Genomic DNA, 72,089 nt, shown 5'->3' with positions numbered 1-72,089 from the left:
GCTAGGTTCTTGGTTCTCTGGCTATAGGGACCTAGGTGTCTCAGAGTTAGTGTTGGCCTATAGGTGGACAGATCTGGGGCCCAGTAGGTACCAGGGCTGGTGTTCACCCCCTGGTGGGTGAGGCTGGGTCTCAGGGCTAGTGCAAGCCCTCTGGTGGCTAGGTCTGAGTGCTAGTCCTCTGGTGGGTAGGACTGGGTCCCAGGGCAGCTGGCAGCTAGGTCATCCTATTGCAGCCAACTTAGTGATGGGTAGGCTCTGTCCCTGCCCAATTAGCTGATTGGCCTGGGGCATCCCAGGATTGGTACCAACTGTGTTGGGGCCAGGGTCATGTTCTGGCTCTAATTGGCTAGAAGGAGGATTCCAAAATGGTGCTTGCCAGCACCAGTGTCCTCGTGGTGGGGTAACCTCCCAAAAATAGCTGCTGCCAGTATCTATGTCCCCAAGATGAGTCCCAGTTGCCTCCTGCCTCTCCAGGAAGCTGTCCAATATCAACAGATGAGTCCAACCAAGGTTCCTTTCAGACTATGGCTTCTGCCCTGGGTCTCAGAGTGTGTGAGATTCTGTATGTGTCTTTTAAGAGTGAAATCTATTTTCCATAGTCTTCTGGCTCTCCCCAAAGTAAGCCGTGCTGGCCTTCAAAGCTAAATGTTCTGGGGGCTTGTCTTCCTGGTACAGGACCTCCAGGCTGGGGATCCTGATGTGGAGCTCAGACCCCTAGCTCCTTGGGGAGAACCTCTGCAGTTGTAATTATTCTCCAATTTATGGGTCACCCCCCTGGGGGTTTAGGTCTTGACTATACTGCATCTCCACCCCTCCTGCCTGTCTCATGTGGTTCCTTCTTTATATCTTTGGTTGTAGATCTTTTCTGCTAGTCTTCGGGTCTTTCTCATTGGTACTTGCTCTGTACATAGTTGTAATTTTGGTGTGCTAGTGAGAGGAGGTGAGATCAGTATTCACCATCATCTTAAATTTTTAGCTGGATGCTGGAAATAATGAATTTTATATTCTTGAGTTCTATGTTTTGTTTTTTTAAAACAGTTTTGATTTTTTTCTGTCCATCAGTTTAGTTTGTTGCAGATCAATATGATCCTTTCAAGGCCTGTTGTTAAGTTGTTTTAAGACAGATCTACCGGAGCCTTTGCTCTAGGACTAATTTAACAACACTCCTAAGGTGTGGCTCTTCTGGTATCTCTGCTGACTGCCCTATATATTCACTGATGTTTCTATACTTCAGATGGTAAAAATTAGAATGACTTCCGGCACTGGGAATTATTTGGCTTACAATTCTTTACGTCTCTCCAGTAATTGGTCTTCCCCCAAAGTTATTCTTGCCCAGCTTCGTGGGGTTTTACCCTATGCGTGCACAAACTGGTATTCAGTCAGACTCAAGGGGATGCTAATGTAAATTTCTGGAATTCTTTCTCTTTATAACTTCCTCCTCTTGAATATCATGCCCCACAAATTACACCTTTCTTAACTTCCCTGTACTTTTATGTCTCCTCAAATGAGTAAGCTACCTGGGTTTTGTTTGGATTCTTTCTCCCTGCACTGCAGTCAGAAAATTGCCTCCTGGCAGGAAGCCTTGGAATGGCAGGATCTATCTTGTCTGTGTTCCTTTTCTTAGGGATCCCAGTCCTGTACTGCCTCTTTTCCAGTGTCTGAAAATTGTTTCCTGTATTTTTAGTCTGTAAGGTGTTTATGATTGTATACACTCTTATTCATGTCTGGAAGAGGAATTCCAGGAATATATATTTATTTTATTTTATTGTAAAAAACATAGGACATTACAGAAAGTGTCTTTTTGGGGGGAGAGGGGAGAGGAGTATTGTGACTTCTGACCTGTATTTTCAAAATATCATTTTGGTTACCCTGTAGAAAATAAATTGGAGTGACATGAGTGAAATCAGAAAAACTAGTGAAAGAATATTGCAGAGATCTGAGTAAGGACTAGTGGTGTCTAGGTCCAAGTTTGTGGTAAGGTAGATGAGATAGTCTTCAGAAATACAGAACTTAGTCAAAGATTGAATGTTAAGTATGGTTTGGGAATTGAGTGATTGGTGGAAGATGAATAGAGGATCAGATAAAGAGCAGGGGGAATCAAGATTGTTTAAAATGTTATTTTGAACATAGTAATTTGTGATGCTTGTTAGATATCTAAGAGAAGATGGCAAATAGGCATTCAAATATGTGTCAAGCTCAAAAGATATATATAGGCTGGAGATATAAATTCTATAGTTGTATACATATGGATTTTAAAGTTATGGGAATGGATAAAGCAATCCTAAGGGGATGGGTGGTTAAAGTACTAAAACTTGACATTCCCTCAGGCAGGGTATGTGGTAGATTTCTTAGTTTTATTTATAAATATTTAACTCTGAAAAATGAGGGAAGGTCGAGCAGATATTGGCCTTATGCATGTGGAATGTTCAGTGCAGACTGAGTTGGTAGTGGACACATAGTAGGTGTCCAATAAGCTCAGATTCCTGGGGAAATCATTCATTAGAGTGTGGAGGGCAGTTAGTGTGAGCTGGTGGCTGTTACTATGAGCATGTTTCCAGTAGAGTTGCCAGGTAAATGACTGAGAAGACCAGGAAGAACAATCCCTGTAGGTTGAATGGTTAGAAAATACCAAGAAGGTGAATTCAGTTACAGCTGTGTGATTGTTCATTTCAAATGATGTCACAGCTACAAAACAATGAGAAAAGAGAAGCCTAGTACAAGTTCAGAGAGCACCCCAAATGGTCTTGTAAACTTGTGGGTTGTGTCCAATGATTTGTGTTCCAAAGTAGCCTGGACTGTGGAGGGAAGAGTGCAGGGCTCCCTTCAGGGAGAACATCACGACTCCTCACTAAATAGACCTTGCCTGCTCAAGCACAGCCACCTCCCGTGTGGGCTTCTGTGGCTGCCAGAGAGTAAGAATGAATGCAGACTTGGTTCAAACCTTCATGACTCTGCATTATAGTGAGCTCATTTCCCACTAGTTATACCAAATCCTCCCTCCTAGCATTGCCTTCACTATATTATTTAAATGTATTTATATAAATGTATTTTATTATTATGCATATAATAAATGTTTGTGGATAAAAAACAACACAAAAAGATGCTTCACACCCACAGAATCAATGTTACATTTCAATGCATTTCTTTCTATTCTCATTCTCTTTTCTGCCCCCTCTCCCCTCACCATCCTCTCTCTGTGTCTCTCTTTATCTGTATGTTATCTGTACCTTCACAAAATAGAGATCTTTGTTTATACTCAATTTTATACCTTTTTAAAACTAATATCATACCACAAACACTTCCGATAGCTTTCAATATATACATGAATATACAATTTCCTATGGCTGCATAACATTCTACTATGTGGAAGTACACATAAAAATGTATTTAATTAATCTCATATTGTTGAACATTTAGGTTGCTTTCATGATTTTGTCATTATAGAAGTACTGTGATGAGCATCTTTTACATAATTATAGATGATCCTTTGCTAATTTCTTCAAGGTAAATGTTTAGGTTACATTTTTAAACAGTTTTCTTGAGAATTCTTTTTTTGAGGGGAGTATTTTTTGTCTTGTATGGATTTTTATTTTTCTTAATAAGATTACTTCTCTTTTCAGAGTTTGTAAGTATTTAGAAAATTTAATCAATCCATTAGTTTTAGGCCAATTTCTTTGATATGTTTCCTAATTGATAAAACTGTTACTAAACCAAGACTTACCTCTTTTTATATTTTACATTAACATATAATATAAATTAAAATTTATAATATTTTATATGTCCTAAAAGAGTAATCAAACTGAACACCAATTTTCTTTTTTAAAAAATTAATTAATTAATTTTGGGCCGCTCTTGGTCTTCATCGCGTGCAGGCTTTCTCTAGTTGCAGTGAGTGGGGACTACTCTTCGTTGAGGTGTGCAGGCTTCTCATTGTGGTGGCTTCTCTTGTTGCAGAGCATGGGCTCTAGGCATGCAGACTTCAGTAGTTATGGCATGTGAGCTCAGTAGTTGTGGCTCGCAGACTCTAGAGTGCAGGCTCTAGAGTGCGGGCTCAGTAGTTGTGGCGCTCAGGCTTAGTTGTTCCGTGGCATGTGAGATCTTCCTGGACCAGAGATCAAACCTGTGTCCCCTGCATTGTTAGGCGGATTCTTAACCTCTGTACCACAGGTAAGTTCAAACACCAATTTTCTATTAGTTTATTTATTTAAACTTTGAGCCAGTGCTGGGTTCTTTTCCAGTGTATCTGCTCTAGATTTGGAGTCAGTGAACTGTAGCAGAAAGAGTAGGCTTTGGTGCCAGGTAGATTTGAATTCTGGCTTTGCCACTCTGGTCTGACAAGTACTCTGTCCTCTGTAAATCTCAATTTACTTATCTAAATGATAAGTATTTTAGTATCTACCCCATAAATTTAGGGACAAGGATTAAATTTGATTATTTAGCCACATAAAAATCTCTTAAGATACAATGTTCTCATCTGTCCTCCTGATGCTTCCCACGTACCTTCTCACCAGCTCTACTGCTAACTCCTTGGTCCAGGGTACCATCACCTCTTCCCTGGACTATGCACCAGCCTTCCCACTGACATCCTGACTTCCACTTTTGGCTCTATTAGTCTCTTCTTTTCACAGCAGCCAGAGTGAGTCTTTATAGATACAAATCCTGTCATCTCACTCCTGTGCTCAGTCCTCCAATGCTTTCTCATCACATATAGGAAAAAAGCCCCCAAAGTCCTGACCTCTGAGGCCTGCATGATATGGTCCCTGAGTACTTGGAGACTAATTCTTACGACTCTTCCTATTGTCACTTGGCTTCACTCACACTAGACTTCTTGCTGTTTTCAACTACACCAAGCACATACCCACTTGCTGTTCATTCTGCCTATAAATTTGCCCTCTAGATATTTGCATAGTTCTTTTCCTCTCTTCATTCAGGCCTCTCCTCATAAGTCACCTCCTGAAGAGGGGTTCCCTGATCTCTCCAAGTACAATAGAACCCCTCATTCTCCCCTTATTCTGCTTTATTTATTTTTGTATCACTAAACATTATATGGCATTTAATAAGACATAGATGTATCTTTAATTTCTGTCTCCCCAACTAGAATGTAAGCTCTGTGAGGCCCAGGGACTTCCTCAGTTTTGTTCACCCCTCTAGCCTTAGTGCCTAGTATTACAATATCTGGCATACTGAAAGGTGCTCAATAATTTTTCTTGAATAAATGAATGAATGAACAAGTAAATCAGTATATGTTTAAACATGACTTTGGAATCCAGTATATCTTTCTGGGCAAAGTCTAGCTTAATTCCTTTCTATTTTACCTAATTCTGTTGAGTTGGTCTTCCTGGGTGCTCTTCCTTTACTTTAGGAAAGCAGTAATCATGTGTATTTTAATCTTTAAACTGTAAAGTATTATGAGTTTTAAGAGTTTAAGTATTACCTTCCATATCAGTTATTTTGTCATCACCATTCTAATTATTCTTCTTTGAACTGGACTTTTTCTTCTTCCTAATGAGCTGACCAACATAGTTTGCTTTTTCAATTTTGACCCTATGTGAATATTATGTATGGTCATTAAAAATGCCTCAAACTCATTTCTCTGAATAACAGAAGAAACATTAAGTCTCTTAATGTAACTTTGCTTGGCAACTAAAGAGTACCACTTATAAACTGTCTGATCAACATAAAAATGGAAGCCCTCCTGATGATGCTATCACCCTGCTACCAAGAATACACTCTATGTATTCTCATCTATTCCCATGCCTTTACATTTATATACTGATGCATATATTATATCTCCAACCCTTTCCTCTCTTGCTGAACTCCATACTCATATATCCAAATGGTTTGAATTAAGGTGTTAGCAGTGGAGATGGTAAATGTAATCTGATACTCAATATATATTTACGTTAAATAAGGCAAGATTTGCTGGTGGATTTGCCATTGAGTGTGAGAGAAAGAGCAGAGTCAAGGATGGCTGTAAGATTTTTGACTGGTAACAGTAAAAATGGAGGTTCCAATATATATGTATCTGACAGTAGAACCCCAATATACATGAAGCAAAACTTTTACAGAATGGAAAAGAGAAATAGACAATTCAACAATAACCACTGAAAACTACAATACTCCACTTTCAATAATGTAGAGAACAACTAGGCAGAATATCAACAAGGAAATAGAAAACTTGAACAACACTATAAACTAACAGGAACTAACAGACATCTATAGAACATTTCACCTGTATTAGTCCACTTGGGTTGCCATAATAAGATACCAAAGATTGGGTTGCTTAAATAACATACATTAATTTTCTTACAGTTCTAGAGGCTAGAAGTGACAGAAAATAGAATTTCTGGTGAAACCTTTCTTCCTGGCTTGTGTATGGCCACTTTCTCATTGTGTCCTCACATGCCCTTTCTTCTGTGCATTCATGGAGAGAAAGAGAATTCTGATGTCTCTTCCTTTTTTTATGAGGCTACCACCCTATCAAATCAGGGCCCCATCCTTATGACATTATTTAACATTAATTATTTCCTTAAAGGCCCTGTCACCAAACACTGACATATTGAGGGCATGGCTTCAACATATGAATTTTAGCAGAGCACAATTCAGTCCATAATGTCACCCACCAACAGCAAAATACACATTCTCCTCATGTGCACATGGAACAGTCTCCAGTATAGATCATATTCTAGGCCATAAAGCATGCCTTAATAATTTTTTTATTAAAGTACAGTTGATTTATAATGTGTTAGTTTCAGGTGTACAGCAAAGTGATTCAGTTATACAAATATATATATATATTTAGATTTGTTTCCATTATAGGTTATTACAAGATATTGAATATTGTTCTCTGTGCTATACAGTAAATCCTTGTTTTTTATTTTATATATAGTGGTGTGTATCTGTTAATCCCATACTTCTAATTTGTCCCTCACCCCTCCCCTTTCCCCTTTGATAACCATAAGTTTGTTTTCTATGTCCATGAATCTATTTCTGTTTTGTCAATAAATTCATTTGTATTATTTTTTAGATTCCACATATAAGTGATATCATATAATATTTGTCTTTCTCTTCTGACTTACTTCACTCAGTATGATAATCTCTAGGTCCATCCATGTTACTGCAAATGGCAATATTCCATTCTTTTTAATGGCTGAGTAATATTCCATTTTAATGCATACCATGTCTTCTTTATCCATTCATTTTTTGATGATCACTTAGGTCACTTCCATGTCTTTGCTATTGCAAACTGTGCTGCTATGAACATTGGGGTGCATGTATCTTTTCATAAATTTAAAAAGATTCAAATTATACAAAGTATATACTCCAACCACAATGAAATAAAATTAGAAATCAATAACACTAAGACATTTGAGAAATTTACAAATGTATCGAAATTAAGCAACACACTCCTAAATAACAAATGAATCAAAGAAGAAGTCAGAAGGGCAACTGGAAAATACTTTGAAATGAATAAAAATGAAGACACAAAATATCAAAACATAGGATTCAGCAAAAACAGTGATAGAGGGAAGTTTATAGGTGCAAATTAAGAAAGAACAAAGATCTCAAATCAATAACCTGCTAAACACCCTGGAGAAAGAAGAACAAAATAAACCTAAAGCAAGCAGAAGGAAGGAAGGATAAAGATTCAAGTGGAAATAAATAAAATGGGAATAAAAAAATAAAGAAAATCAAGATATCCAAAAGTTGGTTCTTTAAAAAAATCAATGAAATTGAAAAATCTTTACATAATTAACTAAGAAAAAAAAGAGAAGACTGTAAATACTAAAATTAGGAATGAAACAGGGAACATCACTAATTAGCTTAAAGAAATAAAAAGAATTATAAGGGAATACTATGAACAAGTGCATGCCAACAAAACTGATAACTTAGATGAAATGGACGGATTTCTAGAAACACACAAAATACCAAAAATAAGTCAAGAAGAAATAGAAATCTGAATAGAACTATAGTAAGTAAAAAGATTAAATTAGTAATTTTAGAACTTCCTATGAAAAAGAGCCTAGGCCCAGATGACTTCACTGGTTGGATGCTGCCAAACTTTTAAAGAAAAATTAATATCACTTCTTCACATGCTCTTCCCCAAAACAGAAAACAAGGGAAAACTCCCCAACTCGTTCTATGAGGCCAATATTACCTGATGCCAAAACCAGACAAATATCACACAAAAATAAGAAAACTACAGACCAACACTTATGCATATGTCTTATGAGGTTTCAAAAATCCTCAACAAAATACTAGCAAACCAAATCTAACATATGAAATGAATTATATGCAATGAAAGTTTATGCCAGTAACACAAGGTTGGCCTAATATCCAAAAATCAATTAATGTAATACATCATATGAGCAGAATAAAGGACAAAAATCATCTCAGTAGATACAGAAAAGCCATTTGACAAAGTCTAATGCCCATTATTGGTGACAGCATTCAGTGAACTGGGAATAGAAGGAAATTTTTTCAACTTGATAATGAGCATCTATGAAAAACCCATAGTTAACGTCATTCTTAATAATGGAGGACTCAATGTTTTCCACTGAAAATCAAGCACAAGACATGAACGTCTGCTCTTACCATTTCTTTTCAACATCATACTCAAGGCTCTAACCAGGGTAATTAGGGAAAAAAGGAAATATAAGCCATCCATATTGAAAAAGAAAAAATAAAACTAGCTCTATTTTCAGATGACATTATCTTGTACATACAAACTCTAAGGAATCCCCTCAAAAACTATTAAAACTAATAAACACTTTAATCAAACTTGCAGAGTACAAGATCAATATACAAAAATTAATTGTATTTCTATACGTCAACAGTAAATAATTCAAAAATGAAATTCAGAAAAACAATTTTATTTATAATAGCATTGAAAAAGAATAAAATGCTTGGAACCTCCCTGGTAGTCCAGTGGTTAAGAATCTGCCTTCCAATGCAGGGGACACGGGTTTGATCCCTAGTCAGGGAACTAAGATCCCACGTGCCATGGGGCAACTAAGCCTGGGCACAGCAACTACTGAGCCCACACAGCACAACTAGAGAGCGTACATGCACTGTGGAGCCTGCACATCACAGTGAGAATTGTGTGCGAGAAGCCCGTGCACTGCAATAGAGAAGACTGCATGCTGCAACAAAGAGTCCCTGAGCCGCAACTAAGACCTGATGCAGCCAAATAAATAAATAAATATTTTAAAAAGAATAAAATACTTAGGCATAAATTTAATTTAAAAAGTACAGTATGTATATTTAGAAAACTACAAACATTGAGGTACATTAAAGAAGGACAAAGTAAATGGAAAGATATCCCATATTCATGGATCAGAAGATTTAAATTGTTGAGATAGCAGTACTCACCAAATTGATCTACAGGTTCAATGCAATTCCTATCAAAATCCCATCTGGATTATTTTTTGCAGAAATTGATAAACTAATCCTAAAACTAATATGGAAATGTAAGGAATTCAAAGCAGCTAACATAATCTTGAAAAATAAAAACAAAGTCACAGGACTCCCACTTTCTGATTTCAAAACTTACAGTAAAGCTACAATAATCAAGGCAGTGATAGGAGAGATATATAGATCACACAAATAGAATTGAGAATCTGTAAACCCTTCTGTTTACAGTCAGTTGATTTTCAATAAGAGTAAAAGACAGTTTAATGGGGAATGAATAGTTTTTTCAACAAATGCTGCTGGGACAACTGAATATCCATATGCAAAAGAATGAATTTAAATTCTTATACCATGCAGAAACTCTAACTCAAAATGGACCATAGACCTAAATGTAAGAGCAAAAACTATGAAAGTCTTAGAAAAAAATACAGAAATAATTCTTTGTGGCCTTGGGTAAGGCAAAACCTTCTTAGATACGACACCAAAAGCACAAGATAAAAGAAAAAATTAGGTAAATTGGATTTCATAAAAATGAAAAATGTTTGTGTTTCAAAGAAAATCATCAAGAAAGTGAAAAGGCAACCTATAGAATGTGAGAAAGTATTTGCAAATCATGTATCTAATGAGGGTCGTTTATTTGGGAACAAAGAATTCTAACAGCTCAACAATAAAAAGATAGCCCTATTTTTAAATGGGCAAAGAATTTGAATTGATCCCTCACACCTACTAGGATGGTTACAGTCAAAAAGACAGATAGCAACAAGTGTTAATGAGAATGTGGAGAAAATGGAACACTTGTGTGTTGATTGTGGGAATATATATATATATATATACATATATATATATATATTTATTTATTTTAAAAATAAATTTATATATTTTATTTATTTTTGGCTGTGTTGGGTCTTCGTTCCTGCATGCAGGCTTTCTCTAGTTGTGGCGAGTGGGGCTCTTTGTTGCCGTGCGTGGGCTTCTCATTGCAGTGGCTTCTCTTGTTGCAGAGCACAGGCTCTAGGTGCATGGGCTTCAGTAGTCGTGGCTCACCGGCTCTAAAGCGCAGGCTCAGTAGCTGTGGCACACGGGCTTAGTTGCTCCGCAGCATGTGGGATCTTCCCGGACCAGGGCTCGAACCCGTGTCCCCTGCATTGGCAGGCAGATTCTTAACCACTACGCCACCAGGGAAGTCCCACTTGTGGGAATATAAAATGGTATATCTGCTTAGTAAAACAATCCGGCAGTCTTCAAAAGACTTGAAAAAAGTAAACATAGAGTTAACACATGACCTAGCAATTCTATTCCAGGTATTGGGCTGGCCAAAAAGTTCGTTCGGGGTTTTCTGTAAAAAGCCGAATGAACTTTTTGGCCAACCCAATACATACCCAAGAGAAATGAAAATATATGTTCACACAAAATTGTTAACATTAATGTTCATGGCAGCATTATTCATAATACCAAAATAGTGGGCACATATATCCAGCAACTGCTGAATAGATAAATAAAATGTGGTATATGTGTCTCTCTTGCTCACTCTGCTGCAGCCAGATCAATCTACTTATTTCTTTCAGACAATATGTCAGCACACTGAACCCAATCACTCAAATCAGTTGATTAACTTTTATCTGGGTTAGTATTTGTAAGAAATAAACAGAGGGGCAACTGAGATTCACCTGTGGAAGATATATGGGCCTACCAATGAGGCCATGCATAAGCAGAGCAAGCTTTAATCAGGGCAGAGAGAAATATGCTGAAATGTTACGTCATTCTCTACCTATAAGAAAATTCATTCCTTTCTGAAAGGGGGGTCAGTTTTAGGGATGTCAGGGTAGAAGAATAGGGAATGAGATGAGCTGCTGGTAGTAACTGGTAAACCCAGGAAATACTTAACACTCTTGTTAACAGGAAGAAGGGAGACTTTTATCCTAAAAAGACTGGCCTTTTTCACTGTAGTAAGCAGAATGATGGCCCCCAAGTGTCCTAATCCCTTGAACCTGTGACTATTTTACCACATATGGCAAAAAGACTTTGCAGATCTAATTAAATTAAGGATTTTGAGATGGGGAGATTATCCTGGATTATCTGGATAGGCCCAGTGTAATCACAAGGGTCTTTATAAGAGGGAGACAGGTGGGTTAAAGTTGGAGAAAGGAGATGAAATGATAGAAGGAGAGGTTGGAATGTTGTACTTTGAAAATGAAGGAAGTGGCCATGAGTCAAGGGATACAGCTGGACTCTAGAAGGTAGAAAAGGCAAGGAAACAAATTCCCCCCAAAGCACTGGGAAGAAATGTAGCCCTGTTGACATCTCGACTTTAGGACATATGACTTCCAGACCTGGAAGATAATAAATTTGTGGTTTAAAAAAAATTAATTTATTTATTATTTTTGGCTGAGTTGGGTCTTCATTGCTGTGCACAGGCTTTCTCTAGTTGTGGTGCATGGGCTTCTCATTGCAGTGGCTTCTCTTGTTATGGAGCACGGGCTCTAGGCGTGTGGGCTTCAGTAGTTGTGGCACGTGGGCTCAGTAGTTGTGGCTCACAGGCTCTAGAGTGCAGACTCAGTAGTTGTGGCGCATGAGCTTAGTTGCTCTGTGGCATGTGGGATCTTCCTAGACCACGGCTCGAACCTGTGTCCCCTGCATTGGCAAGCGTATTCTAAACCACTGCGCCACCAAGGAAGTCCCAATTTGTGTTTTTTTAAACCACTAAATTTGTGGTAATTTGTTACAGCAGCAACAGGAAATGTAGACTGCATGGGTAATTACAGTGTGTCCAGAGACTCTACCTTCAGTTTCTTCAATTCCCTTGCAACTGATTTGGAGGCAGATCCAAAATAGGTGATTAAGCACTGCCCAAGGGTTCATGGGATATCAGCATAGATAATTATATTAGAATGTTTTATGAGTAGATTCTACCAAAAAGTCACTCAAAATGCTGTTCCTCATGTAAGGACATTGGTTGGGATGTTGCGTAACCCAGAGGACATCATGGTGAACTCACACCAATAGACATATCTGGAAGGCTGTCTTCCACTCTCTGAATGAAGATGAAGTTAAAGCTGTCCCATACATCTAATTCAATGAAGAATGGTACTTCCTGTCCAAGAATCTTCATAGAAACCAGGCTTGGGTGGGGGAGTGGGGCATCTGCAAGGGGACAAAGGGAGACTGGGACACAGAGGACATCTGGAAGGCCATATCCTGAGGTTGTCTACATTTATTGGATCATGATCTGCTCTGATGATGTGACGAAATCCAAGGACTAAGAAAAATTAACTTCTCTACAGTCATGTAATTTTGCACATAAATTCAAGAAGAAATTTCAGGGTCTTGAAACCCGTCAGTTTTTCATAGTGGTCAGTGGATCCTGAGGCTTAAAATTCCTCATTTAGACCTGGGAAGTAGGTAGATCTAGAACTATATTTGAGGGGAATGATCTGTAATGTGAAGACATAGGTTTTGGAGCTTGGAGAGAATCCCTGAAGCAGTAGCTTACAAGGGAGCAATTTTTAGAACATCCTGGAGCCCGTGAGATTTGTTTGTTGAGTCAATTTGGACAGCCCAGGAATAAGGAGATGTCATTAGATGACATAATTATTAGAAAATAATTGAGAAGGAACAGGTTTCAGAATGAAGATAATGAAATCATTTTGGAAATTTAAGGTGCTGTGGGACGTCCATGAGTCTGCAACTGAAAATACAGGATTTACTAAGGCTTCAGGGGAAAGGCAGAAGTTAACAGTTTTAGAGTCATTGACATGAAAGTAGAAGCTGAAGCCATGCCTGTGTGTGAAATGCACCAGGAAGGGTAGTTAAAATGAGAAAAAATGGAGTTGAGGATGGGATCCTCACACATTTAAAAGGGAGAAAAATTTGTCAAGGAAGGATCTGCTGTAGCCTCCTAGATGCTCATTTCAATCTCCAGAGTGGCTACAAGCACTGAAATCCCCAACTCTCAGGCATTGATTTTTTTCAGTAAATTCATATCTGAAATGGGTTAGGAATCTGTGTGTACTTGAAATAAATTCCTTTGTAATGAGGGCACTGCTTTTGTGGTCTTTATAATCTCTGCAGATGAGCCTCAAATTCCTCCTATCTTGGTAGCTGGTATATTACTTTATCTCATGATATGGAAAAAACAACTTAATATCCCTACTTAATCCAGGTATATTTATAGAAAGAAAAGAAGGTCTCTTATAGAAGGACATTCTTTACAGAGTTACTCTAAGACACTTGCCTAGTTCTTAAATAGCCAAACTAACAAAAAGGACACAAATTTTTAGGGTCAAAGTTGGTTGTCTTTTGGGATTGGTCACACTGCTTATTTTATTTTATTTTTTATTTTGTAAAAATTTTTATTGGAGTATAGTTGATTTATAATGTTGTGTTAGTTTCAGGTGTACAGCAAAGTGAATCAGTTATCCACATATATCCACTCTCTTTTAGATTATTTTCCCATATAGCTTATTAAAGAATATTGAGTAGAGTTCCCTGTTCTATACAGTAGATCCTTATTAGTTACCTATTTTATATATAGTAATGTATATATGTTAATCCCAATCTCCTAATTTATCCCTTCCCCCCTCCCCTTTGGTAACTATGTTTATTTTCTACAACTGTGACTCTATTTCTGTTTTGTAAATAAGTTCATTTGTACAATTTTTAGATTCCACATATAAACAATATTGTATTTGTCTCTCTGTGTCTGACTTATTTCACTCAGTATGACAAACTCTAGCTCCATCCATGTTGCTGCAAATGGCATTATTTCATTCTTTTTTATGGCCAAGTAATATTCCATTGTATATATGTACCACATCTTCTTTATCCACTCCTCTGTTGATAGACATTTAGGTTGTCTCCATGTCCTGGCTATTGTAAGTAGTGCTACAATGAGCATTGGGTTGCATGTATCTTTTTGAATTATGGTTTTCTCCAGATATATGCCCAGGAGTGAGATTGCTGGATCATCTGGTAGTTCTATGTTTTTTAAGGAACATCCATACTGTTCTCAATAATGGTCGTACCAACTACATTCCCACCAACAGTGTAGGAAAGTTCCCTTTTCTCCAGACCCTGTCCAGAATTCATTGTTTGTAGATTTTTTTGATGATAGCCATTCTAACTGGTGTGAGGTTAGTCATTGTAGTTTTCATTTGCATTTCTCTAATAATTAGTGATGTTGAGCATCTTTTTATGTGCCTGTTAGTCATCTATATATGTCTTCTTTTATGAAAAAGTTTATTCAGGTCTTATGCCCTTTTATGATTGGGTAGTTTGTTTTTTTGAATATTGAGTTATATGAACTGTTTATATATTTTGGATATTAACACCTTGTCAGTCATATCATTTGTAAATATTTTTTCTCATTCCATAGGTTGTCTTTTCATGTTGTTGATGGATTCCTTTGGTATGCAAAAGACTTTAAGTTTAATTAGGTCCCATTTGTTTATTTTTGCTTATATTTCTTTTGCTTAGGAGACAGAGCAAAAAAAATATTGCTCTGATTCATGTCAAAGAGTGTTCTGCCTATATTTTCTTCTAGAACTTTTATGGTTTCAGGTCTTATATTTAGATCTTTAATCCATTTTGAGTTTATTTTTGTATATGGTGTGAGAAAATCTTCTAATCTTATTACTTTACATGTAGCTGTCTAGTTTTCCCAGCACCACTTATTGAAGAGACTGTCTTTTCTTCATCATAGATGTATAGATTTACTTTTGGGCTCTCTATTCTGTTCCATTGATCTATATGTCTGTTTTTGTGCCAGTACAAAGTTGTTTTGATTACTGTAGCTTTGCAGTATTGTCTGAAGTCAGGGAGCATGATATCTCCAGCTTTCTTCTTTTTTCTCAAGATTGTTTTGACAATTTGGGGTCTTCTGTGATTCCATATGAATTTTAGGATTATTCTGTGAAAAATGTCATGGGCATTTTGATAGGGATTATATTAAATCTTTAGATTACTTTGGGTAGTATGGCCATTGTAACAATATTAATTCTACCAATCCAAGAACATGGGATATCTTTCCATTTTGTTGTATCATCTTCAATTTCCTTCATCAGTGTTTAATAGTTTTCAGAGTATAGGTCTTTCACCTCCTTAGTTAAGTTTATTCCTAGGTATTTTATTCTTTAATTTAATACTAAACAGGACATTTAAAATTTCTCTTTCTGATAGTTCATTAATAAGTGTATAGAAAACCAACATATTTCTGTATATTAATCTTACATCCTACAACTTTAGTGAATTTATTCTAATAGTCTTTTGATGGAGACTTTAGAGTTTTCTATATAAAGTATCATGTCATCTGCAAATAGTGACCATTTTATAATACTTCTTCCCTTCCACTTTGGATGCCTTTTTTTTTCTTGTTTAATTGCTATGGCTACAACTTCCAATACTATGTTAAATAGAAGTCATGAGAGTGAGTATCCTTGTCTTTTTCCTGAATTTAGAGTCAAGGATTTAAGTTTTTCACTATTGAGTATGATGTTAGCTATGGGTTTGTCATAAATGGCCTTTATTGTGTTGAGATATGTTTCCTCTATACCCACTTTGATGAGAGTTTTTATCTTGGATGGATGTTGAATTTTGTCAAATGCTTTTTTTGCATCTATTGAGATAATGTGAGTTTTATACTTCCTTTTATAATGTGGTATATCATATTGATTCATTTGTGAATATTGAACTATCTTTATGTCCCTGGAATAAATCCAACTTGATCATGGTATGTAATCCTTTTTATGTATTGTTGGATTCAATTTACTAATATTTTGTTGAGGAATTTTGCATCTATATTCATCAAATATTAATGATATTGGCCTATAAGTTTCTTTTTTGTAGGTTTTTGGTTGGTATCAGGGCAATGGTGGTCTCATGGAATAAATTTGGGAGTTTTCCATCCTTTTCCACTTTTTGGAATTTTTTGAGAAGGATAGGTATTACCTCTCATTTATATTTGGTAGAATTCTCCTGTGAAATCATCCAGTCCTGGTCTTTTGTTTGCTGGGAGACTTTTAATTGCAAATTCAATTTCATTACTAGTAATTAGTCTGTTCAAATTGTCTGTTTCTTCTTGATTCAGTCTTGGCAAGTTGTATATTTCTAAAAATTTGTCCATTTCTTCTAGGTTGTCCAATTTGTTGGCATATAACTCTTCATAGTATTCTCTTGTAATTTTTTTTACCTCTGTGGTATTGGTTGTTCTTTCTCCTCTTTCATTTCTTATTTTGTTTTTATGGGTCTTCTAACTTTTCTTCTTGGTGACCCTGGCTAAAGGTTTATCAATTTTGTTATCTTTTCAAACAACCAGCTTTTGGTTTCATTGATCTTCCTTCCTTCCTTCCTTCCTTCCTTCCTTCCTTCCTTCCTTCCTTCCTTCCTTCCTTCCTTCCTTCCTTTCTTTTTTTCTTAATTTTTGAATTTTATTTTATTTATTATTTTTTACAGCAGGTTCTTATCAATAATCAATTTTATACACACCAGTGTATACATGTCAATCCCAATCACCCAAGTCAGCACACCACCATCCCCACCACACTGTGGTCTTCCCCCCTTGGTGTCCATATGTTTGTTCTCTACATCTGTGTCTCAACTTCTGCCCTGCACACCAGTTCATCTGTACCATTTTTCTAGGATCCACATACATGCATTAATATACAATATTTGTTTTTCTCTTTCTGACTTACTTCACTCTGTATGACAGTTTGTAGATCAATCCACGTCTCAACAAATGACTCAATTTCGTTCCTTTTTATGGCTCAGTACTATTCCATTGTATATATGTACCACAGCTTCTTTATCCATTTGTCTGTAAATGGGCATTTAGGTTGTTTCCATGACCTGGCTATTGTTAATAGTGCTGCAATGAACATTGGGGTGCTTGTGTCTTTTTGAATTATGGTTTTCTCTGCTTATATGCCCAGTAGTGGGATTGCTAGATCATATGGTAATTCTACCTTTAGTTTTTTAAGGAACCTGCATACTATTCTCCATAGTGGCTGTATCAATTTACATTCCCACCAACAGTGCAAGAAGGTTCCCTTTTCTCCACACCCTCTCCAGCATTTGTTTGTAGATTTTCTGATGATGCCAATTCTAACTGGTGTGAGGTGATACGTCACTGTAGTTTTGATTTGCATTTCTCTAATAATTAGTGATGTTGAGCAGCTTTTCATGTGCTTCTTGGCCATCTGTATGTCTTCTTTGGAGAAATGTCTATTTAGGTCTTCTGTCCGTTTTTGGATTGGGTTGTTTGTTTCTTTAATATTGAGCTGCATGAGCTGTTTATATATATTTGGAGATTAATCCTTTGTCCGTTGATTCATTTGCAAATGTTTTCTCCCATTCTGAGGGATGTCTTTTCATCTTGTTTATGGTTTCCTTTGCTGTGCAAAAGCTTTGAAGTTTCATTAGGTCCCATTTGTTTATTTTTGTTTTTATTTCCATTACTCTAGTAGGTGGATCAAAAAAGATCCTGCTGTGATTTATGTCAAAGAGTGTTCTTCCTATGTTTTCCTCTAAGAGTTTTATAGTGTCCAGTCTTACATTTAGGTCTCAAATTCATTTTGAGTTTATTTTTGTGTATGGTGTTAGGGAGTGTTCTAATTTCATTCTTTTACATGTAGCTGACCAGTTTTCCCAGCACCACTTATTGAAGAGGCTGTCTTTTCTCCATTGTATATCTTTGCCTCCTTTGTAATAGATTAGTTGACCATAGGTGCGTTGGTTTATCTCTGGGCTATCTTGTTCCATTGATCCATGTTTCTGTTTTTGTGCCAGTACCATATTATCTTGATTACTGTAGCTTTGTAGTATAGTCTGAAGTCAGGGAGTCTGATTCCTCCACCTCTGTTTTTTTCCCTCAAATAGCTTTGGCTATTCGGGGTCTCTTTTGTCTCCATAGAAATTTTAAGATGATTTGTTCTAGTTCCATAAAACATGCCACTGGTAATTTGATAGGGATTGCATTGAATCTGTAGATTGCTTTGGGTAGTATAGTCATTTACACAATAATGATTCTTCCAATCCAAGAACATGGTATATTTCACCATCTGTTGGTATCATCTTTAATTTCTTTCATCAGTGTCTTATAGTTTTCTGCATACAGGTCTTTTGTCTCCCTAGGTAGGTTTATTCCTAGGTATTTTATTCTTTTTCTTGCAATGGTAAATGGGAGTGTTTCCTTAATTTCTCTTTCAGATTTTTCATCATTAGTGTATAGGAATGCAAGAGATTTCTGTGCATTAATTTTGTATCCTGCAACTTTACCAAATTCATTGATTAGCTCTAGTCGTTTTCTGGTGGCATTTTTAGGATTCTCTATGTATAGTATGTCATCTGCAAACAGTGACAGTTTTACTTCTTCTTTTCCAATTGGTATTCCTTTTATTTCTTTTTCTTCTCTGATTGCCATGGCTAGGACTTCCACAACTATGTTGAATAATAGTGGTGAGGGTGGACATCCTTGTCTTGTTCCTGATCTTAGAGGAAATGCTTTCAGTTTTTTACCATTGAGAATGATGTTTGCTGTGGGTTTGTCATATATGGCCTCTATTTTGAGGTAGGTTCCCTCTATGCCCACTTTCCAGAGAGTTCTTATCTTAAATCGGTGCTGAATTTTGTCAAAAGCTTTTTCTGCCTCTATTGAGATGATCGTATGGTTTTTATTCTTCAATTTGTTAACATGGTGTATCACATTGATTGATTTGTGTATATTGAAGAATCCTTGCATCCCTGGGGTAAATCCCACTTGATCATGGTGTATAATCCTTTTAATGTGTTGTTGGATTTTCTTTGCTAGTATTTTGTTCAGGATTTTTGCTTCTGTGTTCATCAGTGGTATTGGTCTATAATTTTCTTATACTGTGATATCTTTTTCTGATTCTGGTATCAGGGTGATGTTGGCTTTGTAGAATGAATTTGGGAGTGTTTCTCTCTCTGCAATATTTTGGAAGAGTTTGAGAAGGATGGGTGTTAGCTCTTCTAAAAATGTTTGCTAGAATTCACCTGTGAAGCCTTCTGGTCCTGGACTTTTCTTTGTTGGAAGATTTTAAATCACAGTTTCCATTTCATTACTGTTCATATTTTCTATTTCTTCCTGGTTCAGTCTTGGAAGGTTATACCTTTCTAAGAATTTGGCTGTTTCTTCCAGGTTGTCCACTTTATTGGCATAGAGTTGCCTGTGGTAGTCTCAGGATGCTCTGTATTTCTGTGGTGTCTGTTTTAACTTCTCCTTTTTCATTTCTAATTTTATTGATTTGAGTCTTCTTGCTGTTTTTCTTGATGATTCTGACTAATGGTTTATCAATTTTGTTTATCTTCTCAAAGAACCAGCTTTTAGTTTTATTGATCTTTGCTATTGTTTTCTTTGTTCCTATTTCATTTATTTCTGCTCTGATCTTTATGATTTCTTTCCTTCTACTAACTTTGGGTTTTGTTTATTCTTCTTTCTCTAGTTCCTTTAAGTGTAAGGTTAGATTGTTTGAGATTTTTCTTGTTTCTTGAGGTAGGCTTGTATAGCTGTAAACTTCCCTCTTAGAACTGCTTTTGCTGCATCCCGTAGGTTTTGGATTGTCGTGTTTTCATTGTCATTTTTCTCTAGGTATTTTTTGATTTTCTCTTTGATTTCTCCAGTGATCTCTTGGTTATTTAGTAACATATTGTTTGGTCTCCATGTGTTTGTATTTTTTACGTTTTTTTCCTTGTAATTCATTTCTAGTCTCATAGCATTGTGGTCAGAAAAGATGCTTGATATGATTTCAATTTTCTTAAATTTACTGAGGTTTGATCTGTGACCCAAGATGTGATCTATCCTGGGGAATGTTCTGTGTGCACTTGAGAAGAAAGTGCAATCTGCTGTTTTTGGATGGAATATCCTATAAATATCAATTAAATCTAGCTGGTCTGCTGTGTCATTTAAAGCTGCTGTTTCCTTATTTATTTTCACTTTGAATGATCTATCCATTGGTGTAAGTGAGGTGTTAAAGTCCCCCACTATTATTGTGTTACTGTCAATTTCCTCTTTTATAGCTGTTAGCAGTTCCCTTATGCATTGAGGTGCTCCTATATTGGGTGCATATATATTTATATTTGTTATATCTTCTTCTTGGATTGATCCCTTCATCATTATGTACTGTCCTTCCTTGTCTCTTGTAACATTCCTTATTTTAAAGTCTATTTTATCTGATATGAGTATAGCTACTCCAGCTTTCTTCTGATTTCCATTTGCATGGAATATCTTTTTCCATCCCCTCACTTTCAGTCTGTATGTGTCCCTAGGTCTGAAGTGGGTCTCTTGTAGACAGCATATATATGGGTCTTGTTTTTGTATCCATTCAGCAAGCCTGTGTCTTTTGGTTAGAGCATTTAATCCATTCATGTTTAAAGTAATTATTGATATGTATGTTCCTATGACCATTTTCTTAATTGTTTTGGCTTTGTTTTTGTAGGTCCTTTTCTTCTCTTGTGTTTCCCACTTAGGGAACTTCCTTTAGCATTTGTTGTAGAGCTGGTTTGGTCGTCACTGAATTCTCTTAGCTTTTGCTTGTCTGTAAAGCTTTTGATTTCTCCTTCGAATTTGAATGAGATCCTTGCCGGGTAGAGTAATCTTGGTTGTAGGTTCTTCCCTTTTATCATTTTAAGTATATCATGCCACTCCCTTCTGGCTTGTAGAGTTTCTGCTGAGAAATCAGCTGTTAACCTTATGTGAGTTCCCTTGTGTATTGTTTGTCATTTTTCCCTTGCTGCTTTCAATAATTTTTCCTTGTCTTTAATTTTTGACAATTTGATTACTATGTGTCTTGGCATGCTTCTCCTTGGGTTTATCCTGTACAGAACTCGCTGCACTTCCTGGACTTGGGTGGCTATTTCCTGTCCCAAGTTAGGGAAGTTTTAGACTATAATCTCTTCAAATATTTTCTTGGGTTCTTTCTCTCTCTTCTCCTTCTGGGACCCCTATAATGCGAATGTTATTGTGTTTAATGTTGTCCCAGAGGTCTCTTAAACTGTCTTCATTTCTTTTCACTCTTTTTTCTTTATTCTGTTCCACAGCAGTGAATTCCACCATTCTGTCTTCCGGATCACTTATCCGTTTTTCGGCTTCAGTTATTCTTCTATTGATTCCTTCTAGTGTATTTTTCATTTCAGTTATTGTATTGTTCATCTCTGTTTGTTCTTTAATTCTTCTAGGTCTTTGTTAAACATTTCTTGCATCTTCTTGATGTTTGCCTCCATTTTTTTCCGAGGTCCTGGATCATCTTTTCTATCATTATTCTGAATTCTTTTTCTGAGGTTTTATCTTGTTCCTTCATCTGGTACATAACCCTTTTCCTTTTTATCTTGTCTATCTTTCTGTGAATGTGGTTTTTGTTCCACAGGCTGCAGGATTGTAGTTCTTCTTCCTTCTGCTGTCTGCCCTCTGGTGGATGAGGCTATCTAAGAGGCTTGTGTACGTTTCCTGATGGGAGGGACTTGTGGTGGGTAGAGCTGGCTGTTGCTCTGGTGGACAGAGCTCAGTAAAAGTTTAATATGCTTGACTGTTGATAGGTGGGGCTAGGTTCCCTCCCTGTTGGTTGTTGGGCCTGAGGCAACCCAACACTGGAGCCTACCTGGGCTCTTTCATGGGGCTAATGACAGAGTCTTGGAGGGCTTATGCCAAGGAGTACCTACCTGAACTTCTGCTTCCAGTGTCCTTGTCCCCACAGTGAGCTACAGACACCCCTGCCTCTGCAGGAGACCCTCCAGCACTAGCATGTAGGTCTGGTTCAGTCTCCCCAGGGGTCCCTGCTGCTTCCCCTGGGTCCCAGTGCACACACTACTTTGTGTGTGTGCTCCAGGAGTGGAGTCTCTGTTTCCACCATTGCTATTGAAGTCCAGCAGTCAAATCCTACTAAGCTTCAATGTCTGATTCTCTAGGAATTCCTCCTCCTGTTGCCAGACCCCCGGGTTGGGAAGCCTGATGTGGGGCTCAGAACCTTCACCCTAGTTGGTGGACTTCTGTGGTCTAAATGTTCTCCAGTCTGTGAGTCACCCACCCAGCAGTTATGGGATCTGATTTTACTGTGATTGCACCCTTCCTACCGTCTCACTGTGGCTTCTCCTTTGTCTTTGGATGTGGGGTATGTTTTTTGGTGAGTTCCAGTGTCTTCCTGTTGATGATTGTCCAGCAGCTACTTGTGATTCTGGTGTCCTCACAAGAGGGAGTGAGAGCACATCCTTCTACTCTGCCATCTTGGTTCCTCCCTCTTTCTTTCTTTCTTTCTTTCTTTCTTTCTTTCTTTCTTTCTTTCTTTCTTTCTTTCTTTCTTTCTTTCTTTCTTTCTTTCTTTCTTTCTCTTTCTTTCTCTCTCTCTCTTTCTCTCTCTCTCTCTTTCTTTCATCTCTTTTATTTCCTCTCTGATCTTTATTTCCTTCCTTCTGCTTTCTTTGTGCTTTGTTTCTTCTTCTTTTCTAATTCCTTTTAGGTGATTTCTAACATTCTTTAGATGCTAGGTTAGGTTGTTTATTTGACATTTTTCTTGTTTCTTGAGGTAGGCCTGTATCACTATAAACTTCCCTCTTAGTACTGTTTTTGCTGCATTCTACAGATTTTGTTGTGTTTTGTTTCCAATTCTCATTTCTCTCAAGTTTTTTCCTGATTTTCTCTTTGATTTCTTCATTGACCCACCGGTTTTTTAGTATCATGTTGTTTCGTCTCCGTATATTTGTGATTTTCCCATTTTTCTTCCTGTACTGATTTCCATTCTGGTTGGAAAAAATGATTGATATACTTTATATCCTCTTAAATTTTTGAGACTTGGAGAACATTACAAGAGCACTTGGAAAGAATGTTATTCTGCTATTTTTGGATAGAATGTCCTGTAGCTATCTATTAAGTCCAACAGTCTACTGTGTCATTTAATAGATACTATGCCTTATTGATTTTCTGTCTGTATGATCTGTCCATTGATGTAAGTGGGGTGTTAAAATTACCTATTATTATTGTATTATTGTCAAATTCTCCCTTTAAGTTTAATATTTGCTTTATATATTTAGTGCACCTGTTTGGGGTACATATATGTTAATGAGTGAAATTTCCTCTTGTATTGATCCCTTTATCATTATATAATGCACTTCTTTGTCTTTTGTTACTTTGCTTTCCTATTATTTATTTATTTATTTCTATTTTTATTTCAGAAAATTTAATTTTTAGTGGTCTAGAAATTTAGTTAGAGCTTTAAATTTTTTAATTTTACATTGGAGTGTAGTTGATTAACAATGTTGTGTTAGTTGAGACTTTGTTTTAAAGTCTGTTTTGGCTAATATGAATATTACTACTCCCACTTTCTCATCATTTCCATTTGCATGAAATATCTTTTTCCATCCCCTCACCTTTGGTCTGTGTGTGTCTTTACCTCTGAAGTGAGTCTCCTGTAAGCAATATATAGATGGGTCTTATTTTGTTTTTTAATCCAATCAGCCACTCTTTGTCTTGTGATTGGAGCATTTAGTCCATTGACATTTGAAGTAGTTATTGATAGGTATGTACTCATTGCCATTTTACTACTTGTTTTCCAATTCTTTTTATACTTTTCTCTGTTCTTTTTGTTTCTTTCCTTGTAGTTTGACGAGTTTCTTTAGTAGTATGCTGTGTTCCTTTCTCTCTAGTTTTTGTGTATCTATTGTAGGTTTTTGACTTGTGGTTATGATGGGGTTCATATATGTTGACCTATAACTATATCTAGTTGTTTTAAACAGGTAGTCCTTTAAGTTCAAATGCATTCTAGAAGATTTACATTTTTTACTCCCCTTCCCACATTTGTTTTTTTTTTTTTTTCTTTTTTGGTTCCTTTTTCTGGCTGTGTCAGGTCTTAGTTGCAGCACATGGAATCTTCATTGTAGCATGCAGGATCTTTCATTGTGGCACACAAGCTTTCTCTCTAGTTGTGGCGTGTGGGTTTTCTCTTTCTAGTTGTGACGCATGAGCTCCAGAGAGCATGGGCTCTGTGGTTGAGGCATGCATGCTCACTAGTTGTGGCGCATGGACTCAATAGTTGTGGCACATGGGCTTAGTTGCCCTGCGGCATGTGGGATTTTAGTTCCCTGACCAGGGATTGAACCTGTGTCCCCTGCATTGGAAGGTGGATTCTTTACCACTGAACCACCTGGGAAGTCCCCACATTTGTGTTTTTGATGTTATGTTTTACACTTCATGTTTATCCCTTAACTGATTATTGTAGTAATAGTTGATTTTATGATTTTTTGCCTTTTAATCTTCATGGTAGCTTATTTAAGTGGTTGATCCTCAGCCTTTACTGTAACCTTAACTAGTGGGTTTTTTCTTTCCTATAGATTCTTACTTCTTGTTATAGCTTTTTTTCCCTCTTAGATAAGACCTTTTAAATGTTCTTTTATGGTAGATCTAGTATCGATAAACTCTTTTAGTTTTTGCTTGTCTGAGAAGTTCTTTATCTCTCCTTCTATTCTAAATGATAATCTTGCTAGGTAGAGTGTCCTAGGTTACAGGGTTTTCCCTTTCAGCACTTTGAATATATGATGTTACTCCCTTCTGGCCTTCAAACTTTTTGTTTAAAAATCAGCTGATAACCTTATGGGTGTCTCCTTTTATACAACTCTTTGTTTTTCTCTTGCTGCCTTTTGAATCCTTTCTTTAACTTTTACCATTTTATTTAAGATGTCTTGGTGTGAATCTGTTTTGGTTCATCTTGTTCGGAACTCTCTCTGCTTCCTGTACCTGGATATTTTCCTTCTCCAGGTTTGTGAATTTTTCAGCCAAAATTTCATCAAATACATTTTCAACCCCTTTCTCTTTCTCTTCTCCTTCTGGGACATCTATAATGCTCACATTGGTTTTCTTCTTGTTGTTCCATAGATCCCTTAAACTGTTTTCATTTTTTAAAATTTGTTTTTCTTTTTGCTGTTCTGGTTGAACAATTTCCATTATTCTGTCTTTCAGATCAGGTATGCATTCTTCTGTATCACTTAGTCTACTATTAATTCTTTCTAGTGTGTTTTTCATTTCAATTATTATATTCTTTAGTTCTGACTGGTTCTTTTTTATATTTTCTAGTTCCTTAAAATTCTCACTGTGTTCATCTATTCTTTTCTGTAATTCAGTTAGCATTATTATTACTAGTGTTTTCAATTCTTTATCTGGTCAATGATTTATTTCTGTTTCATTAGTTGCTTTTCAGGGGTTTTCTCTTGCTCTTTCAATTGAACCAAATTCCTCTGTCTTCTTATTTTTTATTTATTTATTTTCTTTGTGGTACGTGGGCCTCTCACTGTTGTGGCCTCTCCTGTTGCGTAGCACAGGCTCTGGACGCACAGGCTCAGCAGCCATGGCTCATGGGCCTAGCCACTCCACGGCATGTGGGATCTTCCCAGACTGGGGCGCGAACCCATATCCCCTGCATTGGCAGGTGGACTCTCAACCACTGTGCCAGCAGGGAAGCCCTGTCTTCTTATTTTATTTAACTTTCTCTTTCTCTATGAAATTAGTTGAAACAGTTACCTATTGTGGTCTTAAAAGAGTGTCTTTATGTGGGAACATCCCTACACAGTCTACATGAGCCCAGTGGCTTTGGTGAGAGAGCTGGATTTGATATGAACAGGAGTCACATCTTTCCTCAGGGTGTGCTGGCAGCTATCACCTTGCTAGGAGGTGGGGCTGGAGATGGAGGGGCTAGAGATGGAGCCAGATGTGAGCCAGCTCTTCCTCTCTGTTCAGTGGCCATAAGCACCCTATTGCAGGTGGGGATGGGTTCCAAGTTGCTGAAGCAGAAGTCCTGAGGATCGAGTTGAAACCACAAGGCAGGCAGGGCCCATGCAGGCTCCTAGCATGGGTTGCAGTGTGGGCTGTGGCAGTCTAGCTGAAGATAGAGATTGGAGCTGCTTCTGATGTGCTGCCTAAGTGCCAGTAATGGCTGCTGCTGCCCTGCTCAGGCACCACTTTGGGTCAGAGCCACCTCTGTTTCTCACAGCCAGTTTCCCAAGTGGGGCTGAAATGTGTGCTCAGCTTAGGCTGGGGCACACACCAGAGCAGTAAAGGGAAACCAGCTAGTCACCTATACAATTTTCAATCCTCTCTCTGCCCTGCTTCAGGACCAAGCAAGCATGTGCATGCTCCTCACAAGCAGAGTCCAGGCTTCCCTGGACTCCCAGCCCTCCTGTTAGTACCACTGACCCTCCAAGCATCAAGGGGGACTCATCTTCCCTGTGTCAACCCCAGGGGTGAAGTGCCCAGTATGTGGCTCAAACTACTCCTTAGGGAAGATCTCCTGTGCATTCTCCCTTTTCCTCTGAGTCTCCTCTCAGGAGCACAGGTCTCAACCTCATCATTTCCTTTCCCTTTCTACCCAATTCTGTGTGAATTTTCCTTACTGCCTTGGTTGTACAGTGGAAAAACAGTATTTGTGGAAAGAGAGGAGAGAAAGGAGTTCTTGGGAAGATAAATTTTAGGAACTGCTGTATATATAGGAACTGAGGATCTGGATATAGGTTTTCTAAAACTATATATGTTACAAATACTTTGGAAATTTTTTCAGGTGGCTGCATACCTCAGTTTGAAGACCAGTATGCTAGACACTAATATTGCCAGGGAGCACACACCCTCTAACCAGCTTCCGCAGGGCACATTTGACCTCCTTGTTTCTCAAACAAGGGATTTAACATGTAGATAATGGGGTTTAACATGGGGATCATAACACAGAAGAGCACAGAGACCAGGATATCCATATCCAGGGAGTAGCCTACTCTGGGTCTGTCCTAGTTGAAGTTGGCCATTCCATAAAAGACCACCACCATAGTGAGGTGGGATGCACAGGTAGAGAAGGCCTTGCTCCTGCCCTGAGCAGAGGGAATCCTAAAGATGGCAGAGATGATGAGTATGTAGCACACTGCAGTAAACAGGTACGGGCTCAGGCCAATGGTTGCACTGTGCACATGGAACATGGACTCACCGAGAGAGGTGTCTGAGCAGGAGAGCTTCAGGAGCAATGGGATATCACAGAGAAAGTGGCTGATCTGGTTAGGCCCACACAGAGTGAGTGTAGCTGCTGGCACTGTGTATGTCACAGAAATCACCAGCCCACATAGCCAGGACCCAGTTGCCAAACAAACACAGACCTTCATATTCATGAGGACTGGATATTGAAGAGGGTGGCAGATGGCTACATAGCAGTCATTAGTCATAGTTGCCAATAAAACACCCTCAGTGCCGGCACATGTCACAAGGAAGAAAATCTAGGAAAGGCAGCCCGCACAGGAGATGGTCTTCTTCTCCTGGAAGAAGTTCACCAACATGACTGGAATTGTGGTAGATGTGTAGCAGGTGTCCAAGAAACTCAGGTTGCTGAGGAAATAATACATTGGGGTGTGGAGGGCAGGACTGACTCTTGTGGCCATTATTATGAGTGTGTTCCTAAAAAGAGTTGTCAGGTAGATGACCAGGAAGACCAGGAAGAACAAGCCCTGTAGGTTGGGGTGGTTGGAATATCCCAAGAAGATGAATTCAGTGACATCTGTTTGACTGTTCATTTCAAGTGGCATCACAGCTACAAAACAATGAGAAAAAAGAAGCCATAATGAGAACGTACAAAGAGCACCCCAAATGGGCTTGTAAACTTATAGGGCCATGTAAAATAATGTTGGATATAGACAGTTTGGACTGTGGAGGGAGGTGTGCAGAAGTGTCTTCAGAGAGACCAGAACTTCTCACTCAGCAGATCTAACCAGCTCAGGCCCAGGGACCACCCACAAATTTGCATGGCTACTGGTGTGTGAAAATAAATGCAGACTTGGTTAAAACGAGCAACAAGCTACTAACCTCTTCATTAGTATGAACTCATTTCTCACTACCTTGGTAATATCTACCTCCTATCATTGCCCTTTTTGGTAAGCATATTAATTTTTCTAAGAAATAAAATTTAATTGCAAAAAATCAGGAAATTAGAAAAATATAAAGAATTTAATCACCCGCAGAATCAGAATCAGTGCTACTTTTCAGTGTACTCCATTGTAGGTTTTTTTCAGTTATGTAAATCTTGAGCTCTGCTTATAGTTTTAAAATATTAGGAGTACAATTTCCCTAATTGGAAAGAAAGAGGTAATACTATCCATTCACAGAAGACATGATCTTGTATAGAGAAAATACCAAATAATCCACAAGAAAGCTACTAGAGCTCATAAACAAATTCAGCAAAGTTAAACACACAAAAATCATTTGCATTTCTGTACACTAACAATGAACAATCCAAAAAGGAAGTTTAAAAAATCAATTCAATTTACAATGACATCTAGAAGAATTAAGTATTTATAACTAAAGAGGTGAAAGACTTTTTACACTGAAAACCACAAAGCATTGCTGAAAGAAATTAAAGGAGACATAAATAAATGGCAAGACATCCCATGTTCATGGTTAAGAAGACTTAACATTTTTAAGATGTCAGTATATCCAAAATGATCTACACATTTTGATCAATAATAAAATTCTAGTAGATCTTTCCCACAGAAATGGAAAAGCCAATCCTCAAATTCATATGAAATTGTAAAGGACCCTGAATAGTCAATACAATCTTGACAAAGAACAATAAATTTGGAGGACTCACACTTCCTGACTTTGAAACTTACTGCAAAGCAACAATATTGTACTAGCATAAGGCAGACATATAGACCAATGGAATAGAATAAAGAGCCTAGAAATAAATTCTCACATACATGTTGATTTTCAAGAAGGGTACCAAGACTATTCAATGGGAGGAAAAAAAGTCTTTTCAACAAGTGGTTCTGGGAAAACTGGATATCCACATGCAAAAGAAAGAAGTGGTCCCTTACTTTATATAAAACACAAAATCAACTCAAAATGTATTAAAGACCAAAACTTAAGAGCTAAAACTATAATACTTTTATAAGAAAACATTGAGGGGAAATCTTGATTTCATTATATTTGGCAACAATTTCATAGATATGACACCAAAATTACAGGAAAACAAAAGAAAAATAAATTTTACTTCATGAAGATTAAAGTATCATCAAAGGGTACTAAAAAGAAGTAAAAGATTACTTATAGAATATGAGAAAATATTTGCAAGTTATATATCTGATAAGGAATTAATATCCAGCATATATAAAGAACTCCTACAACTCAACAACAAAAAATAAATTCAGCAAAGTTGCAAAATACAAAATGAATACACAAAAATATGTTGCATTTCTATGCACTGAAAACACTCAGAAAAATAAAACAATTCTATTTACAATTGTACTAAAAAGAATTAAATATCTAGAAATAAATTTAAAGAGGTTAAAGACAGATACACTGAAAACTATAAGATATTGATGAAAGAAATAGAAAAAGACACAAACAAATGAAAAGATATTCTGTATTCATGAATTGGAAGAATTAATTTTGTTAAAATTTGATATTGCCCAAAGCAATCTATAGTTTCAGTGCAACCCCTATCAAAATTCCTATTAGCATTTTTCACCGAAATAGTACAAATAATTATAAAATTCGTACGAAACTACAAAAGACACCAAATAGCCAAAGAAATCTTGAGAAAGAAGAACAAAGCAGGAGGCATCATGCTCCCTGATTTTAAACCATATTACAAAGTTAATATAGTAATCAAAACAGTGTAGTATTGGCATTAAAAGAGACACATAGGGGACTTCCCTGGTGGTCCAGTGGTTAAGAATCTGCTTTCCAATGCAGGGCACGTGGGTTTGATCCCTGGTTGGGGAAATAAGACCCCCCTTGCTGTGGGGTAACTAAGTCCATGCACTGCAACTACTGAGGCCATGCACTCTGGAGCCCAGGAGATATAACTAGAGAGAAGCCCGCGCACTGCAATGAAGAGTCTGTGCACCGCAGCAGAAGAGTTTGCATGTCGCAAAAAAGATCCTGCATGCTGCAAATAAGACCCAATGCAGCCAAATAAATAAATAAATAATAATTTTTTTTTTTAAAGAGAGAAACACGTAGATCATTGGAACAGAATAGAGAGCCCAGAAATAAACCCACACATATGTAGTCAATTAATTTATGAGAAAGGAGCCAAGCATATACACTGGGGAAAGCAAAATCTCTTCAATAAATGCTGCTGGGAAAATTGGACAGCCACAGGCAAAAGAACGAAACTGGACTACTGTCTTATACCATACACAAAAAATAACTCAAAATGGATTAAAGACTTGAATGTAAGACCTGAAACCATAAAACTCATAGAAGAAAACAGGCAGTAAGCTCCTTGACATCAGTCTTGGTGATACCTTTTACTATTATAAATACTGGAATGAACATTTTTATACATAAGCATATGTGATCATTTCTGGTTACCTCTTCAGAATAAATTTGGTCTCCATATTTTTAAATATACTGCAGAAGGAAAAATTCTAAGTAATCAAACATAAGTATGTTAACTTATTAAAGTAAACTTTATGACACCACGATTTACTTTCAAACATTGTATGTTTTCTGAAAAAATAATTGATACAGTTATTAGCTTTCTTTTAAATTATCCATGCTGACAGGTTCACAATAACTGTGAATAGGGATTTCTGCACCTTTTTCAGTCTTGGGGGTGAGATGATATATAGTGGAAAGAGTGGGCTCTTGAATCAGATAGATGTAAAATCAAATCCTGCTTCTACTGCTTGCTAGATGTAAACAGTGGGTAAGTTAGTAGACTTCTCTGTTCCTCAGTTTGCTCGTTGTATTTTGATATTAATACTGCCTGTATCAGAGTTTTTGGGAGAAGTAACATGAGATAATATAAGTAATGTGCCTGCTATATAATAGGTGTTCAATCAACCGTGGCTATCAATGCTATTGTTTTAATCCATACAAAAATATTTTAAGGTAAAATATTTTCTTTGCCTCTACCTTCCAAATTGAATAAATACTATTCTCACTACTGTCACCACAGAGACCCCAGTCCAAACTATCATTTTCTCTTGCCTAGACTCCTACAACAGACTCCTATTTTCTTTCCACTCCCCTGTTCTAATTTAGTCAGTCTCCACACAGCAGCAACCAGAGTGAGTTTTTACAGCATAAACAAAATTACACCACTCTTAAACTCAAAACCTTCTGATAGGGGCTTCCCTTGTGGCGCAGTGGTTGAGAGTCCTCCTGCCGATGCAGGGGACACGGGTTCATGCCCCGGTCCGGGAAGATCCTACATGCCGTGGAGCGGTTGAGCCTGTGAGCCATGGCCACTGAGCCTGTGTCCGGAGCCTGTGCTCCACAACGGGAGAGGCCACAACAGTGAGAGGCCCGCGTACCACAAAACACAGACACACACAGACACACACAGACACACACACAGACACACACACAGACACACACACACACACACACACACACAAAACCTTCTGATAGTTTCCCATCTCACTTAGAATAAGATCTAAAGATCTCACCTTGGCATACAAAGCCCATGGGATCTGACCTCTGACTACATTTCTAATATTACTTCCCACCATTATTCCCCATTGCTCACTCCGCTTGAGCTACACAGGGCTGCTTTCCACTTAAGTTCACCAAACACATGCCCATTGTAAGGGCTTGTACTTGATATTTCTTCAGCTAGAAACTTTCCCCCAGATATTTGCATGGTCCGTTTCCTATTTTCATTGAAGTTTTTCCTGAACTATTACTTCCTTAAGGATACTTCCTCTGAAAATTCTATCTAAAATAGCAGCTCCATCATTTTATCCTTTTCTCCTGCTTTACTTCTTTTGTAGCATTATGCTACACCTGGCATGATATTATTTATCTATTTGAATCTGTTTGTAGTATAAGTTCAGTGAGGCCAGGAGCTCAGTTTTGCTTCCTCTCTATCCCTCATACCTAAGACACTGCCTGGCATACAGTATGTGCTCAGAATTATGTGTTGAATGAATAAATGAATCTATATTTTTAGACAATTCTGGATTTTAATATATTTCCTTTGAGAAAATCTAGTCTAATTCTTTTTCATTTTGCCTAATTGCGTTTAATTATTCTTCCTTATATCTTTCTCCTGACCTGTGGATATCAGCCTATCATGCTCATCAGCCCATTTTATTCTCTAGAGTAGAAAACTACACATTGGAAATTTTAACATCTTCCATATCAACTTTTTACATAATAAATAATTCTCATTAAGAATAAAGATAAAACCTAGCTTATTTTTATTTCTCCCATATAAGTTATCAATTAAAGCAAAATATTACCCTGTTAGAACCCCAACAGATATATATGTGTATATATATATATATATATAAAATGAATGTATATATATGTATATATATATATATATATATATATATATATATAACTTGAGTGTAATATATTTATTACTTGATTGGCTTTTATGTGTGCCCCTAAATTCATGATTCATGTTTCTAAACTACTAAAGAAACACAAGTATTTATTGAATTATTTAATCAGAAACTTTGCTCTGCAACCTGAAGGGCAGCCTTCATAAACTATCCAATCAATATTAAACTGGGAACCTTATCCTAGGATGCTATCCTATTGAAAGCAGTGATCTTTTTAAACCCTAAAATATATCCAATCACTCCCTATCTTAAAAGTCTTTCATGACACAAGAGGGAAGAGATATGGAAACATATGTATATGTATAATTGATTCACTTTGTTGTAAAGGAGAAACTAACACACTATTGTAAAACAGTTATACTCAAATAAAGATGTTTTTAAAAAAAGTCTTTCAGTGGCCTCCATTCTCTGTCAAATGAAGTTCAGATTATTTCACATGGCTTCAGGAAGAAGATCCAGGTTTCTGAAGTCCTGAAACTTTTTTTTTTTTTTTTTTTTGGTGTGGGGGAGCTTTTTAACATTTTTGAAAATATCTTACTTTTGTAAGTCTTCTAGTAGCATGATTATGTGAATAGCTTTCTAGGGCACCACTCAAGGTTTTAGGAAATGTCTCTGCAAATTAGGGCCCTGAAGTTTAAGTTTCAGTTGCTTATGGTAAACTCTCCTTTCATGGCCAGTATACCACATTGGTTAAGTTGTGAACTCTGGAGCTAGATTTCTTGGGATCAAAACTCATCATTGTAATTCTTTAGTTATGAGAACCTGGGTAAGTTACTACTTCTCTCTTTGCTTAATATTTCCATGTCTAAAATGAAAATTGAAAGAAAAGAGACCATATTTAAGATGGAATCATAAAAAATTTACTCAGTCCAAAAGGACAAATAAATGGGCAAATATATATTTTTTAAGAATTTAAAAAGACTACTAACTGTTCAAAAAAATAACATGCATTGGAGAGCTTATAACGTAGATAGAAATTAAATACATAACAATAACAACACAAAGGGTGGGAGGGTGAAAAAAAATGGAAAAATGTTTTGTAGTATTCTTGCATTGTACCCTAAGTAGTAAAACATAAATTAAAGATAGATCATATTAAGTAAACAATGTATAGTACAATAGAATGAGCACTAAAAAATAATATAAAGAAGTATATCTAAAAACCAATAGAGGAGATAAAATGTAATAATAATAAAAATCAAAACTCAATCCAAAAGAAGGCACAAAAGGTCAGATGGGAAAAATGGAAAGCAAATGATAAAATACTAGACTTAAATCTATCACATCAGTAATACCAGAAAATGTAAGTTGAATAAATACTCCAATAAAAAGACAAAGCTTCAGACTGGATTTTAAAATGAACCAAGTATATCCCCTTTTTAAGAAACTCATTTTACATATTAGATTTTGAATATGTTCAAAATAAAAGGATAGGGACAAATATACTATGTAAAACCAAACATAGGGCTTCCCTGGTGGTGCAGTGATTGAGAGTCCACCTGCTGATGCAGGGGACACGGGTTCATGCCCCAGTCTGGGAGGATCCCACATGCCGCAGAGCGGCTGGGCTCATGAGCCATGGCCACTGAGCCTGCGCATCTGGAGCCTGTGCTCTGCAACAGGGAGAGGCCACAACGGTGAGAGGCCTGTGTACCACAAAAAAAATTAAAAAAAAAAAAAAAAAAACCAAACATTAAAAAAGTTGATGTGAAAAAAAAGTTGATGTGTAGGCTTTAAGATAGAGAGATTACCAAAAGTAAAGAGGAATATTTTGTAATAATAAAAGGATCAGTTCATCAAAAAGACATAATAATCACAAATGTGTAAAAGCATCTATTAAAATAACTGAAAAATACATAAAGAAAATATTGACAAAAGAAGAGTTGGACAAGCTCACAATCATAGTTGGAAACTTTAATACTCCTTTCTCATTGAAAATTATGAAATTAGTTTACAAAAAATTCAGTAAGGATATAGAATATTTAATTATTAAAATATATTTTGGATTTTTGTCACAAATATATTGTGACAACACAATTACCTTGACATAATTAACACTACATTATATCCAATAATTTCAGAATAAACATTCCAGTTGAATGCATACGGAATATTCACTAAAGTAGACCATACCCTGGGCTACAAAGCAAGTTTCATATGGAGTATGTTTCCTGACCATGATGGAACTAAATTATAAATTAATAACAAAAATATATCTGAAAAATCCCCCAATATTTAGAAATTTAGCAAACAGTTCTATGAAACTTATGGGTCGGAGGAGTCATAAGGAAAATAGAAAATATCTTAAATGTAATCATAATGAAAACACAGCTAATAAATATTTGTGGGGTGGGGACTTCCCTGGTGGTGCAGTGGTTAAGAATCTGCCTCCCAATGCAGGGGACATGGGTTCAAACCCTGGTCTGGTAAGATCCCACATGTCACGGAGTAACTAAGCCCAAGTGCCACACTTACTGAAGCTGTGCTCTGGAGCCCATGAGCCACAACTACTGAGCCCACATGCTGCAGCTACTGAAGCCTGTGTGCCTAGAGTCCATGCACTGCAACGAAGAGTAGCCCTCACTCACAGCAACCAGAGAATGCCCACATACAACAAAGACCCAACCCAACCAAAAATTAAAAAAAAAAAAAAAGTGGGGGGGGGGGTTGTAGCTAAAACAAGGTTTAGAGAGAAACTTATAGCTTTTAATGCCTATATAAGAAAATAAATGTTTAAAATAAATAATCTAGGCTTTTAACTCTATTGGGTAGAAGTATTTCTAACTTACTGGTTAGAAACAGAAGATAAAATTAAACCCAAATAAAAAATTTTTTTAATGATACAGACCTGAAATTAATAAAATAAGCAAACAAACAGGAAATAAACAAAGGCAAAATTTTGTTCTTTGAAAAGTTTGATAAAACTGATATACACTTAACAAGACTGATCAAAGAAATAAAAGAGCAAACACAAATTACCAAAATCAGGAATGAAAGGTGGACACCACTACAGATCCTACAAACATTAAAAAGATAATAAAATACAAAGAACAACTTTATTCTGTTAAATTTAACAACTTAGATAAAATGGACAAATTCCTTGAAAAACACAACTTCTGAAAATGTAAGTAGTTGACATAAGGAGAAACAGAATATATGAATGGTGTGAATCTATTAAAAGAAATTTAATCTGCAATTAAAAACCTTGCCAAAAGGAAACTCCAGGCCCAGATTGTTTCATGGTGAATTCTATCAAACATTTTAAGAAGAAATAATATAGTATTACAAAAACTCTTCATAGAATAAAAACAGAGGGAATACTTCCCAACTTGTTTTATGACAACAGCATAATCTTGATGCCAAAATGTGAAAAGGTTTTTTATAAGAAAACAAAATTACAACCTGATATCCCTCATGAACATAGACACAAAAATGCTTAAAAAAATACTATCAAATCCAATCCAATGATACTTGAAAAGGATAATACACCATAGTTTATTATGGTTTATTACAGGAATGTAATATTTTACCATTTAAAAATTAATCATTGCCATCCTTATATTAATAGAATAAAGGAGAAAAACTGTGAACAACTCAATAAATGCAGAAAAAGCACTCAATAAAATTCAATATCCATTCATAATAAAAAATAAACATGCAACAAACTGGGAATAAATGGGAACTTCCTCAATCTGGTAAAATATATTTAGAAAAACCCTACAGTTTGTATTATACTTAATGGTGACACATTCTGTGTAGCATATAAAAAAAACAGGGATGTCCACTCTCACAGTTTCTATTTAGAATTGTACTAGAAGTCCTAACTAATGCAACAAGACAAGAAAAGTAAAAGGCATAAATGTTTGAAGGAAAGATGTCAACCTGCATTTATTCACAGATGTCATGATTGTGTATGTAGAAAATCAAGAGGAATTAATGAAACAATATTTAAGAAAATCTCAGGAAGCAAAGTCAATATGCAAAGATTAATTGTATTCCTATAATCAACAAACTCTGGAAATGTAATTTAAAACAATACTATTTGCAATAGCTTTATCAACAAGTGTGTAGAAGTAAATTTAACAAACAATTTGCAAGTTCTCTCCATTGTAAAGCACAAAATATTGCTTAGAGAAATTAGAGACAAAAATCATCCTACAGATTCAACACAATCTGAATAAAAATTTCAGTAGTCCTTTTTGGGGAAATTACAAACTGATTCTAAAGTTTATATAGAAATTTAAAGGACCTAGAATAGCCAAGATAATATTGAAGAATAAAAATAAAGTTGGAGAACTTATTTCATATTTCAAGAGTTAAATAACTTTAAATAATTAAGATAGTATGGTACTATTGTAAGGAAAGGCAAATAGATCAGTTGGACAAAACAGAGCTCCAAGATGGACACATAACATATACTGGCAATTGATTTTCAATGAAGTTACCAAAGCCATTCAATATGTTAAAGAAATATTTTTAAATAAAGGGAGCTGGAGCAACTGAATATATGTATGAAAAATAAAGAATCTTGACTTCCAACTTACCTAAAGAACAAAATTGATAATCCTACTTCATCAAAATTAAGAAATTTTGCTCTTCAAAAAACTCTATTAAAGGATAAAGAGCAGTGTAGAGACTGTGAAAATATTTATATTTATCTCACAAAAGAGTTATATCCAAAATATATTTTAAATGCCTATAAATCAATAATAAGAACACAAAAGACAAATGAACAACACAATTGAAAACTGGGAGATGTGAACAGACACTTCACAAAAGACTATATCTAAATGGCCAATAACTTAAGAAAAGATACATCAACATGCAAATTAAAACAATGTGAAATTGGAGGGGTTAGGACATCCTTGCCTGTTCCTCACCTTGGGGGGAAAGCATGCAGCATTTTACCATTAAATATGATGTTATGACTCATTATGAATGGACATTAAATTTTGTTGAATTTTTTTTTTCTAAATACATCTATTGAGATGTATTTTTAAATAATCCTACTTCTGGGATTCCAATTATGTTTGTTTAGTGCTGTAAAATATCTCTCAGATACTCTGGATTTGGGGGGGGGGTGGTGGTGTTTTATTTCTCTGTGTTTTGGTTTGGGTAATTTTTTAAACATATTTTCAAGTTCATGGATTCTTTTCTTCAGCTGATGAGCCCATAAAGGTAATTTTTTATCTCTGTCACTGTGTTTATTTCTAGCATTTCTACTTGATCTTTTCTTATAGTTTCCATCTCTCTTATGAAATTAGCTCTGATTTTGCATGGTGTTTACCTTTTTCATTGAATGCCTTAATCTATTAATCATTGTTATTTTAAATTCCTTGTCTGATAGTTTTACCATCTCTGTCATATCTGAGTCTGGTTCTGATGTTTGTTTTGTCTCTTCAGAATATTGGGTTGTTTTTTTTTTTTTTTACCTTTTTGTATACCTCATAACTTTTTGTTGAAACTGAACAGTTAGGACAGTAGAGACTGAGGTAAATTTGGAGAGGATGAGGCTTGGAGATGAGCATGTCTTCCCTTCTGCTAGACCTTTAGTATGGGAGTTTGGGTTAATCTAGAGAGGAGTTGGCCTGAGTTTGGAGTTTGTTGTTGCTATGGTTACCTCAGTGCACTACAGGCTGCAAATTTCTCTACTGATTTCTTGTGCTTAGGGTTAGGCAAGATTGCCAGAGTTTTATTTTTCTCAATTTTTACTCTCTCTGCCTGCTTTGTGTCTACCTTTCATACTACTACCCCCAGAGATAATCTGTTTCTTGATGCCACTGTAACAACTGTATTCCACTGTTAATTTTACTCATTGTTTGTTAGTGAGCTGGTGGGGAACTGGGGGGTGGGGTGGGAGGTGGGGGAGTGAGTAGATATCCTCTGATGTTCTGGTAAGGCTTAGTCTTAGGTACTGCGAACCTGGGTCTTGGGGGTGTGGCCTTCACGAATGATCCTGCCCCTCTGCCAGCTGTAGTGCTGGTCCTAGCACATAGCTTCTCCCTGAGTGGTAGAATTTGTGTCCCTGTCCCTTCCCAGCTGCATTGTTTTTCTACAAAGTCCTAAGGTGATACTTTGTTGCTTTTGCCCTGCAGATTATAGTTTTACTTCTGTAGGAAAAAATATGGTAAATGGGCCTGGAAGAAATTTTTGCAGTCGCTGCTGTTCCCCCCACCTTCCTCCCCCAGACAGCCCCATATAGGGAAGCTTTCTCAATACTTGTTGGTCTTTGCTATGAGCATCTGATGGAGTTCATGGAGGAAAGCAAGAGGGTGAAAACCTTCTTGCCTCTGGTACCCAGGGATTTTACACACTCATGCCAGCCCACACTTAGTGTTTAGTAATTCATTAAATTCACAGAGAAGTTGAGTCTTATCAGCTTACATGGCATTCAATGGCTTCTGTCCCAGGTTAAAAAAAAAATGCTTGGCTCCTATTTCTCCCTGCAAGAGTCTATGCCTCCCCAGTTCTCTGTTTAGTTGTTTGCCCTGAAACTTCAATTCCCTAATGAGTTCAAGAAAAGTCATTAATTTGCATTATGTCCAACTTTACTGTTGTTGTTGCAATGCTAGAAGCAACACTCTTTCCAGCTCTCTAAACTTCTGAGCTGAAGTTGGAAGTCTATACAACCACTCTTGAAATCTATTTGGAAAGTTTCTAATGAAGTCAAGCATACAGTTACTCTGTGACCCAGAAACACCATTCCTAGGCACATACCTGAGGAAAGTAGGTGCATATGTAAACAAAATGACTTGTATAATAACAATCAAAACCAATTTGTTCAAAATAATATAAACTAGGAATAAACACTATGCCTATCAACGGGAGAATGGATACAAAAGTGTGGTATAGTCATACAATGGAATACTACACTGTTATTTAGAATACCAATATATGTATAAACACTGATGAATCTAAGACAAATTTTTTAACAAATAATTTGTACTGTGGTAGCCATTTAAAATAAGTTCAAAGTTACCTCTGGATAACACTGATGGGAAAGGAGTATGAAGGAATTTTCTGAGGTGATGGAAATATTCTATATCTTAATTTGAGTAGTGGTTCATGGGTGCATATATCTGTAAAAATTCATCAACCTATAAACTTAAGTGTTGTGCATTTTACTGTATGTGAAATATAATTCACTTTTAAAAAATAAAGAAAAAGATAAAAACAGGAGATATTTTTCATGCAATTTTCATTTCAGTATTGGTCAGAGCCAAGTGCAACCAATCACTAAGACCTCTTAAATATTTTCTTCCATTTTCTCATCTTTCTACTTCCCCTCTACTACAGTTACAGTTCAGAAACTTATCACCTCTTATCTGGACCATTGTAACTGCCTTTAGATTGTTTCCCTGCCTACAGTCTTGCCTCTTCAGGCATATACAAGCATAATGATTAAGGATTCACAATGATTAATTCAGTCTCCTCAGTGATTAATTTGGAGTGAACCTGGTTGTTAGTCCCATGGGCCTTGGACTACAGATGAAAAGTAATGCTCACAATGTGTGTGTGTGTGTGTGTGTGTGTGTGTGTGTGTGTGTGTGTGTTTTACTCGGGGAGGTGCCATGTGTGAGAACACTGTCCCATAAGTGGGTTGGCAACCCAGGCAATATTGATGGCAGAAATCTCAAGTAAAACAGACAACATGGGTCTGTCCAGCCAAGGGCAAACAAGCTCATGGGACTTCTGTTGTCCTCATGTTTACAGGAGAAAGGATCCAGAGGTCTCTGGGACACTAGTGAACTTCCCTGAGAGCTGTGCTCCTGCCAGAGAAAGGAAGACTGCAGGATTCTGAGCTTTGCTGGCAGCCCCTTCACCTGCATCTGCATCTCCAATCCCTGGAGATTCCTGTTAGTTGCAGAGACCTGGTAAGTCAGCCCTGGCTGGTTGTACCAAACTCCATCATTAATTCTAAGAAGCTCGTGATTTTCAGTTATAGCACAACCTTATTAGCTACCCCAGAGGAGGTGTTAGGGAAGCAGCTGCTTTGGGGAATAGGACTGGCTTGTGGAGGCTGTGTCAGACTTGTCCTCTGAGCAAGCTTGTTAAAAAAAACCAAAAACTGAATAATCCTCCAACAGGGGTCTCAGAAAATATCCTCTCTTTCCTCATGGGCAGCAGGGAGTCCAGGTGTCTAGGCTGCCTGGAAGCCAGACTTTGGTGTGAGAATGGGCAGGAATGTTGCAGGGTATCACAATGGCCCAGAGACCACATACTAAGTGAGGGCAGACTGGAAGCAGGGGACATCTGGAAGGTAATAGCCTGTATTTTAGAAAATTATGGGCTTTAAGAAACTGATAAAACTCTGTAGATCCAGAAAATGCATGTGTACCCATGCACAGAATCTTCCATGTAATCCCAGTGGGGTCATATAATTGTGAAACCCATCCCCAGAGTCCTTCATAGTCCACGTGCCTTCATGTAAAACACCTTTGGTTGTCCAAGAGAGTAGTCTGAAAACTAAAACCATATCAAGATGAAACTGTCTGTAACTGAAGATGTAGAGTTTCGGAGGTTGGAGAAAATCCATGAAGCATCAATCACAGAGAAGGAGACATACTTGGAGCACTTTGAAGTTGATGGGTGGTGAGGATCTGAATAAGTTGGGGCAGGCTGGGGTAATTAATTAAAACAAGAAATAAATGAGGTATAGTAGGTATGGGGAGATGAGACAGTGGATTAGATCTGAGTAATGTTGAGTGTTAGGTATCTGTGGGATATCCATGTGGAAATTCCCAATAGATAGTTGAAAATAAAGGATTTAACCTCAGGAGACAGGCTAAACCTGTTGGGAAATGGATTGGGAGTCATTGTCTTGAAGGTAGCTTTTGAATCCATAGCTGAACATGAAATCAACCAGAGAATAGATAAAGTAAGAAGAGAAGTAGGCTAAGGTGGGACTCCTGTGATCCCCAAAAGTTCACAGGGAGGTTGGTGGAAGATGTATCCAAGAAAGTTTACTGATACTCACCATTCTCTCCATGTTAGCTGTAGGCATCCCTTCACAGTAAAGTAATGTTAGATTTGGGCTGACAATCTGCATGTTCTTTTAGAAAATTCTTATGTAATATGTGTGTACTATTATTTGTTTTCTCTATCAACTGCATAGATGGATTTCATTTCATTAAAAATCAGTAATGTGCATTTTCTCTTAACTCATGATATTGAAAAGGTAGATAAATAACTTCTTTTGTAGGTAGATATTTAGGTTTATTCTTAGAAAGAAATGAAATCTTTCATGGAAGGTGGTCCCACAAAGAGAAAATGATGCATCATCTGTGTATAGCTAAATTATAAAAGTGAATTTAAAAATGTTTAGTGATTTTTAAAAATATGGTTTCTGAAGTTGTACACCCTGCTTATTTTAAATGTTTTATAATATGATTTGAAGTCCATCCCTGAGGACAAAATAGGGCAAAATATATAAAGGCAGTAGAATCAGAACTGACTGGCTAGTCTAATTTTTTTGTGAGCTAGGAGTATGGGGTGAAGAGTGATATTTATTTCATTTTCCATCATCCCAATGCTCACACTGTATAGGGTAACAATGGTCAATCATCATCATCATCATCAACATCAAAATCCATCATAAACAAGCACCACTTACACACTAGAGTTTATGTGATACCCCGAACCCTTGCCTCTTAGAATTTGCATGCTATTGCACACAAATAGACAATCTCAATCTCAAACCCTCTGCTTTATGGTAATGAACTTTCTCTCCACTATTTAGTGATGATAGATTTTATAGTATAAATAAATTGAGGATGAGGTCTCTAATGCTGGTTCTGTATACAAAAATGTCTAGCTGGAAAGAAATTAGTGTAAAACAGTATGTTTTTCTTTAAAGATTAGTATAAGTTCAGAACAACTCCTCCAATCAAAAAATAAACTAAATGAAGTAATTTGGAAAGAAATAACACTTTTACATACCTGAATTTAACCAAGATTTTCCAAACAAAGGAATGAATAGAGATACCCATTAGATAATAATAGCTAACACTCATGAAGTGTTTTATTGACTAACCTTTGGGGTTTATTTTCTTCAAGGAAACAAAATGGGCATAATATAAACCGGGGTAATTGCTGTGATTGTGAAAACCTTTACAGCACACAAGGAAAGCATCTATTCATATTTAATTCCAGTAATACAAAGCAATGATTTAAAATTTAAATATCATTTTCATGGCCTAGTAAATTGTCTACCTACTTACACACACACACACACACACACACACACACACACAATGATTAGTAAGAGCACTTGGGATAATTTTTCTAAAAGAAAGTCCAGAAGATCTGAGGTGTCTGTATCAAAGTTAATTTATTGCTGCGGAATATAAGGTATTTTTGCTTTGCCCCAGATTTCTATTTGTACCCTTCCCTATCATATAGGCATGTAGGACCAGATGAAATATTCGGAAGTCATCAAGTAGGCAAGTGCTTCTCATATTTTATGTGCATGTAAATCACGTGTATTTCCATCAGGTAAGGTGGATGAAGTTCCCTTTCATCTCAACCTATGGTAATGATGGCAACATGACCTTGTTCTTACCTGTTCACCTTTGTAACCCTTCCTACTAAATTTGTGATTATCAGTCAAAGCCACCTCAAAGTGAACACAGTTTTCTTCTCCTTTTGTACATACTGTAAATACCATCACTATGCCTCCCATTTAACCTTTAAACATGTCCTATGTGCCAGGCACTCTTTATGAACTACTCCATGAATTCTTATAGCAATTTGAAATTATAAGTACTGTTATTAGCTCTGTTTGCAGTGAGAAAACAGAAGCTCAAACCTTCAAAATGGTATCCTGGTTATCTGAATTCAGAGCCTCAGTTTTGACCCCTGAGTAATACTCCTTCCCCTACTAATGGATCAATGATGTGGTCCTGGCTCACAACTCTACTTGCCTGCTTTATTTCAAATATTTCTTGGTAGTCCACTCGGCCACATTGTCAAACACATGTTGAATTGAAATCTTCTCACCCTTGTGCTTAATTGGCCCAATACCTATTCTTTCTTTGTCTTTTTTAGCCTTGCAACTTCTTGTTTCACTAACTTAATTTAGACTAGGTAAACAAGCATTTTATCATCTAGAGAGAGTAATGAGATCCCAGCACGTGAGATGTTCAAGGAGAGGCTAGATTGCTACATCTCCTGCAAAGAAGATTGATTCAAGTCTTAAATGAAGATCATTTGAGTTACTTCCACAGTTCCTTTCAGCTCTCAGACTCCATTGTTCTACCAATGTCATTATACATCTGAAAACATGATATTACTAAGACCTTGAATATTTCATATTCCTATGAGTGGGTCAGACTTAATATTTTAATGTATTCTTTAGTTTTTACTTACCTTTTACCTGGAAAATCCCTATTTAGCATTTATGAACATCCTTTGGGATGGTAGCATTCCACATGACTGAAAACCTCCTTAGCCTAATGTTATGTCAGAGACAGATAAATAGATAGGTCCCATATTTTATTTAATGTTTACCTTTTACATTTTAGAAAACTTTTTATTTTGAAATACTTATAGAATCACAGGAAGTTACAAAGACATGTACAGAGAGGTCTCCTCATTATATTTTTATTTTATTATTTAAAAAATATATTTATTATTTATTTATTTTATTATTATTATTCTTGGCTATGTTGGGTCTTCGTTGCCGTGCCTGGGTTTTCTCTAGTTGCGGCGAGTGGGGGCTACTCTTCAGTGTAGTGCTCGGGCTTCTCATTGTGGTGGCTTCTCTTGTGGAGCACGGGCTCTAGGCATGTAGGGTTCAGTAGTTGTGGCACATGGCCTTAGTTGCTGCGTGGCATGTGGGATCTTCCCTGACCAGGGTTTGAACCTGTGTCCCCTGCATTGGCAGGTGGATTCCTAACCACTGCACCACCAGAGAAACCCATCATTATATTTTTAAATTAAAAATTCTATTGGATTTTAAATTTCAAAAATAGCACATGCTAAAAATTTCCCTGAGTCAGACATATCAAATGAAAATGGAATATCTTCACCTTTGCACCACTATTTGCCCAGCAACACTGTTAAACAGTTTTGTGTGTGTCTTTCAAGTCCTTTGTTAATATGCATAAATGATTGACCATATAAAAGAAGCCAGAGTACAGATAATCCCAGCTTCCTTTCCATCCCTGCATAGTTTTGCCCAAGGTCCTATGATTGTCAAAAACAGTAGCCCCAAATATAATAGTGACTACTACTTATGGAGTACTTTTGATGTACCAGGCACTGGGTAGGGTGCTTTATACACACAATCTCAAGTATTTATCACAAGTTTATGTATTTTATTGGGGTTTGCAAGGGAGGAACTGATGCTTAAGGTTGCACAGCCACTATTATCATAGCTTGGAATTTAATCCCATCTATCTGACTTTGAAAGCTATAATCAAAAGTTCATTGTACTGCTAGAACTTTCCATGGAATAAGAAATAAAAAAGAGAACCAAATAGGGAAAATATCTGCACCTTTTAAATTTCCTGACAATTCAATAAAATCAGCACACACCCCCCAATAAAAGCAAAAAAAGTTACGGTAATATCAGTCAAACCAATTTCTTGAATATATACTATACTTACAGCAAGAGTTGAGTGATTGACTCTTGCTTTTCTACCATTATCCCTACCCCTATGCAGCCCTAGCATGAGAGCAGGAAGTGTTTATCAGACAATGATTTCTCAACATACATCTCTGCCTCAGATGTGATATAGATGATCATTTCCTAACCAGTGTATTTAGTCTTAGGTTTGAGAAAAGGGTGGCTCTGTAGGGATCCAACAGGAAACTGCACCTGTCAGCCAGCCTATCCCATGGACAGCAGAGAGCCATTGTTAAAATTTGAGTTCCTTCTCATGAATGTGATTGTCAGAGTGAAGAAGGGCTGGCCTTCACTGATGACCTCTCCAGGAGAGGGAATCTCAGGTCCTTGACCCCACCATCATGGAGACTCATACTCTCAGTGGCATCTGACCCTGCTGCCTACTGAAGCTGAATGTGGAACCAAGCCTTGGGGTGCAGAGACCACTTACAAAAAACCCAGGTTGAAGTCAGTGGAAAAGGGAAAATACAAAATCCAGCACTGTAGTCAGGCCCAGAGAGAAAGAAGAAATTGAGAAAAAAAACATCTCAGCTGAATCAGGAGGACATTTCTGTCCAGCGGTTCTGGTGCAAACAGCTTTCTGACCAGAGAAAAATAACATTATATGGGGTTATAAATGTGGCACCATGGCCCCTTTGCCTGTGGTGGTCTTACTGTTCTCCTTTCCCATAAGAGCAGTGATTCCAATGGAGACCACGTGGTGGCTATGGCTCAGTTCCCAACCAGAGAGCAGCAACTCTGCTTCATTCTTTCCCAATCAATAAGTCATCTCAAAGGCAAATGAGTGAGAATGAAATTATATAGGAACAACCCTGAATCAATGAGATTTCTAAAAAGAAACTGTAGGAGAAGCAAATGACTCACAAGCTACAAGGCTTTATTACAGTTAATAAATTGCTTACAACACATCTCCAAACACCAGTGTGTAGCAACATAAAGATGAGAACCCCCTAGTTAGTGAACAAAGGGAGTTTCCAAATATGTTTTATGCAAATTTAATTACATTTTATTTAAACAAGTGTGCCCTTTATGTCATACTATAATGTAGCCTAAGAGATAATGCTTTCTTTCTGTCTTGCTTATCAAAATTAGAGTAGGAGTAATACTATGCATTATATATTATTTACCATGAAAAATTTTCTCCTCATATTATCTTACTTAATGTATTCACACCTCCCTCAGGCTTTCAAATAGATAATCACTAAGGTCATTTCAACTCTGGTTTTATTATTACTATTATAGACATTGATACACACAAAAATGATATTAAACCTATGCATTACATAAATGTCATGAAAATATGTTTAATATTTTATAATATGCTCTTAAGAAGTAAGTATATCTTGGCAGTGTTTTTCTCAACTGTGATGGTAACTAAACTACTTATCACTGACTCTTGCTGAAAGCCTTGGATTTCTGGCTTCGGTGGCAGGGCTTGGTGCTCTCATTCTAGTTCCTGGACTGGAAAGTTTACTCTTTGTAAAACAGGCTGTTGACTGTCATGCATCATGAGAGGGACCTTCCATTCTAGGAGCTGCCTTGAGCATGCTCATTTCTTAATTCAAGAGTTGAAAATTCTTCTTTGATATCTCTAGGAACTCATTTTTCTAGAATGGACATTTATAAGTGCCTATGGACTGACCTTTTGGGAGTACCCATGTAATATCTCTCTAAGCAGCTATTCCGGGACTCCTCAGAGTGCAAACACAACTCAAGGGCAAAAGACTGAATAGAAACTGTAGAAATGAAGAGCAGTTGATTCTCTTGTGATTCATTAAAGTCATGGCAATCATTTTCTCCCAGCATGCAATGAGGAGATCAGCTTCTCATCTCTTTTGGGACATTTGTGGGTGAATTTCAGTGCTAGATTTTTTGTTAGGATGTGGGTGGCTAAAGCCTGACAGACTACCTTCTCCTCCTTTCCATTAGGAAAAGAAAAGAGATGCATGGATGTAGGCTCATTTAGCTGGGATTCTACAAAGCATCAGAATTTTCTCCACTTGTTCTGGTAGCCATGGCCTTGGATATTGGAACTAGACTCCTCATGTTGCATGTTCAACTGGACATGTATCTGGAGTTATAGTACTAACAGCATATCTGCTGTCTTGGCACCAAGTCATTCCTAATAAGGTCTGCTCATCTAGACGTGGTGCTTCCTTTCTTCTCACCAGCATCCTTATGTCTTCATGTCCCCTGATTTCTGGTTCTGCCATTTCTCATGACCTGGTGATGACACTGTTGATGTGGGTTCTAAAGGAAAACTTACAGAGCCATCAAACAGCTCTGTAGGTCTTAGAAGGAGAGAAGGCTATAGTTTGAAAATCTTGCAATATTTCACCCCACCAAAATTAGAATATAAACATTAAACAGGGTAAAGAGTTAAGTCTCTAAAGTTTAAAAAATTCCATTAGCAACATGGGTTTTTCCATATGTTAAGGAGAAGTACAGAAATGATGCTTATGAAAGACCTTAGAATCATTAGCTATTAGTGAAATACAAAAAAAGAAATATCAATGAGATACCACTCTACCCACTAGGATGGCTATCACCAAAAAAACTAATAACAGGTGTTGGTGAGGGTGTGGAGAAATTGGAATCCTCAAACACTGTTAGTATTAATGTAAAATTATGCAGCTGTTTTGGAAAACCGCCTGGCAGTTCTTCAAAAGTTTATGCATAGAGTTACTATATAACCCAGCAGTTCCACTCATAGATACATAGTAGAGAGAAATAAAAATATAAATCTGCAAAAACTTGTACACAATGTTAATAGCAGCATTATTCATAATGGCCAAAAAGTGGATACAATCCAAATGTCTATTGACTGATAATTGGATAAATAAAATGTGATATATCCACACAGTGGAATATTTTTTGACATAAAAATACATGAAGTACTGATACATGTTACAACCTGGATGAAGCTTGAAAACATGATGCTAATGGAAAGAAACTAGATACAAAAGCCCACATATTGTGTATTTCCATTTTTATTAAATCCGAGAATAGGCAAATCCATAGAGATAGAAAGTAGATTAATACTTGCCTAGGGTTGGAGGTTTTGGGGGGAAATTATGAGTGACTTCTTATGGATATGGTACTTGTTTTGGAGTTGTGAAAATCAGTTCACTGGAAAGAACAGAATGAACATGAGATTACAATGTGTCGAATGCTCAGCACAGTTGTACTTGTTTACCCTGGTAGAATGGAACACAACAGTTGTAAAGAGATGCTGTATTGAGAGAGCAATGTCAGCCAGAACGTCCATGTTTTTCTACACACGAGAAATTCTCCATAATTAAGTTCATCACTACTAGACCAGCCTTACAAGAAATGCTAAGGGAATTCTTTAAGTTGAAATGAGAGGATGCTAACTAACAACATGAAAACATATGAAAGTATAAAACTCATAGTCAAATTCAAAATTCTCTCATACTGTAATAGTGGTACAAAAATTACTTTTAACTATCATAAAAGTAAAAAGACAGGGCTTCCCTGGTGGTGCAGTGGTTGAGAATCTGCCTGCTGCCAATGCAGGGGATATGGGTTCATGCCCCGGTCCAGGAAGATCCCACATGCCACTGAGCGTCTGGGCCCGTGAGCCATGGCCACTGAGCCTGTGCTTCCGGAGACTGTGCTCTGCAACAGGAGAGGCCATGACAGTGAGAGGCCCACATACCGAAAACAAAAAAAACAAAACAAAAAAGACAAAGTATTCATTATAACTATAGCTACAATAATTTGTTAATGGATATATAATATATAAAATATTTGAATTGTAATGTCAATAACATAAAACACAGAATTATGAGAAGTTAAAGTTGTTGTATGTGGTCAAAGTTAAGTGTTATCACTTAAAATTAAGTTGTTATCAGCTTAAAATAGACTGTTATAACTATAAAATGTTTTATGTAAGCCTCATGGTAACCACAAATAAAAAACTTGAAGTATACACATAAAAGTTAAGGAGAAAGAAATCAAAGCATACCTCTACCCAAAAAAGCATCAAATCACAAAGAAAGACAATAAGAGAGAAAGAAACTATGAAACATAAAGAAAAATTTGCAAAATGGAAATAGCAAATCCTCACTTATCAATAATTTCTTTAAATGTAAATGGATTAAATTTTCTAATCAAAAAAACAGAGTGGTTAAATGGATTTTTTTTTAAAAGCTAGAACAATATACTGTCTACAAGAGACTCACTTTAGTTTTCAGAACACACATAGGCTGAGTGTGAAGGGATGAGAAAAGATATTCCATGCAAGTGGCAATGAAAAGAGAGCAGGAATGGCTATACTTATATCAGACAAAATAGACTTTAAGTCAAAAACTGTCATGAAAGACAAAGAAGACAACTGTATAATGCTAAAGGGGTCAATTCATCAAAATGACATAACTGTTATAAATATATATATCCCCAACGTCAGAGCACTTAAATATATAAAGCAAATTTTAACAGAACTGAAAGGAGAATTAGTAATACAATAATAGTAGGGAATTTCAATATGTCACTTTCAGTGATGGATAGATCATCCAAACAGAAAATCAATAAGAAAACAGCAAACTTGAACAACACTATAGACCAAATTGACCTAACAGACATATACATAATCTTCCATCCAACAGCAGTAGAATATACATTCTTCCTAAGTGCACATGGACCATTCTTCAGGATAGATCATAAAATAGGTCACAAACCAAATCTTAGCAAATTTAAGAAGATTGAAATCATATCAAATATCTTTTCCAACCATAATGTTTAGAAATCAGTAACAGGAGAAAATTTTGAAAATTCATAAATAGGTGGAAATTAACACACTCTCGAGTAAACAGTGGGTCATAGAAGATAATCAAAAGAGAAATAAAAATGTCTTGAGATCAAAAAAATGAAAATACAGCATACCAAAACTTATGGGATGCTGCAAAAGCAGTTCTAAGAGGGAAATTTATAGTGATAAATGCCTACATTAGGAAAAAAATAAAGATCTTAAAAAATAATGTAACTTTGTACCAGGAGAAACTTGAAAAACAACAAACTAAACCTAATGTTAGCAGAAGGAAGAAAACAAAGATCAGAGCAGAAATAAATGAAATAAAGACTAGGTAAAAAAAGAAAAGATCAATGAAACTAGGAGTTGGGGTTTTGAAAAGATAGACAAAATTGACAAACCTTTTGCTAGACTAACAAGAAAAAAAGGAGAGAAGACAAATAAAATTATAAACAAAAGAGGAAACATTGTAACAGTTACCACAGAAATACAAAGAATTGTAAGATACTATTATAGACATTTATACACCAACAAATTGGACAACCTAGAAAAAAGTGGATAAATTCATAGAGAATACAATCTGTTAAGACCAAATCAGAAATAGAAAATCTGAGGAGACCAATAACAAGTAAGGAGATTGAATCAGTAGTCAAAAATCTCCCAACAAGGAAAAGGTCAGGATGGCTTCACTGGTGAATTCTGCCAAGCAATTAAAGAAGAATTAATACCAATTCTTCTCAACTCTTCCAAAAAACTTGAAGAGGAGGGAGTACTTCCAAATTCCCAGCATTACACTGATACCAGAGCTAAACAAGTACACTACAAGAAAATTACAAGACAATATCCCTCTGAACATAGATACAAAATCCCTTAAAAAGAAAACAACTAGCAAACCAACAGCACACTAAAAAGGATCATACACCATGAGCAAGTGAGATTCATCCCTGGGGTGCAATGCTGGTTCAATATATGCAAATCATTAAATGTGATATGCCACATTATAGAATGAAGAATAAAAATTATATGTTCATCTCAATGGATGCAGGAAAAGCACTTAACAAAGTTCAGCACACCTACATGATAAAAAGTCTTAACAAATTAGGTATGGAAGGAATGTACCTCAACATAATAAAGGCCATATATTGACAAGCCCACAGCTAACATCATACTCAATAGTGAAAAGCTGAACCTTTTTCTTCTAAGATCAGTAACAAGGCAATGATGCCAACTCTCATCACTTCTATTCACTATAATACTGTAAGTCCTAGAGAGATCAATTAGGCAAGAAAAAGGAATTAAAGACATCCAAATTGGAAAGGAGGAAGTAAAATTGTCTGTTTGCAGATGACATAATATTATACACACAAAACCCTAAAGACTCCACCAAAATAACTATTAGAACTAATAAACAATTTAATACAGATATAGTATATAAAATCGACTTACAAAAATTAGTTTCATTTCTATGAGCTAATAGCAAACTATATGAAAAAAAATTAAAACAATTCTGTTTACAATAGCGTCAAAAAATACCTAGAATAATAATAATAAAAACCCTAGAATAAATTTTACCAGAGATGAAAGATCTGTACACTAAAAACTATAAAACATTGATGAAAGAAATTGAAGACACAAGTAAATGGACAGATATTTATGTTCATGAATTAGGAAAACTAATATTGTAAGATGTCCATACTATGCAAAGTCATCTACAGATTCACTGCAATCCCTACCAAAATTCCAGTGGCATTTTTCACAGAAAGAGGACAAATAATCATAGAATTTGTATGGAATCACAAAAGGCACCAAATAGCCAAAGCAATCTTGAGCAAAAAGGACAAAGCTGGGGACATCACATTACCATATCTCAAAATAGACTACAGATTTATAGTAACCAAAATAGCATGATCATAAATGAAATAAAACTAATGGACCAATGGAATAGAATAGAGAGCCCAGAAATAAATCCATGCATTTATCATCACTTGATCTTTGGCAAAGGTACCAAAACACAAATGGGGAAAGGACAGTATCTTCAATAAATGGTATTGGGAAAACATTATCCTCATGCAGAAGAATGAAACTGGACACTTATCTCACTCCATATATAAAAATCAACTAAAAATGATAAAAAACTTAAATGTCAAATCTGAAACTAAAACTACTAGAGGAAAACATAGGGCAAAAGCTTCGTGACATTGGTCTGGGCAATGATTTTTAGATATGACCCCAGAATTACAAGCAACAAAAGCAAAATAGACAGATGGGATTGCATTAAGCTAAATACACTTCTGCACAGCAAAGGAAACAATCTGGAGAGTGGAGATAAATTTCTGGAATAAGAGAAAATATTTTCAAACCATACATATGATTAAGAAGCTTATATCCAAAATATATAAGGAACTCATAGAACACAATACTGAGAAAAAAACACTGATTAAAAAATAGGCAAAGGACCTGAATAGACATTTTTCAAAAAAAGACATACAAATGGCCAATGGGTATATGAAAAAATGTTAAACATTACTATTCATCAGAGAAATGCACATCAAACTAAAAGTGAGATACCACCTCATGTCTGTTAGAATGGCTATTATCAGGAAGATAAAAGATAACAATTGTTGGCAGGAATGTGGAGAAAAGGGAACACTTGTGCACTGTTGGTAGAAATGTAAATTGATATAGCCATCATGGAAAACAGTATGGAGGTTCCTCAAAAATTTAAAAGTAGAACTACTATAAGACCCAGTAATCCCACTGCTGGGTCTTATAATATCCCAAGGAAATGAAAAGAATCTAGAAGAGATATCCCATGTTCATTGAAACATTCACAATAGCCAAATATGGAATCAACTTAAGTGTTCATGAGCAGATGAATAGATAAAGAAAATTTGATATATATGTACAATGGATATAGTCAGACTTAAAAAAAGGAAGAAAATTGTGTCATTTGTGACAACATAGATGAACCTGGAGGACATTATGCTATGAAATAAGCCAGGCACAGAAAGACAAATACTGCATGATCTCACATATATGTGGAATCTAAAAAAGTTAAACTCATAGGTGCAGAGAGTAGAATGATGGTTACCAGGAGCTGGGGAAAGTGTGGTGGGGAAAACAGGGAGATGTTTGTCAAACAGTGCAAAGTTGTAGTTATATAGTTTGGATGAATAAGTTTGGAGATCTAATGTACTTCATCATGATTATAGATAATAATACTGTATTGAATACTGGAAGTATGCTAAGATAGTAGATTTCAGGTGCTCTTATCACAAAAGTTTGGTAACTGTGAGGAGATTATATGTTTTTAAAATTTATTTTATTGAAGTATAGTTGATTTACAGTGGTGTGTTAATTTTTGCTGTACATCAAAGTGGTTCAGTTATACATATGTGTACATTCTTTTTCATATTCTTTTCCATTATGGTTAATCACAGGATATTGAATATAGTTCCCTGTGCTATACAGTAAGACCTTGTTGTTTATCCATTCTATATATAATTTGCATCTGCTAATCCCAGACTTCCAATCCATCCCTCCCCTCCCTCCCTTCCCCTAGGCAACCACAAGTCTGTTCTGTATGTCTGTGAATCTGTTTGTTTCATAGATAAGTTCATTTGTATCATATTTTAGATTCCACATATAAGTGATATCATATGGTATCCATCTTTGTCTTTCTGACTTACTTCACTTAGTATAATAATCTCTAGATTCATCCATGTTGCTGCAAATGGCATTATTTCATTCTTTTTATGGCTGAGTAGTATTCCATTGTATATATGTACCACATCTGCTTTATTCTTTCATCTGTTGATGGACATTTAGGTTGTTTTCATGTCTTGGCTATTTTGAATAGTGCTGCTGTGAACATAGGGGTGCATGTATCTTTTAAAAATGATAGTTTTGTCTGGATATATGCCCAGGAGTGGGATAGCTGGTATGGCAACTGTATTTTTAGCTTTTTTGAGGAACCTCCATACTGTTTTCCATAGTGGCTGCACCAATTTTCATTCCCAACAGTGTAGAGGGATTCCCTTTTAGAGGAGATGGTATGTTAATTTGCTTGACTGTAATAACCATTTCATATGATATGATATGTATATGCATATCAAATCAACATGTACACCTTAAATATACACAATTTTAAAATGGTTAAAAAGAATTATTTAAAATGATATTTTAATACATTAAAAAATTATCATACAAATAAATGTGATCAACTGGAAAAAGAGAAAAAGAAAAGACAAAAAGAAATTCTCCAGAATGAAATATGTTGATCTATTCACTGATATTACTAGAGAATTCACCTTTTCCATCCACTTCCTCAGGGCCCCCTTGATCTCCTTTTTTCTCAGGCTGTAGATGACAGGGTTAAACATAGGGGTCACAACACAGAATGGCACAGAGACGAGGATGTCCAGGATGTAGCCTATATTGGGTCTGTCATAGTTAAAGTTGGCTGTTCCAAAGAAGACCACCACCACAGGGAGGTGGGATGCACAGGTAGAGAAGGGCTTACTCCTGCCCTGAGCAGAGAGAATGCTAAGGATGTCAGAGATGATGAGCATGTAGGACACTGCAGTAAATAGGCAGGAGCTCAGGCCAGTGGTGGTGCTGGCCATATGGAACACAGACTTAGTGAGAGAGGTGTCTGAACAGGAGAGCTTCAGGAGCAATGGGATGTCACAGAGAAAGTGGCTGACCTTGTTGGGGCCACAGAGAGTGTCAGTACTGTGTGTTTCACAGAATTCTCTAGCCCACACAGTCAAGTTCCACTCAACAAATATAAACAGACCTTCAGACTCATGAGAAGCAGATATTGAAGAAGGTGGCGAAAGGTTACATAGCGGTTATGTCATAGCAGCCAACAAGACAGCGTCAGCACCAGCACCAGCACAGGTCACAAGGAATAAGATCTGGGAAAGACAGCGCTCATACAAGTTGGTTTTCTTCTCCTAGAATAAGTTCACCAGCATGACCAAAGTGGTGGTAGATGAGTAGCAGACGTCCAAGAAACTCAAAGTGCTGAGAAAATAATACATTGGAGTATGGAGGGCAGGATTGACTCTGACCATTGTTAATGTGAAAGTATTTCCTGGAAGAGTTAACAAATAAATGATCAAGAAGACCAGGATGAATGACCTTTATAATTCAGGATGGTTGGAATGTCCTAGGAAGATGAATACAGCAATCACACCTTGATTTTCCATTTCTTTGAGTTCTTTCTCAATTGAAATGAAAATTAGGAAATGAAAAGACAACAAGATACAGGGACAAACACAGGGAGAACTAACAGTCATCCTTTATTTCATGGATTAAATTACATCTCTTCTAGATAGTGTAGTTTGACACTTTGAGACTAGGATATATGCATATCACCTCATTCCCATGCTACTTTGCCCCTGTGTTTACCTGTCATGCTTTCACTATTACCTGTTAGTTCGTTTGACTCCCTTATCAGTCTATAATTTCTATTAGGTGAGGGATTTATCTCTCTCATTAATCCATATGTACTCTATAAAACTTTTGTTAGAATTAAGGAAGGAAGGCAATTCAGTCTTAAGCACTGACATTGAAAAATAGCAGTTGATGAATTAAACTAGAACCAAAATATTTTTTCCTCCCAACCTCTTTCTACCCTGGGAGGAAGTCACAATATCAGATTCTAATTTACTGGGTATGAAATAGCCTCCATGACCTTTTCTCCCTGGTGTTATTCATGAGAATTTGTTACATTCTGTGGCAGAAGGGAATTTGCAGATGTAGTTAAGGTTATTAATCACCTGACTTTGAAATACAGAGATTAACCTGTATTTTTCAAGTATGCCTTATCTAACCACATGAGCCCTTAAAAGCAGAGTAGAAGATGAATTCAGAGATTCAAATCACAAATAGAATTCTATGTGTCATTGTTGGCTTGAGGATGAAGGGGGCCATGTGTTAAGGTAACGGTTTAATGGTTGGTCCTAAAATCATAAGAAACAAAATTTTTCTAACAACTTGAATAAACGTGAAGGTGGAATCTTCCCCAGAGTCTCTAGATAAGAACCCAGTGCAGATGACACAACGTGATTTCAGTTTGAGCTAGGCTCATGCTGTGCCTGTACTTCAGTGAGGCAGGGCACCCAGCTGAGCCATGCTGTGCCTGGCCTTCTGACCCACAAAACTGTGAGGTAATAAGTAAGTGATTTTAAAGGAAATGCTTTCAGCTTTTCACCATTGAGTATGATGTTAGCTATGGGCTTCTCATATAAGGTCTTTATTATGCTGAGTTGTGTTCCCTCTACATACACTTTGTTAAGAGTTTTTTAAAATTGTAAATGGAAGTTGAATTTTATCAAAATTTTTTTCTGTATCGACTGAGATGATCAAGTGGTTTTTCTTCTTCAGTTTTTTAAGGTGGTGTATCACATTGATTGATTTTCAGATATTGAACCATCCTTTAATCCCTGTGACAAATCCCACTTGATCCAGGTATATGATCCTTTTAATGTATTGTTGGATTTAGTTTGCTAATATTTTGTTAAGGATTTTTGCATCTATGTTCATCACTAATATTGGCCTATAATTTTCTTTTTTTGTGTGATATCTTTGCCTGGTTTCAGTATCAGGGTGACATTGCCCTCATAGAATGAGTTCACTCCTTCCTCTGCCATTTTTTGGAATATTTTGAGAAGGATAGTCATTAACTTTTCTCTAAATGTTTGTTAGAATTCACCCATGATGCCATCTGGTCCTGGACTTTTGTTTGTTGGAAGTTTTTGTTGTTTGTTTTTGTTTGTCATTACTGGTTAAATTTCATTACTGGTGATTGGTCTTTTCATATTTTCTATCTCTTCCTAATTCAGTCTTAGGAGATTGTGTATTTCTAGGAATTTGTCCATTTCTCTAGGTTTTCTATTTTATTGGCATATATGTCTTTGTAGTAATCTCTTATGATCCTTTGTATTTCTGTGTTATCAGTTGTAACTTCCCCTTTTGCATTTCTGATTTTATTGATTTGGGCCCTCTCTCTTATTTCTTGATGAGTCTGGCTCTAGGTTTATCAATTTTGTTTACCTTTTCAAAGAATCACCTCTTAGTTTTATTGATCTTTTCTATTGTATTTTTAGTCTCTATTGTATTTATTTCTGCTCTGATCTTTATGATTTCTTCTATTAACTTTTGGGGTTTTTTCTTTCTTTTCTAGTTCCTTTAGGTATAAGGTTAGGTTATTTAATTGAGATTGCCTTGTTTCCTGAGGTAAGCTTGTATCATTATAATCTTGGTTATAGACTTGGATGTCTGATTAATTTCCCAGGTTAGGGACATTTTCAGCTATTATGTCTTCATATATGTTCCCTGTCCCTTTCTCTTTTTCTTCTCCTTCTGGGATTCCTATAATGCAAAAGGCAGTATACTTGATGTTGTCCTAGAGGTCTCTTAAACTGCCCTCATTTATTTTGATTCTTTTTTCTTTTTTCTATTCATCTTCAGTGATTTCCACTTCTCTGTTTTCCAGCTCATTGATTCATTCCTCTGTATCATTTAGTCTCCTGTTTATTCCTTCTAGTGTATTTTTTATTTCAGTATTGTATTCTTCACCTCTCTTTGGTTGTTATTTATATTTTCTCATTCTTTGTTACAAAATTCTAACTTCTCACTGGGCATCCATTCTTCTCTGAAGTTCTTTGGTCATCTTTATGATCATTACCTTCAACTCTTTATCAGGTAGATTCCCTATCTCCACATCACTTAGTTATTTTTTGGGGATTTTATCTAGTTCCTTCATTTGGAATATGTTCCTCTGTCATCTCATTTTGCCTAACTTGCTGTTGTTATTTCTATTTATCTGGTATGTAGGTTACATTTCCCGATTTTGGAGAAATGACCTTTTGTAGGAGACATCCTATGCACCCCAGCAGTGCACTCTCCTCTGGTCATTTGAGCTATATGCTCTAGGGATGTCCATTATGTGGGTTGTGTGGGTCCTTCTTTTGTGACAGGCTGGCTACTATGAGTGGTCTGGAAAGCATAGCTGGCCCTGGACCAGTTGGTTTCCAGGTCCTGACTGTGTGGGGCTGCCAGCCACTGATTGGGGCTGGATCATGAGGCAGATGACTATGGAACTCCAGGGGGCCTCCAGGCTAGTGCTGGCTCACTGGTCAGTGGAGTCAGGTTCCAGGAGATCCCAGGGCTGGTGCCTGCTGACCAGTGTGTGAAGCCAGGTCCTGGGGCTAGTTCTAGCCCACAGGTGGGCAGAGCTGGGTCCTGGGGCCTTGGCGCAGGGTCTACAGTCCCCACAGGTCATGCAGATCGCTGTTAGGTTGAGCCAGTGCCTGACACAGCTGGATGTAGGGTTTGGGGTGTCCCAAAGCTTGTGTTGCCCCTTGGTGGGTGGGGTCAGGGCCAGCAAGTCCCAGGGCAGGTGCAGGCCTGCTGATTGGTATGTTGATTCCTGCCATGGCAGGCTATATGGCGGCAGTTGTCCTTGGGTTTTGAGGTCATTCTTAATGTATATAGAAGAAATATTTAAGATAATTATGTAATAAATGGGTGAGAGAAGCTTTATTTCTTCTTTTTCAATGTGGATTGCTTTTATTTATTTTCTTCTCTGATTGCTGTGGCTAAAACTTCCAAAACTATGTTGGATAAGAGTGGTGAGAGTGGGCAACCTTGTCTTGTTCCTGAGCTTAGTGGAAATGGTTTCAGATTTTTACCATTGAGGAAGATGTTGGCTGTGGGTTTGTCATATATGGCCTTTATTATGTTGAGGAAAGTTCCCTCTATGCCTACTTTCTGCAGGGTTTTTATCATAAATCGGTGTTGAATTTTGTCAAAAGCTTTCTCTGCATCTACTGAGATGATCATATGGTTTTTCTCCTTCAGTTTGTTGATATGGTGTATCATGTTGATTGATTTGCGTATATTGAAGAATCCTTGCATTCCTGGAATAAACCCCACTTGATCATGGTGTATGATCCTTTTAATGTGCTGTTGGATTCTGTTTGCTAGTATTTTGTTGAGGATTTTTGCATCTATATTCATCAGTGATATTGGCCTGTAGTTTTCTTTCTTTGTGACAACCTTTTCTGGTTTTGGTATCAGGGTGATGGTGGCCTCATAGAATGAGTTTGGGAATGTTCCTCCCTCTACTATATTTTGGAAGAGTTTGAGAAGGATAGGTGTTAGCTCTTCTTTAAATGTTTGATAGAATTCGCCTGTGAAGCCACCTGGTCCTGGGCTTTTGTTTGTTGGAAGATTTTTAATGACAGTTTCAATTTCAGTGCTTGTGATTGGTCTGTTCATATTTTCTATTTCTTCCTGGTTCAGTCTTGGCAGGTTGTGCATTTCTAAGAATTTGTCCATTTCTTCCAGGTTGTCCATTTTATTGGCATAGAGTTGCTTGTAGTAATCTCTCATGATCTTTTGTATTTCTGCAGTGACAGTTGTGACTTCTCCTTTTTCATTTCTAATTCTATTGATTTGAGTCTTCTCCCTTTTTTTCTTGATGAGTCTGGCGAATGGTTTATCAATTTTGTTTATCTTCTCAAAGAAACAGCTTTTAGTTTTATTGATCTTTGCTATCATTTCTTTCATTTCTTTTTCATTTATTTCTGATCTGATCTTTATGATTTATTTCCTTCTGCTAACTTCAGGGATTTTTTGTTCTTCTTTCTCTAAGTGCTTTAGGTGTAAGGAATTTATTCGAGATGTTTCCTATTTCTTAAGGTATGATTGTATTGCTATAAACTTCCCTCTTAGAACTGCTTTTTCTGCATCCCATGGGTTTGGGTCGTCGTGTCTCCATTGTCATTTGTTTCTAGGTATTTTTTGATTTCCTCTTTGATTTCTTCAGTGATCACTTCGTTATTGAGTAGTGTATTGTTTAGCCTCCATGTGTTTGTATTTTTTACAGATCTTTTCCTGTAATTGATATCTAGTCTCATAGCGTTGTGGTCGGAAAAGATGCTTGATATGATTTCAATTTTCTTAAATTTACCAAGGCTTGATTTGTGACCCAAGATATGATCTATCCTGGAGAATGGTCCATGAGCACTTGAGAAAAATGTGTATTCCATTGTTTTTGGATGGAATGTCCTATAAATATCAATTAAGTCCATCTTGTGTAATGTATCATTTAAATCTTGTGTTTCCTTATTTATTTTCATTTTGGATGATCTGTCCATTGGTGAAAGTGGGGTGTTAAAGTCCCCTACTTTGACTGTGTTACTGTCGATTTCCCCTTTTATGGATGTTAGTATTTGCCTTATGTATTGAGGTGCTCCTATGTTGAGTGCATAAATATTTACAATTGTTACACCTTCTTCTTGGATCAACCCCTTGATCATTATGTAGTGTCCTTTTTTGTCTCTTCTGTTAGTCTCTATTTTAAAATTTATTTTGTCTGATATGAGAATTGCTACTCCAGCTTTATTTTGATTTCCATTTGCATGGAATATCTTTTGCCATCCCCTCACTTTCCGTCTGTATGTGCCTCTAGGTCTGAAGTGGGCCTCTTGTAGACAGCATATATATGGGTCTTGTTTTTGTATCCATTCAGCCAGTCTGTGTCTTTTGGTGGGAGCATTTAATCCATTTACATTTAAGGTAATTATTGATATGTGTGTTCCTATTACCATTTACTTAATTATTTCAGGTTGTTCTTGTAGGTCTTTTCCATCTCTTGTGTTTCTTCTTTAGAGAAGTTCCTTTAGCATTTGTTGTAATGCTGGTTTGGTGGTGCTGAACTCTCTCAGCTTTTGCTTGTCTGTAAAGGTTTTAATTTCTCCATCAAATCTGAATGAGATCCTTGCTGGGTAGAGTAATCTTGGTTGTAGGTTTTTTTCCTTCATCACTTTAAATATGTCCTGCCTCTCCCTTCTAGTTTGCAGAGTTTCTGCTGAAAGATCAGCTGTTAACCTCATGGGGATTCCCTTGTGTGTTATTTGTTGTTTTTCCCTTGCTGCTTTTAATATATTTTCTTTGTATTTAACTTTTGGCAGTTTGATTAATATGTGTCTTGGCATGTTTCTCCTTGGATTTATCCTGTATGGGACTCTCTGTGCTTCCTGGACTTGGTTAACTATTTCCTTTCCCATATTAGGGAAATTTTCAACTATAATCTCTTCAAATATTTTCTCAGTTCCTTTCTTTTTCTCTTCTTCTTCTGGGATCCCTATAATTCGAATGTTGGTGTGTTTCATGTTGTCCCAGAGGTCTCTGAGACTGTCCTCAGTTCTTTTCATTCTTTTTTCTTTCTTCTGCTCTGCAGTAGTTATTTCCACTATTTTATCTTCCAGGTCACCTATCTGTTTTTCTGCCTCAGTTATTCTGCTATTGATCCCATCTAGAGTATTTTAAATTTCATTTATTGTGTTGTTCATCATTGCTTGTTTCCTCTTTAGTTCTTCTAGGTCCTTGTTAAGTGTTTCTTGCATTTTCTCTATTCTATATCCAAGATTTTGGATCATCTTTACTATCATTATTCTGAATTCTTTTTCAGGTAGATTGACTGTTTCCTCTTCATTTGTTAGGTTAGGTGGGTTTTTATCTTGTTCCTTCATCTGCTGTGTGTTTTTCCTTCTTCTCCTTTTGGTTATCTTACTGTGTTTGGGGTCTCCTTTTTGCAGGCTGCAGGTTCATAGTTGCCACTGTTTTTGGTGTCTGTCCCCAGTGGCTAAAGTTGGTTCAGTGAGTTGTGTAGGCTTCCTGGCAGAGGGGACTAGTGCCTGTGTTCTGTTGGATGAGGCTGGATCTTGTCTTTCTGGTGGACAGGTCCACGTCTGGTGTTGTGTTTTGGGGTGTCTGTGGCCTTATTATGAATTTAGGCAGCCTCTCTGCTAATGGGTAGTGTTGTGTTCCTGTTTTGCTAGTTGTTTGGCATAGGGTGTACAACACTGTAGCTTGCTGGTCGTTGAGTGAAGCTGGGTGTTGGTGTTGAGATGGAGATCTCTGGGAGATTTTTGCCATTTGATATTATGTGGAGCTGGGAGGTCTCTTGTGGACCAGTGTCCTGAAGTTGGCTCTCCCATGTCAGAGGCACAGCTCTGACTGCTGGCTGCAGCACCAACAGCCTTTCATCCACATGGCTCAGAATAAAAGGGAGAAAGTAGAAGGAAAGAAAGAAAAAGAAAGAAAGAAAGAAAGAAAGAAAGAAAGAAGATAATATAAAATGAAATAAAGTAAGATATAATAAAGTTATTAAAATAAAAAATAATTAAGAAAAAAATATTTTAAGTAAAAAAAAAACAAAAAAACAGATGGACAGAACCCTAGGACAAATGTCAAATGCAAAGCTATACAGACAAAATCTCACATGGAAGCATACACACTCACAAAAAGAGGAAAAGGGGAAAAAATAATATATCTTGCTCTCAAAGTCTACCTCCTCAATTTGGGATGATTAGTTGTCTATTCAGGTTTTCCACTGATGCAGGGTACATCAAGTTGATTGTGGAGATTTAATCCACTGCTCCTGATGCTGCTGGGAGAGATTTCCCTTCCTTTTCTTTGTTCGCACAGCTTCCGGGGTTCAGCTTTGGATTTGGCCCTGCCTCTGCATGTAGGTCGCCCAAGGGCATATGCTCTTCACTCAGACAGTACAGGATTAAAGAAGCAGCTGATTCGGGGGCTCTGGCTCACTCAGGCCGTGGGGAGGAAGGGGTACAGATGCAGGGTGAGCCTGCGGCGGCAGAGGCTGGCGTGACGTTGCACCAGCCTGAGGTGCGCCATGCATTCTCCCGGGGAAGTTGTCCCTGGATCACTGGACCCTGGCAGTGGTGGGCTGCTCAGGCTCCTGGGAGGGGAGGTGTGGATAGTGACCTTTGCTCGCACACATGTTTCTTGGTGGCGGCAGCAGCTGCCTTAGCATCTCATGCCCGTCTCTGGGGTCCACGCTGATAGAAGTGGCTCACAGCCATCTCTGGAGCTCCTTTAAGTGGCACTCCTAATCCCCTCTCCTCGTGCACCAGGAAACAAAGAGGGAAGAAAAACTCTCTTGCCTCTTTGGCAGGTCCAGACTTTTTCCCGGACTCCCTCCCAACTAGCCATGGTGCACTAACTCCTTCAGGCTGTGTTCACGCCACCAACCCCAGTCCTCTCCCTGCCATCTGACCGAAGCCCAGGCCTCAGCTCCCAGCCCCACCTGCCCTGGCTGGTGAGCAGACAAGCCTCTCGGGCTGGTGAGTGACAGTCAGCACTGATCCTCTGTGCGGGAATCTCTCCACTTTACCCTCTGCACCCCTGTTGCTGTCCTCTCCTCCGTGATTCTGAAGCTTCCACCCTCCACCACCCGCAGTCTCCACCCATGAAGGGGCTTCTAGTGTGTGTAAACCTTTCCTCCTTCACAGCTCCCTCCCACTGGTACAAGTCCTATCCCTTTTCTTTTGTCTCTGTTTATTCTTTTTTCTTTTGCCCTACCCAGGTACGTAGGGAGTTTCTTGCCTTTCGGGTGGTCTGAAGTCTTCTGCCAGTGTTCAGTGGGTGTTCTCTAGGAGTTGTTCCACGTGTAGATGTATTTCTGATGTATCTGTGGGGAGGAAGGTGATCTCCATGTCTCAGTTTTCCGCCATCTTCCCAGCTCCCCAAAGGATCATGATAGATTACTATAAGCAACTCTATGCCAATAAAATGGACAACTTGGAAGAAATGGACAAATTCTTAGAAAAGCACAACCTTCCAAGACTGAGCCAGGAAGAAACAGAAAATATGAGCAGACCAATCACAAGCACTAAAATTGAAACTCTGATTAAAAATCTTCCAACAAACAATATCCCAAGACCAGATGGCTTCACAGGTGAATTGTATCAAACATTTAGAGAAGAGCTAACACCTGTCCTTCTCAGACTCTTCCAAAATACAGCAGAGGGAGGAACACTCCCAAACTCATTCTACCAGTCCACCATCGCCCTGATACCAAAACCAGACAAAGATGTCACAAACAAATCTACAGGCTAATATCACTGATGAACATTGATGCAAAAATCCTCAACAAAATACTAACAAACAGAAACCAACAGCACATTAAAAGAATCATACACCATGATCATGTGGGGTTTATCCCAGGAATGCAAGGAATCTTCAATACATAAATCAGTCAATGTGATATACCATATTAACAAACTGAAGGATAAAAACCATATGATAATCTGAATAGATGCAGGGAAAGATTTCAGTAAATTTCAACACCAATTTATGAAAAACGCTCTCCAGAAAGTAGGCATAGAAGGAACCTACCTCAACATAATGAAGACCATATGTGAAAAACCCACAGCCAACATCGTTCTCAATGGTGAACACCTAAAGACATTTCCTCTGAGATCAGGAACAAGACAAGGTTGCCCACTCTCACCACTATTATTCAACATTGTTTTGGAAGTTTTAGCCATGGCAATCAGAGAAGAATAAGAAATAGAAGGAATCCAAATTGGAAAAGAAGAGGTAAAACTGTCATTGTTGCAGATGACATGATACTATATCTAGAGAATCCTAAAGATGCTAGCAGAAAACTACTAGAGCTAGTTAATGAATTTGGTAAAGTAGCAGGATACAAAATTAATGCACAGAAATCTCTTGCACTCCTTTACAGTAACAATGAAAAATCTGAAAGGGAGATCAGCTTGGTGTTTTGTGACCACCTAGCGTGGTGGGATGGGGAGAGTGGGAGGGAGAGCGATGCAAAAGAGAAGAGATATGGGGACATATGTATATGTATAACTGATTCACTTTGTTATTAAGCAGAAACTAACATACCATTGTAAAGCAATTATACTCTAATAAAGATGTTTTTAAAAAATCTGAAAGAGAATTAAGGAAACACTCCCACTTACCATTGCAACAAAAAGTATAAAATAACTAGGAATAAACCTACCTAAGGAGACAAACTACCTGTCTGAAGAAAACTGTATAAGACACTGATGAAAGAAATTAAAGACGATACAAACTGATGGAGAGATCTACCATGTTCTTGGAATGGAAGAATCAATATTGTGAAAATAACTATTCTACCCAAAGCAATCTACAGATTCAGTGCAATCCCTATCAAACTACCAATGGTATTTTTCACAGAACTAAAAGAAAAAATTTCACAATTTGCATAGAAACACAAAAGACCCCAAATAGAGAAACCAATCTTTAGAAAGAAAAATAGAGCTGGAGGAATCAGGCTCCCTGACTTCAGACTGTACTACAAAGCCACAGTAATCAAGACAGTATGGTACTGGAACAAAAAAAGAAATATAGATCAATGGAACAGGATACAAAGCCCAGAGATAAACCCATGCACATATGGTCACGTTATCTTTGATAAAGGAGGCAAGAATATACAATGGGGAAAAGACAGCTTCTTCAGTAAATGGTGCTGGGAAAACTGGACAGCTACCTGTAAAAGAATGAAATTAGGACACTCCCTAACACCACACACAAAAATAAACTCAAAATGGATTAAAGACCTAAATGTAAGGCCAGACACTATAAAACTCTTAGAGGAAAACATAGGCAGAACACTCTATGACATAAATCACAGCAAGATACTTTTTGAGCCACCTCCTATAGAAAGGGAAATAAAAACAAAAATAAACAAATGGGACCTAATGAAACTTAAAAGCTTTAGCACAACAAAGGAAACCAGAAACAAGATGAAAATACCACCCTCAGAATGGGAGAAAATATTTGCAAATGAAGCAACTGACAAAGGATTAATCTCCAAAATATACAAGCAGCTCATGCAGCTCAATATTAAAAAAACAACCCAATCCAAATATGAGTAGAAGACCTAAATAGACATTTCTCCAAAGAAGATATACAGATTGCCAACAAACACATGAAAGGATGCTCAACATCACTAATCATTAGAGACATGCAAATCAAAACTACAATGAGGTATCACCTCACACCAGTCAGAATGGCCGTCATCAAAAAATCTACAAACAACAAATGCTGGAGAGGGTGTGGAGAAAAGGGAACCCTCTTGCTTGCACTATTGGTGGGAATGTAAATTGATACAGCCACTATGGAGAACAGTATGGAGGTTCCTTAAAAAACTAAAAATAGAACTATCATACGACCCAGCAATCCCACTACTGGGCATACACCCTGAGAAAACCATAATTCAAGAAGAGTCATGTAGCACAGTGTTCACGGCAGCTCTATTTACAATAGCCAGGACATGGAAGCAACCTAAGTGTCTATCAACAGATGAATAGATAAAGAAGAAGTGGCACATATATACAATGGAATATTACTCAGCCATAAAAAGAAATGAAATTGAATTATTTGTAGTGCGGTGGATGGACCTAGAGTCTGTCATACAGAGAAGTAAGTCAGAAAGAGAAAAACAAACACCGTATACTAACACATATATATGGAATCTTTAAAAAAAAAAAGGTTCTGAAGAACATAGGGGCAGTACAGGAATAAAGACACAGACATAGAGAATGGACTTGAGGACACGGGGAAGAGGAAGGTAAGCTGGGACGAAGTGAGAGAGTGGCATGGAAAAATATTCACTATCAAATGTAAAATAGAGAACTAGTGGGAAGCAGCCACATAGAACAGGGAGATCAGCTTGGTGCTTTGTGATCACCTAGAGGGGTGGGTTAGGGAGGGTGGGAGGGAGATACAAGAGAGAGGAGATATGGGGATATATGTATATGTATAGTTGATTCACTTTGTTATAAAGCAGAAACTAACACACCATTGTAAAGCAATTATACTCCAATAAAGATGTTAAAAAAATAACAGAATAAAGTATTTGGAAATCTTCCACTAATATTTGGAAATTAAGCAACACATTAAAGAATTCATGGATCAAAGAAGAAATTACAAAAGAAATTATTTTAAACTAAGTAAGTATGAAAACACAACATAACAGAATTTGTGAGATGCAGCTAAAACAATACCTAGAGCAGACTTTATGGCTTTAAATGCCTATATTAGGAAATAAATATGTCAAATTAAATCAAAAGCATGATAAGGGAATATTATAAAAACTTTATGCCAACAAATTAGAGAGTTAGATGAAGTAGCCCAATTCTTAGAAAAACACAAACTATTTCTATGTTTAGGAATAAATTTAATAGAATTGCAAGTCTTGTACACTGAAAGTTACAAACATTGCAGAAGGCTTTTTTTCCAACATCTTAATAAATGGAGAAACATTCAATATTCTTGCACAGTAAGGCTCACTGTTGTTAAGATGGATCTTCTTTACAAATTGGTCTATAGATATAATGCAATTCCAGCAGGTTTTTGCAGAAACTACAAGCACATACTAAAAGTTATATGAAAATGCAAAAGACTCAGAATAGCCAAAACTATTTTGAAAAGAACAAAGTTGAGGACTTGTTCATGTATAGGATGACTCAGTATTGTTTAGATATTAATTATCCCCCCAAATTGCTCTATAGATTCTACACAATCTCAGTCAAAATATTAGAAGGTCAGAAAAAGACTTTGACAATTCTAAAATTTATATGGAAATTCAAAAAACCTAAAATAGTGAAAACAATTTATGTGTACTATGTAAAACATCTTATAATGAATGGGTCATAGCTCTAATTATAAGATTGAAAATTATTAAAATTCTAAAGAAAGCACAGGAGAGATCTTAATGACATTGGTTAGGTAAAGATTTCATGGATATGACATAAAAAACATGAGTGATAAAAGAAAATATTCATATATTTGCCTTCATCAAAATTTTAAAAGTTTTGCTTTTCAAAAAGACACTGTAAAGGAAGTGAAAAGCAAAGCCATAGACTGGGAGAAAATATTTGCAAACATATATCCAAAAAAGGACTTGTATCTAGAATACAAAAGCGTTTATAATTCAACAATGAGAAAACAACCCAATCAAAAATGGGCAAACATTTGAACATTTCATCAAAGAGGACGTATGATGGCAAACAAGCACATGAAATATACTCAACATCATTAGCAATTAGGGAAATGCAAATTAATACCAAAATGAGACACTAATACTCTTCCTCTAGAATGGCTAAAATTTAAAAGACTGAGCAAGCCAAGTTTTGACAAGGATGGAACTCTCATACACTGCTAATAGGAATGTAAAATGACAGCCACTTTAGAAAACTGTTTGCCAGCTTCTTAAAAAGTTAAGCGTACGGGGTTCCCTGGTGGCGCAGTGGTTGAGAGTCCGCCTGCCGATGCAGGGGACACGGGTTCGTGCCCCGGTCCGGGAAGATCCCACATGCCGCGGAGTGGCTGAGCCCGTGAGCCAAGGCCGCTGAGCCTGCGCGTCTGGAGCCTGTGCTCCGCAACGGGAGAGGCCACAACAGCGAGAGGCCCGCCTAGCACACACACACACAAAAAAGTTAAGTGTACATATGCCATAATACACAGTAAACCACTTGTAGATATTTACCCAAGAGAAAGAAAAGTATATGTCACCTCAAAGACTAGTACATGAATTATCTATAGCATCTTGATTTGTAAAAGCCCCAAACTGAAAACAACTTAAATACAACTTAAATGTTTATCAACAGGTAAATGGTTAAATAAATTGTGGTATATCCCCACAATAGAATATTAATATGGAAAAGAAAAAATAAAGAGGAAGAAAAGAACAAAAATTACAAACTATTGATATATGCAACAACATGGATGAATCGCAAAATAATTACACGGATTGTTAGAAGCCAGATTTTTTTTTTAAAAGGGTACTGTATGATTCCATTTCTAAAAATTCTTAAAAAGATGAAAACTAAAGCAATAATTTAAAAAATCAGATCAGTGGTTGCCTAGGGATTGGGGGAGTGATAGAGGCACAGGGAATCTTCTGGGCATGATGAAAATATTCATTCTCTTGGTATAATGATGGTTTCATTTATTTATATGTGTATCAAACTTCATCAAATTGTATACTTTAAATATGCACAGTTTATTATATATCAATTTTACATCAGTAAAGCTATTAAGCAAATCAAGATCTTTCCTTGTATTTTAAAGTCATCTCAAAAATGCTGGTGTAGAGATAATGACGATAAGTGGTCATCCAGAAAATAACCAGTATCCTAAACTCCTGAGCTCTGTGCCAGTTGTGGCTTATCATTCATAAGGTAAAACATATGAATTAGGAAAAAAATCTTGCCATGAATGCCTTGGCATCCATGGACGGGAAAGACCTAACATAGAAGAACCACTAGAGGAAGTAAGCAATTTACTCAGACTAACACAAGCTTTCATGTAAATGTGGGGCGCAGGCACTGGATCCACAGCTTGGGCCAGACAAACAACACACAGGACTGGCTGAACAAGGAAGCAGAGAAGGTCCTTATCCACATTGTATGATTTGAAATGTGCCAGGTCCCCCAAATACCTCCCTCACCAAATGGCCCAAAAGGTCTAAATGTTCCTGATGGGTCAGAAACCCAAGTTTAAAGCTCCTCTATGGAAAGCCACTGTTAAGATACACTTGTGTTGCCTGGGGACTTTGATCTCTTTAGCTTTTTCCTGTGATGTTTATTTCATCCAGGTGAGCCTGATGTTACCTTATGAGTTCAAAAAGCAATCAGTAATTATAATAAGTATTCTATGGGAAATTGGCAGAAAAACTAGCAACAAATTTCTAGCCTAGATGTTTTATAGAATGTTAAGAATGAAAATCAGGGAATCTCTAGTCCACTTTTGTACTTTGTTGTATTAGTGTGTTAGGAGTCTAGAGAATTGCACCTATAATGTTCATTCATGAAAACCCCCATGGGAACTCAAGGTATTGCAAATTGCCATATTTCCTTCCATTCTAAAGCAAGATGGTTAGTGTACTCAGTTGTCTGACACTTTAACAAAAGTAGCCTATTGGGGCAAGAACAATGTGGTTTCTGCAAAACAAAACCATGTCTTACTAACATATTATTTTCCAAGTAAGGAATGAGGCAAACAGATAAGAGAAACCCATGATTCAGCTAACAGAAATTTATGAATCATCCAGTATATCCCTGACAATTAGAAAAATGAAAACTATTCTGGTTCTAAAAATGCCTTTGAAAAGTTTAAATGTCAAAGATTATTAAAAATTGAACTGCATTGGAGCTATTGTCTCTTTGATATTGGTAAGGAATAAGTAAAGGAATGCTTCTCAGAGTGGAGAAGTTTTGATTGAGGATTTGTTGAGGACTTGCGCTTGAGCTGATCTAACTTAACATCTTTTGATTTATTCTACAGCACAATAGATGGTGCACAACTTGGTCTCTAAGCACAAGAATGGTATGAAACTCTATTAGGAAGCTAAGAATCAGTCAAGGTATTGAGATAGACTCCAGAAACATTTCACATATTCTTGCCAGTGTGTAGATGATTCAGTAGAATATTACTCTTATGAAGGGGTAATTAATATTTGGTATAGTACAAGAAAAGTTTCTAGAAGCAATTGGAGATTATTCTCTAGAGACTCATTCCATGTACTGCTTTGATATTTAAAAGAAATAAACAAAATATTGATCATCAACAAAAAGGGAACAAGAAATGAAATACTACATTAGTCTCAGAGACAATAGCCCCTGGAATACTGTTTGAAGTTCTGAGTGCTGACCCTCAGTAATCAAAAAATGGAATAAGTGAAAGTAAAGAAAAATAGGCAGGGGGATGAATAGACAAATTAAGAAGTTTGGAATGATTAAGGAAGAAATGGGACATGACTAAAAGCTGTCAAATAATGAAGGACATAGATAAGGTATACATAGACTCATTTAACATCTATGGCTTACAGAAATTCTGTAAGGAAGACAGACTAAGCATTAACTCCAGTTTACAAATAAGGAAACTAGGGTTTAGAAAAGTTAAATGAACAGGGTCATACAACAATCAAGTAACACAGCCATGTCTTCTATAGTGTGTTTTTTATTCTACTACTCATCCTCTGTGACTTAGTGCAACACATAATAAATTCATTACCCCAGCAGAGTAAAGGAAGTGTAGGTAGACAAAATGAAAAAGGATTAGAAAACTGATTTTAAAAATTGAACCTTAAATCCTTCCTTATAATAACCAGGATATACTAACTGAATAAGGTAGAACAAAAGGGAGGTCTGAGGACCTGAGTTGGGTACCAAGAAATAAAGGGGATATAACATCAAGATAAAAAAGGGTCAAAGAAGGAAAATTTTACATAAAGCTGATTATCTGTATGCAAAAGGTGTAGCAGACCCTTTAGGAAACTACACACCGATTGTAACAACACTTAAAATCACTCTGGATTTTCTCTTTTCAAAAATTTTCAGAGACTACAATCTTTTCTTTGAAATATTGGGAAAATATGATTCTTTGTAAATGGATGATCTTTGGAAATATCTCAAAGTTATTCAAAACAAGTTGTTTTTGGAATAAATCCAGTGAATCACATGAGCAATAAAGTTGGGTAATACCATCTGGGCCTATATGTTTCTGAGACTTGTGTTCTTATGTGGTTAGAAAATTGGCTTGAAAGGAAATAGGGCCCAAACCAGGCTTCTCTTTAAGACTTTCTGATTAGGATTGTGGTCCCACTCCTCCACATCATCTCTCTCCCACAGTGACCCAATTGCTGGGTGGATTTTCTGGGAGAAAGTGGGTGTTTCATGATTCCCTTCATTGGAGTGAATAATTGAAAATGGAGAGTAATATGTTAGTGCTTCTTTGAAGGATGTAATTAGGTAATATCATGCAAGAAGGAAACTGTCATAAAGCTAATAAAATGCAAATGAGAAGGAACTGCAGCACTGCTCATCTGCATCATCTCATTTCCAGATTTTAAGATGAAACAATAGAGATGAACTAAGAAGTTACATATATTCATCAGAATTGCTGGAGAGTCCTGATCTCTGGCCATCAATCAAAGGGGAGCATTCACTGCTGAAAGTTTGTCTTCACTGTACTTGGATGTGAAATATAGAGGAAGAGGGATAAAAAGCGGTATGCTGAATGAATTGCAGGTAATTTTCTTATTGCATTAATAGTTTTCAAACTTTTCTAAACTCATGA

The 72,089-nt window shown here is 36.8% G+C and overlaps 2 pseudogenes; both read right to left on the bottom strand.

Annotated features, from left to right (window-relative positions):
* Nucleotides 1-20,941: 20,941 nt before the first annotated feature.
* Nucleotides 20,942-27,954, bottom strand: LOC131761204 (olfactory receptor 5J3-like; annotated as a pseudogene).
* A 2-nt stretch (nt 27,955-27,956) lies between these two features.
* Nucleotides 27,957-55,342, bottom strand: LOC131757409 (olfactory receptor 5J3-like; annotated as a pseudogene).
* Between the last annotated feature and the right edge of the window lie 16,747 nt (nt 55,343-72,089).

The sequence above is a fragment of the Kogia breviceps genome, chromosome 1 (genome assembly GCF_026419965.1).
Source record: "Kogia breviceps isolate mKogBre1 chromosome 1, mKogBre1 haplotype 1, whole genome shotgun sequence".
In the NCBI taxonomy this organism is placed as follows: domain Eukaryota; kingdom Metazoa; phylum Chordata; class Mammalia; order Artiodactyla; family Physeteridae; genus Kogia; species Kogia breviceps.
Note: the sequence above shows the minus strand (reverse complement) of the source record. Positions and strands in the feature narration are given on the sequence as shown.